The 71,728-nt window shown below is 38.6% G+C and overlaps 4 protein-coding genes and 1 long non-coding RNA gene across 12 annotated transcripts in view; 2 read left to right on the forward strand and 3 right to left on the reverse strand.

The window, feature by feature from the left end:
- The window catches only part of LOC137495852 (uncharacterized), a 5,239-nt gene extending 315 nt beyond the window's left edge, over positions 1–4,924 (reverse strand). Inside the window, exons 1-8 of one of the 2 annotated variants that reach the window (XR_011015840.2) lie at positions 2,098–4,924; positions 1,939–2,005; positions 1,809–1,862; positions 1,584–1,734; positions 1,031–1,088; positions 744–917; positions 290–367; positions 132–201 (exon numbers count right to left, since the gene is read on the reverse strand). This is a non-coding gene — a long non-coding RNA (uncharacterized lncRNA). Of the gene's footprint in view, positions 1–131; positions 202–289; positions 368–687; positions 918–1,030; positions 1,089–1,583; positions 1,735–1,808; positions 1,863–1,938; positions 2,006–2,097 lie in introns of those variants that run through there. The other variant, XR_012407787.1, reaches the window with a different exon arrangement.
- Positions 4,925–22,707: 17,783 nt separating this feature from the next.
- Positions 22,708–24,967, reverse strand: LOC108190384 (serine/threonine-protein kinase pim-3-like). Its single transcript, XM_073953888.1, has 9 exons — positions 24,930–24,967; positions 24,649–24,693; positions 24,348–24,518; positions 24,143–24,225; positions 23,978–24,028; positions 23,529–23,901; positions 23,224–23,403; positions 23,038–23,133; positions 22,708–22,942 (listed from the first exon to the last, which is right to left on the reverse strand). Exons 2-9 carry the CDS (start codon positions 24,674–24,676, stop codon positions 22,914–22,916), a joined length of 1,011 nt encoding a protein of 336 aa, XP_073809989.1. The 5' UTR covers positions 24,677–24,693; positions 24,930–24,967; the 3' UTR covers positions 22,708–22,913.
- A 951-nt stretch (positions 24,968–25,918) lies between these two features.
- On the forward strand, positions 25,919–37,033 carry LOC137495940 (serine/threonine-protein kinase pim-3-like). Its single transcript, XM_073953902.1, has 8 exons — positions 25,919–25,956; positions 26,217–26,261; positions 26,473–26,562; positions 26,685–26,767; positions 26,882–26,932; positions 27,009–27,381; positions 27,507–27,686; positions 34,656–37,033. The coding sequence occupies exons 2-8, from the start codon at positions 26,234–26,236 to the stop codon at positions 34,724–34,726; spliced, it is 876 nt and encodes a 291-aa protein (XP_073810003.1). The 5' UTR covers positions 25,919–25,956; positions 26,217–26,233; the 3' UTR covers positions 34,727–37,033.
- Positions 37,034–39,587: 2,554 nt separating this feature from the next.
- On the reverse strand, positions 39,588–51,590 carry LOC141386223 (serine/threonine-protein kinase pim-3-like). Of its 7 annotated transcripts, none has more exons than XR_012407779.1 (10): positions 51,282–51,590; positions 50,981–51,151; positions 50,776–50,858; positions 50,611–50,661; positions 50,162–50,534; positions 49,857–50,036; positions 44,844–45,019; positions 43,137–43,206; positions 42,899–42,956; positions 41,926–42,150 (listed from the first exon to the last, which is right to left on the reverse strand). XR_012407779.1 is itself a non-coding variant. In XM_073953889.1 (8 exons), the coding sequence occupies exons 1-8, from the start codon at positions 51,307–51,309 to the stop codon at positions 49,547–49,549; spliced, it is 1,011 nt and encodes a 336-aa protein (XP_073809990.1). In that variant the 5' UTR covers positions 51,310–51,590; the 3' UTR covers positions 49,225–49,546. The 7 variants fall into 7 exon arrangements, 2 of the variants coding, with proteins under 2 accessions (XP_073809991.1, XP_073809990.1); XR_012407776.1 differs by lacking the exons at positions 41,926–42,150; positions 43,137–43,206 and adding exons at positions 49,487–49,575; positions 49,671–49,766; XR_012407778.1 differs by having other exon boundaries at positions 39,601–42,956.
- A 958-nt stretch (positions 51,591–52,548) lies between these two features.
- On the forward strand, positions 52,549–54,833 carry LOC141386222 (serine/threonine-protein kinase pim-3-like). Its single transcript, XM_073953887.1, has 9 exons — positions 52,549–52,586; positions 52,840–52,884; positions 53,015–53,185; positions 53,308–53,390; positions 53,505–53,555; positions 53,632–54,004; positions 54,130–54,309; positions 54,400–54,495; positions 54,591–54,833. The coding sequence occupies exons 2-9, from the start codon at positions 52,857–52,859 to the stop codon at positions 54,617–54,619; spliced, it is 1,011 nt and encodes a 336-aa protein (XP_073809988.1). The 5' UTR covers positions 52,549–52,586; positions 52,840–52,856; the 3' UTR covers positions 54,620–54,833.
- Positions 54,834–71,728: the final 16,895 nt, after the last annotated feature.

The following is a 71,728-nucleotide window of genomic DNA, read 5'->3' on the forward strand; positions in this document are numbered from 1 at the left end:
GACATCTATCTAACTATTTACTGTATCTGAAGGAAATAACCGATCATCACTTAGTCTTTACAAATTAAAGTATATAATTTAAAAATGTTTTATTAAGTTAATTTGATTCAACTAAAAATGTAAGTCTGTACCTAATTTATTACGATGTACTTGTCAATACTGATGTGTGGTTCGCTGTTTCTCCACATGCTCCATGCCAACCTGTCAAAGAGAAAGATATCGGGTCTTTAATCGCAATACATTTCTTTGGAAACAAACTCCATTGTTTAGTCTGTTCAAGCAGTTCTACCTGCTTCCTGAGCTCCAGATTTTCAAGTATATCTCCACCGTTCTCCTTGTGAGTCTTCTACTTCTGCTCCACTCCAACCTACAAATGACAAAAGCTGCGTCCCAAATGGCACGCTATACACTATGAACTTATACACTATGTACTTATGCACTTACACACCCAACAGACACAATCGGTTATTTACTAACCGCAAATTTAGCTGTCGTGCATTGAGAAGTTTGCGTATTTAATAAACTACGGCAGTTTGCGTTCACTGAACAGTAAGAATGATTCATAAATCCATATGAAACAGTCCCTTAAAAGTCACGTGTTGCTTTCAGTTTCGGGCTTTGGCGCATTTTGCACTCACACTACAAGTGTACCGCGCCAAAGCCCAAGTGAACCGCACTCAGACCCACCTCTTCCAACCGGGCCAGGGCCGGCCAAGTGAACCGTGCTTGAGCCTGATACTTGCCATGAGTATAATCACTTTCACCATCAGGAAGCAGCATAATCACTCTTGTTGGAGAATTTTGCTTTCATAATCCAAAATAAAGTAATCAAACTTAAGCTCCTGATAGCTCCACTGATGCTCTTGTGAGTCTCCCTCTTCTGCCTGCTCTCTCTCCATTACCTGAAAAAGAAAAACCTGACAAAGACAAGGCCTAATTACTATCTACAACAACCAGCACTCCTTCATCTTGGAAGGACGTCCATCGATTCACACGTCCACCTAATTTAAAAAATAATTAAATTCCTGACCATCCAGTCGTTGCTGAGGTGTGTGATTCCTTCTTTTCTCCATGTGGTGCCATCTGATCTGTAAAATACAATAGAAAGATGTCAAGTCATTCATTAATCTAATACCATTCTTTGGAAGTTTTATCTACCATTGTCTCCAGTCTGGTTGTGTTCTAAAACTAACAAATAATATTTCACACCTATAAGTAAATACTCTACTAGATGACAATCTATAAACTTAGAAGAGATAAATGTGCTACAATAATTAGTAAAACTGTAAATAAAACAAATAACAATCAAAAGCTACAAATGTTGAACAGGCCGACAGTATAAATTACTAATAAATAATACAACAGCCAGACAATCTATCTGACAATAGACGTGCAGTAATATTCAATGTGTTAACGCTGACAGCATACAAATAAATTAGAACAGATCAATTTATCCGATCATATAACAAATAACAATCTGCAAATGTTAAGTTAGATAGCAAAATACAAATGAAGCATACAAACAAACAAAAATATTGTATCTATTTCTGTCTTTCTGAAGGAAATATCTGACAACCACTTACTGCCCCATTAAGACCAGGTTTTCCACTCACTGAAGCACCACAAGCACATCTCCTGTGAGTTCCAGTGTCTCTCCTAGTGAGGTGTCTCCTGGTTCCTTGTCTAGTCTTCATCCTGTTTGCTGTCTGTGGTATCCGTCTCCAGTCTCCAAGCCTGCATAATCAAATATCCAATTCAGGTTAATGGACTTATTATCTGCATCAATAAACTCACCTGCTTATACTCACCTGACGTCCTGTTATATTACTGAACTGAATGTCGTCCCTTCTGTGACACTTACTCTGTAAAAATGTAATTGTATAAGTTTAAAATGTTTTATAAAGTTCAGTTGACTCAACTTAAAGTTTAAGGCTGTACCTAATTTATTACGATGCACTTGTCATTACAGTGTGTTTCCCTGTTCCTTCACATGCTCCATGCCAACCTGTCAAAGAGAAAGATATCAGGTCTTTAACTAATTTTAATACATTTCTTTTGAAACTAACTCCATTGTTTAGTCTGTTCAAGCAGCACTACCTGCTTCATGAGCTCCAGGTCTTCAAGTATATCTCCACCGTTCTCCTTCTTCTGCTCCACTCCAATCTGCAAATAAACAAAGACAGCCCCAACAAAACCCCAACTGCTGTTCTCCAGCATTTTTTAGAGAAATCTCCACCGATGCTCTTGTGAGTCTCCCTCTTTTGCCTGCTCTCCAATACCTGAAAAAAGGAAAAACCTGACACAGACAAGGCCTAACCACCCATCTATACCAGTGGTTCTCAAAGTGTTGTACGCGGGTTTCCTTCTAGTGGTATGCAGAGAAATCACTGAATAATAATTAAAAATATATGAACGCCCTTTTACCCTTTGATGCAAACGATAACAGATGTGATCAGCATTGGCTGTTCCCTGTTCTGTACGATCACACTGTTATGATTAGTATGTTTAGTGCATCATGTCATCAGATGCTAAGAATCTAAAAAAAACTGTGGATGGCTTAAGCAGATACATGTCAGAGAGGTGCTTTTACAGACCAGTCCTGTTGGCATTTCAGTTACTGCAGTGCAAACTCAGGAGAATTATTGGTAAAATAATAGAGTGGAGGAACTATGACATCAATTTGTATGCAAAAACCCGGAAGCGAGTTAGCCTTTTAGCAGTTCCGGTTCCCTCGTCCCAAAGTCAATGGGTTTTTTCAATGGGGTACAGTAAAATCGCTTAAATAAGGTTCGTGGCCATCACAAACTCAAAATACTTTTACGTTTTGTTCTACGACATAAAACACATCAGTTACAGCACACTCTTGAATTTTTAAATCGGTTATGCTTCTTTAAAAAGACGGTTGCTATCAAGTTGCTAATTGGGACTACAGGCGGTGTCGGAGACATTATATGTCATCGAGTTGATCTGGTCTGGAGCGCAGCTCGCTCGTGATGGGCATTTGGATTTGTCTGTTATTTAGGTATTTTCATGAATAGTATTTTATAGTTTGTAGTATTATTCTAATTGGGAATTCAGATTGTGTGCAGATAATTCCTTCACTTGTAAAGGCTGTCGAGACAGATTAATTTGTTGATCATTTATTTTAATAAACAATATTATGAAGATATTGCTTACTAGTGTAGCCTGTCTCTTTCCTGCTCTCAGTAATGCAAATGTATCAATAAATGTGTAAAAATACATGCATGTTAACTGTCATTTTAATGTGATCAAGTGATTTTTCGTCAGGTTTTTCTTCTTCATCTGAACACATTTCACTCTGTCATAACAGCAATATTTACACTCCTCCATAAAATGTACAGCATGTGACTGTATGGGCTGCTTTTTAGTGCATTTCGTGACAAAAAAAGGAATATTGAATGTTGCTCTGTGTCCATGATGATGGAACTTGCAGGCATTTGATAGACTTGTTCCTCACGTCGCATTTCTGTCGTCTGTTAAGGTAAGCAGGCTGTGTGCACGCGAGCGATACACTTATTTAAATATGTCTTATGATAATACTATGTAGACAGATTTATGCAAACAGTTTTAAAACTTTTAGAACAACCGTAAAGCAACACAGATGTATTTCCCACTTAAAAACGATCCAAAAGGCTCATAGGTTTTTATTTGTTTATAATATATACCGTGGATTATAATATAATAAACAGAGAGATTAACTCTTTGTCATGGACATTATTTCTAAAAAATAAGCTTGAAAAGTTGCCTGTAGCAGGGTGGTGCTGACGTCACAGGCGAGCGCCCCGAGGGCAGTGTAGTCCATTTATAGCCTAATGTTAGCTTTTCAATTCTTGCGTTTGTATTTAAGATCCAAAAGTGCTCAAAGTTGTATTTTCGTGTGAGGATTATCCGGCTGGACAAAACATGTAAGTGTAATGAACAGTGTTTGAACACAGAGCTTTTTAAATCCCATAGAGATTTTCACGAGGGAACCAGTTTTATGCAAGCAGCCGATTAGCCTACAAAGTGACGTCATAGTTCCTCCACTCTATTATCACTAATGTTTTAACATGTGTTTGTAGTAAAAAAATGCATTTATGATTTATAGCCTAAAATCATTTGTTATGTAAATAGTCTAGCGGTGTGGCTTTCGATTTAGTTTGTTGCCTCAGATTTAAATTAATCTGGATGTGATTCAAATGGTGCAGGCCGCAGAACAGACTCAAGCTAATTTGCCATGTTTGAAGCTTGGAGAAACAGAAAAACTGAAAGTCTTTGTGTACACAGACGGAGCACCCGCGAACCTTACCCGAGTCGGCCTGAAAACGGTGGTCAATTGCACAGTTTACACAAACTCTATGGGCTCTATTTTGACGGTCCATGCGCAGAGCGCAAAACGCAGGGCGCAAACGCTTTCAGGGCAAATGCTTTCAATTCCGCTTTGCGCCGTGGCGCATGGTCTAAAAGGGTTGAGTTTATTTTCTTATTGAGTTATAGGTAAGTTTTGAGAATAAACCAATCAGAGTCTCATCTCCCATTCCCTTTAACAGCCAGCTGCGTCACGCCATAGACTCATTTGCTATTTACATGACGTAAAGTAAGTGTAAGTGGAAAAACTGAGCATTTCACAAGCAAACAGTTAACCGTTAACAGTTTTTTTAAACAGAAAACAGTTAAACAGAGCATCTACCGTGCAGAATGAGAGATAAATGATCTACTTTCACTTTCACTCTCGTGGATAGGGAAACCTTTTGGCACAGACATCAATTAGTCTATAAATAATTAATTTTGTTTGTTAAGCGCACATATTCGTTTCAAAACTATTTCTAAATTCAGTTCTAATTTCCAGCAAACGAATAAATGAACAATAATAACGAAGTGTGGTCAAAAACCTGAGTTATATCCTAATACACATGCTGTGCCCCATATGGTCTAAAACCTGCAGGTGGGCAAATCTAAGCTTGTTTTTAATAAAACAAATATAAATATGGAGATAATAAATAATACTGATAATAATAATATAACATTATACAAAAGCAAATTGTTATGAATGAACTGAAAAAGCCTCCCGAGATGAAGAAGACATAAAAGCAGTGGTTTTTCATACTTATTTAGGCTAGAAAATAATATGATTTGTAATATTTTAATCCTTTAAATTTATTTCCTATATCTATTGTTATTATATCCTATATATATCCTTAATATTAAAATTTTTTCATATGTAAAGATATTTGCATATTGCTCTACATCTTGTGTGTAGGCTATTAAGCAGTGTGTAAGCGAGGCGCAACTCTGCGCTGGAGTTTAGACCGGGTTTGTTTTGGTCTAATGAAAAATCTATTATAGTTTCTCAAAATAGCAACGTGCCAGCAGTGTGCCTCAAAACGCCTTCCTTTTTAGACCAGAACGCCTATGGGCGCACATATAAGCGCAGATGCATTTGCTATTTAAACAACGTGGTGCAAAACAGCAAAACAACACTTGAAACTAGAAAATAACATTTGCGCCGCGCCTTGTGCTGCATTGCGCTGGGTGTATGATAGGGCCCTATGTTTTACTAAAGATATGATCTCACTTCCATCAAATTATGGAAATGCTGCAAATCACGAATGAATTGGTCAAACAGTGTATTTATAATCACTAGGGATGCACTGATTCCAATACCAGTATCCGGGGCGACACTTAAAATACTCATACTCATATTGTACATGAAAGGCAGATACCACGCACAGATCCCACTCAACAGTAATTTACTACATGGATGTGATTTGTTATCCTACCTGACTTCAATGTCTTAATAATTAGCCTAATGTATTATATATTTATAGCTTAGTCCTTATAAACAATCCTTTTAAAAATACATTATTATTGAATCTATCGGCTACTGAAGAATAAACCGAACATGAAATATGATCCTTGCATAATGATCACAGCAAAACAAGCTAGCACTCATTTTAATATAAACTATAAATAAAAAAATGAAAGAAATTTTAAGTAATGGAACATTATGTAAAAAATCTAAAGACTACAGGGTAAATAAAAGCACCTCATCAGAGCTGAACATTACTGCGGTCACTGCGCCCGTCTCAGTTTACAGCTTCTGTAAAGATCAGACAGCCTATACAGATCACACAATCTCAATAAATACCATGTAAGTGTATAAATATTTTGATAAGTATTGTTAATAGAATATTTACAACGATATGATTTTGCGTGTGATTATATCGATACTTGCACTGAGCTCTCACGGGCACGCTCTCTCTCACCAGTGACAGTTGACATGCGCTGCATAAGGGCGCTATACACACCACGCAGCATACACTGGCAAGATGACAAGTGCTGAACTCCAAGGGACCAGTTTTACTTGTTGCCGATTTGTGTGTTATTCCTTTTTTTAAAAGGCCTTTTATTTTTAAAACCTCTCAAGTTAATAATGGCTATCGGGTCACATAATCTCCCTCAGAGATATTTGAGCTCAATAACGTGGTGCGCAGTATGACTATTGACCAACAACGCCCTGTAAGTGTAGGCCTACAGCTCTGGTGTGTTATGAATTGCATGTTTTAAATGACAGCGAGACATGCTACATATAGTTTTTCATGTAAAATATACATTATAACCCAGTACACAGTAAAATAATATTTTTTGAATGGCTTGCCTATTGGCAGCGTATATAACCGTTAAGCTTAAATAGGCTAAACACATTTTAATTAATATTAAAAAACACTAATACAAACTAGCCACCCTTTGTATATTTTTTAGCAAACGAAAAATGCAATGAATTGTTTATTTTGGTTTTCTTTTTATCAAAATTAATATAATTATTAGGCTACACAATTTCTACATAACATTGGCTCTGATTGCGTTTTTACAGATATCCTACTGATAGACTTTTTGGGTCAAAGACATTTATGCCTGTTCATTTCAGTGCTGTATTTGACAGATTTCGCAAAGGCTTCAGCTATTCTACCTGTCAGCTGGTACCAGCCTCAGTTTTGCGACATGACTTGTGTGGTGTCTACGTATCAATGTCTGGATGACAGCGAGAGAGAGATGAGAACAGACCTCAGATTCGATGTGTGGCCGCACGTCACAGTTACTTTACTGCAATTTTTGAATATTGGCTCATCTAAATTAACTTTTCATTAGATTAAAGCTGAAATATTGCCAGAGAGACAAAGTTCCTTTTAGTTTTGGAAGAGGGCAGCTTCAGTGATAAAAAAAACCCGCACACACGCAGGATACACTCTATTCATTATTGATTTTTTTAACATTGAACGCATAATAATCAAATGCAAAAAAAAACAGCAGAAATTCAGAAAAAGGTTGCCGCGATGATTGCTTTGTTTGATCTGCAGTTGGCTTCAGTGTCAGTGGCGCGGCATTGCTAAATCACTCTTGTTTTAATAAAAAATGAGATTAATTATTATTAAACATTGTGAGATGATGGTCGCGTGATTTTTAAAATGAGAGTATGCTTTGAGTATTTATGGCTATTGATCTTATCTAGCCGTGACCCACCTATAGTTAAACTTAAAGTATAGCATCAAGTATAGACTACTTTATACCTGACCTGCGGATTAACGGCAGGACTCTCGAATATGAAAGAATCGCACATAACAGGATTTTATGCTTCCCGAATATGCAGTGTAAGAGAGTGACTCCATAAGGTAACGTACACTGCACACACTTTATGTAATGTGTGAAGTCGTGGAGGGATGTCAGCGCAAGGATAACTCATCATTTAAATGTCCACAGTTAATCTTTAATAGATAACGTCTGGATTTGCAGGTTTATCAACAATGTGTGTATATTTTTGGCTTGGAAAAGCCTTCTCTTAAAGATTTTTGTGGTTATCCTTGCAACAAGCAAAAACTAAATGAATAAATAAATAAATAAACTTCATCGAAACCAAATCTATGAAGTATTGGTATCAGTTCTCGGTATCGGCTAGAACATAAATTAAAATATATCGTTTTGTAAAAAAGTGGTATCGGTGCATCCCTAATAATCACTCAGTTTTCTAAAACACATACTGTAAATGACGCACTGTGAGCAGATCTAATCTCTAATTGAAAAACGTAATTGTGAATCATATATTTAAAATACAAGTTAATGTTTAGATTTCACGGGGGAGAAACCAGGAAATAGTCACAAATCAATCTCATACTTCCTAACCCTTCTGGCCGTGGATGACTGACCAGGTTCTGTAGCAGACACAGCAGATATTAGAGAGGAAACACTACGTTTCAGCTAAGTAATATTTTTACTTGAACTATTTTTAAGATATCAATGCCTGATTTGTAGTTAAACCCATGTAATCTGTGTGTGGATATATTTAATCTACATTGTTGGTGATAATGTTTTAGCTGTTTGCTGTGGGAGAACAGATTCATGGCCACATAACACTGGGTCAGTTGTAAGAATAAAAGCTAGTAACTTGCTCGTAACGTCGGTGTAATGTTTCCACCAACCTCAAGCAGATTCAAAAATGTCTTTATATGATTTAATTTCAGTATTCCTATAGCTCTTTAAAGAGAAAGTCAAAAGTAGTTTGAGCTCAGTGTTTGAACTCTGTGGGCTCATGAAGCCTGCAAACACAAATAGTGTTCAATTGTTGAATCTGATGCACATTTTATTCAGCTTTGAAACACAGAGACACAAATTATATTGAAAGCTCAATGCTGAATAAAAAGCTTTCAAATCCATTTTTTGGTCTAAATTCTTATTTTATAATGTTTCATCTCACCCCGGAGGAAATCATAATTTACATCTCACCACAGGGTGTGTTACAACTAACCCAAACTGTGGGCTGAATTGTAACATTTCACTCCTCCTGTTTGAAACTAAAAAGGGTTCACGATTTCTGTATGTGCTGAAAAATAACTTATATGCAATTTAATAGCAGACACTTGTAAAGTAAGATCTTAAAGATCTGTAGAGAAATATAATAGAAGCACAACTATCCCTGGTCTCCCCCATTCAAATATATCATATGTACATGCAATTTGGTTTGTATATGATATGAATATGATGACATAAATTTATGAGGCCCGAGCTACATTTCCAGGTTTTGATGAATATAGGCTCCTATATGCTAATACTTTACCTTTAAGTACAGCATTTATTTTATTTTTTTACTTTTTACGAATGGTAATGATTTTAATTAACTTAATTTAAACACATTTTATATAAGCATAGGTCGTACTTCGAGAGACAAATTCTTTCTAAAGTGAAAAAGTTTGAGAACCACTTATCAATACTTAACAACACCCCTTTCATCCTGGAAGGACTTCCATCGATGCAGCCGTCCATCTGTTTTTCCATTTCCAGTCGTTGCTGTGGTGTGTAATTTCCCTTTTTTTCTCCATGTGGTCCCTTCTGATCTGCAAAATACAATTAAAAAAAAAGATGTCAAGTCCTTAATTAAACTTAACACCATTCTTTGAAGGTTTCATCTACCATTGTCTCCAGTCTGATTCTGTTCTAACTAATATTTCGCAGCTATAAGTAAATCCTCTACTAGATGACAATCTATGAACTTATAATAAATAAATGTGTTACAATAATTAGTAAAGCTGTAAATAAAAGAATAACAACCAAAAGCTACAAATGTTAAACAGGCCGACGACATAAAGTACAAATAAATAAAACAGTAAATAAATACAGCAGTAATATGGAATATGTGTTAAAGCTGACAGCATACAAATACATTATAACAGATCAATTAATCTGATGATATAACAAATAACAATCTGCAAATGTTAAATAGAAATACAAATGAAGCATACAAACAAACAAAAATGTTTTATCTATCGGTTTACCAACTTGACAACATAACAAAAATCATTCTACGATAATGAATAAGCTGCTAAAGAAGACAACAGAATACACAAACGAGAAAAATATATATATTCAAATGCCTAAAATTGACAAGTCGCCAAAATAAGTTAAAAAGGCAATCTCACATTCCAACCAACATTCAGTACAATCCACAGTCTAACTAGACAGAGAAATAGTAAAATCTTTGTCCGTCACCAAAAGCACGTAGAAACAACACAAATATAACAACTTAAAATGATACTTTTAGAAAGATCTTTACATACCGCTAATGTCAGCGATGGTCAGACACTTAATGCAGCTCACACTAGTTTCTCAACGTCATCGACGGCTTTTCGAACACATTCTTTTTTAGAACGTCACTGATTATAGTAACCACAGCAACGCCACCGCGCCACCAAATGCAATTACCCTGATTAAACGTGCAGTGCATGATTTCCGTGAAGCACTGTAGAATATAATAATAATAATAATAATAATAATAATAATAATAATTCTGTTAGGATTTGGGTCCCTGTAACGCCATCTTTTAAGTATATAAGCAATGGCAATTTAATCATATCTTAATGTTAAAACGACTTCCATTATAAAATCAATATGTGGACCTTTTTGGATTCCTGGGAGCTAATTAAAAATGTAATCCAGGAAAGAATGAGAACCATTGTTGTTGTTTACGTCCCTCAATCGGTATCTAAGCTGTGTCTCTAATTTATATTTATTTATGTGTGTGTGTGTGTAAATACAGTTTAAGTCACCAGAGAACAATATAGTCACAACTTATAGACCATTTGTGTTGATATAACAGTAAATAAGCGTTTAACCTTTGAATAAATTGCAAACAGCATACATGTTCTACATTGCAAATAATCAAACAAAGGACACAATAAATAACAAAAAACATTTATTGATTAAACAAGTATTAAACAAATAATAATGAAATTGAATACATCTTGTACTGCTCAAGAATTAAAAATTTCAATAAAGCAATAACAATGAAGCTGCAGAATAATGACACATTATAAACAAATTTAAGTAAACAGGAAGATTTTTTAAAAATTCTGAAATTGCACATGCACAAAAGTTTCCAAATAGACTGTAAAAAAAAAGCTTAGAAACTGCACAAAATTAAAAAAAGGAAACAACTTAAAATACCCATGTAAAAATCTATGAAATTGCACAAGACATCTTAAAACAGCTATTTTTTTTATAGAAACCTGAACAGAAACCAGTTTAAGAAATAGCAAATATAGTATAATATATATATATATATATATATATATATATATATATATATATATATATATATATATATATATATATATATATATATATATATATATATATATATATATGTTTGTATATATAAAGAAATAGCATGAATATATATAGCTAATATATATGAATATAGCATGAATATACTTTCTCTATATATAGAGAGAAAGTGAAAGAAACAAATTGCCCAAGTATCAGGGAACATCTTAATACACTTAAAATGTTGTTATAAAATAAAATAATTTAAAAAAATAAAGTGATTTAGACATTTGACACATTAGCTGCTCTCTTTCCTTCCTTCCATCAACCCTATCAGGAGCAAGTTGTAGCCACCTTGTGATGTATTTCTCCACCTCTTCATCAGTGGCGCTATTGGTATGGACATTTGTCCTCACTGCATCTGTGATTAAAAATAAACAGATGATTTGTTGTGAACAAGTACAAATGTTAATCGAAAAAAAAAAAACAGATTCATGTTTGCTCTCACATAAGTACAACCTAAATGGGACTTAAAATCACATTATATAAAGATTCTTTGTTCCTCTGGTTAATGATTTAAATACACATTCTGCATAAAAGGTATTTTGGCACAGATGAATAACAGCCTCTAAATGTATTGAAATGTATATTTAAAATCAACTTACTGACTACGACAGTCCTTTCCACACTGCTTCTTTAGTGGAAAACCTACCAATAAGTAAAATAAACTAACAAACAAAAAATAAATTAAAATAAAAAAAAAAAATCTATGAAATACAAAAGAGCTTGAACTTACCACTTTCTTCCTTTGTTCGGGCTGCTCCTTTAGTTGATGTTCAAGCTTTTCTAAATCAAATAAATTGGACAAAGGAAGGTCAAATGTGCTTGCATCTGGAGTTTCATCCCGCTGCAGAGTACTGCTTTGTTTTTGCTGATTTTTGAGAATCAGGTCCAGTTGCTGCTTTATGACCTCTTGTGATTTTATAAGTTCAGTCAGTAATGCTAAAAAACACAAATAATGAATTAGTATAACATCTCATATATCTCAACAGTGGGATAGATACTGCTGTTGTTCTCTAGTTAATCTTTACTTTCTAGCTGCATTAAGCCTTTACAAATTTACTGATGTTTTGAATTCTTACAAAGACATGACGAGTTGCAATAAGTTCTGTCTTGATCTCCAACTGCACTGGAACAAGGACTGTAAATGTTCCTAGGGGTACTGGAACGTAAAGTAACTGTGCATCTTGATGGTGTTCTTAAGGATTCTGCCATAGTCATTGGTGGTGATGGTACTTGCGGTGCTGCATCAATTTCTGAAAGATCCTCCATTCTGCCTTTCTTTTCCAGTCTCTTTTTTCCAAATAAATTTTCATCATCACAGTCACTATAGTTGTATCTGTTATGTCCCCTGATCAGATACATTTACAACACACAACATTTTAGTACAGTGCCAAGTTTTTACGCAGCGGATGCCCTTCCAGCCGCAACCCATCTCTGGGAAACATCCACACACACATTCACACACACACTCATACACTACGGACAATTTAGCCTACCCAATTCACCTGTACCTCATGTCTTTGGACTGTAGGGGAAACTGGAGCACCCGGAGGAAACCCACACAAAGGCAGGGAGAACATGCAAACTCCACACAGAAACCCCAACTGAGCCGAGGTTCGAACCAGCGACCTTCTTGCAGTGAGGCGACAGCACTACCTACTGCACCACTGCCTCGCCTGCCTAGCATGATGATTGGTCATTTTCTTAAAAAAATGTAAATACTTTTTTAGGATTTGCCATTTCCAGCAAAATGAAACAAGAAATTATTTGATGACACCTCAAACTTCAGATGCTCATCACATCTGCTGACCAATCAAATGCTCTTCTGGTATTTGATATGTCCCACCCCATTCAAGATGCTGAAATTGGTCATTGTCTTCCTGTTTCAGAATAAAACTGCACATTTTAAAGCATTGCACATTACCGACCCAGTGTTTAAAGTGATAGAACTGCTCAATATGAGTAATGCTGTATGTGATGCCTGATATTATAAATTCCCTTAATTGATCATCATTTATTGACGACTCATCAACCTTAATAACCATGAAATGTGTCTATTGCAGTGGCACACTGTCAGGAGGTGAGTACATTATCTGTAACGTTTTATTCTGGAAGTGAACTAATCATTTAAAGGGCACCTATTATTCACTTATTTTATTTTTGGTGTCCCCAGAATGTGTCTGTGAAATTTCAGCTTTAAATACTCTACATATCTTTATTTATATACATTGTTTTTGTTTTAAACTGTTGAAAATGTCAGTTGTTTTGTCAGATTAAAAAGTGTTGTTTCTGTGTATGTGCCTTAAATACAAATGAGTTGTCTCTCTGTGCCTCGTATTGGAAATAAAGTAGTGTTTGGACATGTCAACTACTGGTCCACAGTGACAGGCAATCACCCAGACACTGATGAAGCAGAGACCCAGTCTGAAATAACAATGTTACGGGACCTACAGTATTATGCCCCTTTTTACAAGATCTAAAATAAGTCTCCGATGACCCTGGGGTGTGTATGTGACGTTTCAGCTCAAAATACCATACAAAATTATTTTAGAACTCTTTGAAACTGCCCCTTAAAGGTCTCTATTTTATTAATCTAAGCATAAAGTCTAAAGTGCATGGAACAAAAGCATTAAGACCATGTCCGAATCCAATTTTGCTATTTTAAGGACAGGAAAATATGTTCTGTGCTCTGGCGCATGGTCTGACAGGGTTGTGCTTATTCTTTTCATGAGTTATGGGTGTGTTTTCAGCAAAATGTGCATTAAACCAATCAGAGTCTCATCTTTAACCGTATGTTCACACCGAAAGCGGCGACAGCGCCAAAGTAGCCGGAATTCATTCATTTTCAATGAAAGTCAGCAGTGAGGAGTAGTGCAGCGCGCCTTCACCGGTGTGGGCGTCGAAGAAAGTTGAAATCAAGTTAACTTTTTGGTAATGAGCTATGATGTGGTTCGGCAGCAAGCAATCAGAATGTAGAAGTCTGCCGCAAGAGAGCAGTCCAGAGAACACAGTCACAGTGAACTTTGGTTCTGACCACAGTTGTTTCCACGGGTTTGATTATTGCGGTCACTGGATTTCCAATTATTTGCAATGTTTTCTCACAGGAACATACATTAAAAAGTTACTGGTGAGTTACTCATGTGAATTAATGTTATATATATTTTTCCTTAAAAAAGCGGGAATCTCAGCACAAAACATTATTGCTGCTTCAGAATATTTCAGACATACGGACACATTAGATAATTAAGTGCAGCAAAGCCACACCACATGCAACTTGATCTTCCATTGTTAAATAAATTTGATAAAAAGTGTGCAACATTTTCACGCTTGAAAGCATGTTTTATGTGGGAATGTGACTGATATGCTGCAACGGCCCCTTTAAATACAAGATCAATGTAGCGAATTTTGACGCTCTTGCCGCCAAAGGTGAAGGCAGACAGCGTTGTCACCAGGGCACCCAAAGCGACCTTTGACGCTCTTGATGCTTTCGGTGTGAACGTGTAGTAAGAGTCAGCTGTGTTGCACCATGGCTCATTTTCTATATACATGGTGGACTTTGTAAGTGGAAAAACTAAACGCTTCACTAGTGAGAAAACAGTTAGACAAATCATCTGTTCGAGGATGAAGACTGAGCCTCCTCCAGTCGGCCTCTTTAATTTCTCTTTGCTTTACTTTTACTCTTTAACTATAGCTAACGCTCTGCACAGGACTTTAAACCAGCATTCATCTGGTCAATAGCGGGGCCTATTTCAGTTCCTCAAAATAGCAATGCGCCAACAATACGCCTTAACACACCACATTTTTAGACCAGAACACCCATGAGTCCACAAAGTGGCACAAATGGATTTGCTATTTAAACAACGTGGTGCAAAGCATGAAAATTACAGTTGTGCTGATCTGAAAATAGCAACTAATCACGCCATACACACCTTGCACCTTATTGCGGTGAGTGTGTGATAGGGCCCTTAGGCTTTGATCCTAATTGTGTCATTTTGGTGACTGTTGCTTTGAAGATAATGTGAAATTAAAATATTTTTTTACATGTCAGCGAGTGACAGAATTTGTCTTTAGAAGATATAAAACTGATATAAGCATCCAAAGCTTGCAGTTTCTCACTTTCGTCTAATTGGATCAATGATTTTTTCCCCATCACCTCATACTTCAGTTTCTCATCAAATCTTGATCATTCAAATGCTCTCTAGTATCTGACATAACCCGCCATTTTCAAGACGCTTCCCATTTGCTTTTCATTTGATGCGCTTGAGCTCAACCACCCTCACTGGCAGAGCTGTGATATGTGATATTGATATAAATACAATATTGGCTGATTGTTTTTTTTGTCTAATCTTTCCCACCCTCTCTCCATGTTTCAGTTGAGATTACGTCAAACATAGAATTAAAATGCTAAATTGAATCATCCAACTATGATGGAAAGACATTTACTGAAATAAATTCCAACATGCGCATCAAAGAAAGTCATGTGATTTTGTTTTAACAGATTATGAAATAACTAGGAGTGATGGTACAGCATTAGGCAAACAAGTGGACCGACCACAATGTAGAGCATCTGAAATGTTGTTTTGGTCATTCTAAAATCATTCAGCCAAAGTTCATCCTTAGACTGGTTCAGTATTATTATCTCCAGGCGCAAGTCATTTATTATATAAGAGAAAGGACCACAGTGTTTTCTCCTACCACAGCAAATTCCCTTTTTCTTTTTTATATTTGGTGCCGGTTTATCAGGAAGTGACCAGTTTTGTTCTCTTAGATGGAAACAGTGCTTTATTCATAAATGTCTTATGCAATATTCCAGTTTTGTGGATAAATCTCTTTGGATGGAAACACAGCTAATGATAACTAGGTGTAAGTCTTCTTGCCGAACACACACTTGTCATCGTGGCTTTAATGTCCTTAGGAGACATCCAAATTCCAACTGCGCCAAGTAAATTGAATAAATAAACTGACCCAAGTGTTTCTAATCCCGCTGAGAGTGGACTGATGGATGTTGAGACAATCCCTCAGATCCTGCTCTTTCTGACCAGCGACAGGTAAACCAGGAACAGGAACCATTGGTCAATCAGTGGAAGGCATTGGCTCTGGTGCGGAGCAGGAGTCTTCATGACAAAAATGATGATCATTACCTGGTAAAGTTAACAGACATTAACATCTCTGGTGTATTTTGTAAATAAAATATGACTTCAGATGAACAACAAATTCCACTGTATCTCACATTTCACAGTTTTATGGTCAAACCTTATTAATATCATTATAAACATTTCTCAAGTAACATCTAATCACAAATATAAAATATATCCCAAGTAAATAACTCAAAAATGAAATTACAAACATGTAAACACTTCAAGGAAATAAACTGTTGTTTTCCCCTTTAAAATACAAATATTACATTTCTTGTATAAAAATATGTATCAATAAACTGTGATCCTTTTTGTTGAAAATATAAAGTAGTGGTGAACAATATATTGTTTGAGCATCGATATCGCAATGTGCGTATTTGCAATAGTCACAATGCAGGATCAATTTTAATAGTGATTAAAAGATAAAGATATTATCAAAATTTGACATTATTTATCCAATGATCACCATGTTATTTTACATTTGATTGTTTTGTTTCTGTACTTAAATACTGTTCCACTCCCCAGAAAAGCATAAAGCACTGTTTATTTATTTATTATTGCTTGTAATTTGTTATAATTTATGCAGATGAACTGCATAGAAAAAGTCTTGTTCATCCAAGTCGATTTAAATTAATTAAAGCTTTCCAAATATAGCTATTCAAATCATCTGGTGAAATTATATTCCAATCGCAATGTATATCGCAGCAATACAAAAAAATTAATGCAATGTCAGATTTTTCCAATATCGAGCAGCCCAAATATAAAGCAATTGACAACACTGCCAGAGAGTCTTTCTCAGCCTTACGCATGCTAGACGTGAGCTAACTACACCTACATTTCGAAATATAAACATAATAGAAAACTCTTTTTCAGTACACATTTGATTCCACGGTAATGATATATACATCATACCATCCAGCCCCACTGCATTTATTTATTGCCATATTTATAGCAGAAATAATACCTGGTCATTTATGTCACGGAAACACATATGTATATTTATTATCAGTGTGTTACTGAAATGCAACATGATTATTTATTAACTGTACTCTGTTAGCCCTTACTGTAGTTTATTATAAAGCAGATGTTTGTAAACATGCTTTGTAACCCTTGTCATGAACTGATCAAAGTAACAAATTGTAAACATTTGGAGTAAGATATTGTAACTGAATGTTTAGTGTTTACTTTAGAATGGTTTTCTATGGGAAAGTGCTAAGCATGTAGTTTAGCATCTTGTGCTTGTATTCTAGCAACACTTATTTGCTGTATAAAGCATGTATTATATCAATAAATAATTTGATCTGTGTTTCCATTTCTCTTAAAGAATCATACTGATAGTGAGTGAGTCTCTGTTAATTTTAAAGTCCCCGTTAACTTATGACAAAATTAACCGTATGATTTTGTTAGCTCACATTGCTAGTGTTGTGGTGAACTATTTATCTGTGCATGTCATTAAAAAACAAAACTTGTTTGCCCTTAAAATCTTAATTGAAATACAAAAATGCACTTCCTGTTTGTTTTTCTGTTAAATTGTCAGATTACGTATATCTTAGGAATTGGGGATGACTAACATATTTAACCACGCTGCTCCAACTGTCAGTTTTGACACTAAGCAGAAATGGTGAGCAGGATGTGTCTGTTAGGTTGTAATATCTTTGGCCAAACACTTTTCCCAATCTTACTAAATGAAATGCCTACTTTACTACATCCAATCAGCTCGCAGTACAAAAAACAAGCCACACCCACTGTTGTGTCATTTAATATTAGGCTCGCTTGAGGTGCGCCTCGCCTTGACTGCATTGTAAACGAGAGCAGGCGTGTGCAGTAAGAGGAGGGCTCAAAAATTACATCAGAAGTCGGACACCTGCTGAATCTCGCTGTTTAGCCACCTGGAAACGTCACCAGTGGCGGAGATCTCGTTCGCGTTTTTTTATCGCAGACGAATGACCTCATGAAAAAATACTATGGTGATTTATAGTAAATATTATTGCATTTTGAACATGCTTTTTCAGTATTGGGTTGTGTTTATAGTTGTTGTGATACCAGAGCAACTATACAATTTAAATAGGCTATTTTATAACATGGTTCAAAAGCACTACAGTATACATTACTATAGTATTTTTAATATGGGAGTGGATGCAATAGAAATATCACAGTTTTTACAAAAAAAATGGTTCAGAATTACAGAAGATGAACAGCTCATTAACTAAAAGGGTGTATTTAAAATGTAATTCTGTATATTCAACAAACGTTAAAAGAATAACAAAATAAACAGCTTATACAGCAAGAAAACGTTCAAGAAACCTAATTTGACTACATTATAAATGAAGTAGCCATAGATGCTTTTGAGTGACGGGTCATGACAAATGTTTGTTTGACAAATAAATTCTTAGGGGGTTAATTACATTGACATGCTTATTAGGTTTATATAAACTGATATTACTCCAGCCAGACTAAAATAAACAGCCCAAGACTTTCTCCAGAATAAAATCTATTAGATTGTAGGAAAAACTGTGAAAATATTCTTGGTCTATTAAACATTACTTTTGACTTCACATACACACACACACACATATATACATATATACATACATATGTGTGTGTGTCTTGTTTACTACACCTTTTTCACTTCTCATATGAAACCACACAAAGATGAGGCATAATGACAAAACAGTCTGATTACCTTTGTATGTCTGAATATGTGTATATATTGGATTGACTTTCATTGAATAACGCTGCATAAAAATTACTATACAAAATTCACACAAACATACAAAAAGTGAAAATGACAACAAACAGGACTTAAAACTGAGAGAGAAATAAAATACAGCACACACACATCCTAATGATGTATTAGCTACATTTAGTTATATTGGATAGGTCACGTTATGTTTTACAAAGATGTGTTTTGTTTTTGTTTGCGTGTAAATCTAAATAAATAACCATATTTAATGCTCTTTATGACTTTTTTTTTAATTATCAACGAAAATACAAAAAAAGGTATTAAACAAATCCAGGTATAAACCTTAGTAAAACAAGATAATAAAGTGTAATGTGTCAGTCTTATCCAATCAGCATTAAGCTGTGTCGTCAGCCAGTCGTTTCCCATCATGCTTTTGGTAACGCAGTCTTTTGAGAGCAACTGCGGCCGACTGCTCTATCCGAGGTACCCGCCTCGCGATCGCGAGAGTTTTTTGGCGCACGTCAGCGTGACATCAGAGCGAGGCGAAGGCAAGGCGGACAAATTTCTAACCGGCATGCATCTTGCGGTGATCACCGGTGATCCATTCTGCGCAGATTTTGGCCAAGTCAAACGAGCCTATTCAGTTTCTCTAGGAACTGTGTCACAATACAAAAAAAAGTCGCAACTTCAAGTTCATGCAAACTTTAAACATTTTGTTAACTGGAGAAGAAAAAAGTTTAAGATTTATATTTTATTGAAAAGAGTAAAGACTCTTTTTTTGGGGTTATTGGGTATAAAATCAATTTTATTGTTCATTTTTTTTGAAAAGGACAGAATTCTTGTACAGAATATAAACAACCATTTTTAATTATGACAAACATTTAGATTACTCTTGGTTTGTTTTAATAATTTATATTATATATTTGTTTCATTGCATAGTCTCATTTTAAAAACACATACTAGTTTGCACTCTGAGCTGGTGTGTGTGCAGGTGTGTGTGTGTGTGTGTGTGTGTCTTCAGCTCGTACAGCTTTACACAGAGCCTTACAGATGCAGCAGAGGAAGCTCAGGATCAGGATCTGTTCTCCTCAGTTCCTCTGCCCCTCCTGCTCTCCTTCTACAAATCATTGACAGCGTTTATCTACACTGAACCTGACAATGCAACCCAAGCCATGACTGCTGGATTCAGATAAGTGTAATGTCACTGGCCACCTGTGCAGTGCAACCAGGGATGGCTCTCAAGGTCATCTAAACTGGGCCGATCAGCCGGTGCTGCACTGAGACACCAGCGAATCAGCTGACAGCACTCTGTTACACACAACACCGTCTTCAGAAACACACAACAACACACTTCTGCTCGCTCGCCAGGCTATCTCTGAATGTGTCTGAATCTCTTACCTGTTGACAAGCTCCTAGGAAAGGTCAGTCTGCTCTACACACATACGGACAATTTAGCTTACCCAATTCACCTATAGCACACGTCCTTGGACTTGTGGGGGAAACCGGAGCACCTGGAGGAAGCTAACGTGAATGAGGGGAGAACATGCAAACTCCACACAGAAATGCCAACTGGCCCAGCCGGGACTCGATCCAGCGACCTTCTTACTGTGAGGCGACAATGCTAACCACTGAGTCACTGTGTTGCCCCAGCGTGTATATCAATTAAGAAAGATGTATACAAGCATTTAAATATCTACTGACTAATTTAACTTTTCTCTTTCGTCAGATGGGTTCAGGTAGTGCCTCTGTCCTGCTGCGCTTCAGGAGAATTCAGCATTACAAGCAAAATGACCACCTTGTGTCATATAACATATATTGACCAATCAGTGCGGTTGTCAAGGCAGAATCTCAAGCACAACCAATCATTTTAAATGACATGGTGAATCATTTAAAGAAATTTAAATGTTAAGTTCAGAGAACTTACAATATGAATTAAATGTTTGTTGCTGCCTAATGAGTAAGTTAAACACACCTTTGATGCCAAAACTTGGTATTTTTATTAATGAAAAGTTATATTATCCGCTTAGGGCCCCAAGAAAGTCTGGAGGCCCACAATAAATACTAATAATGTAATTTCCTGTCATATTTTGAAGGATAAGGCTTTAACAAATACATTTTACCTTAAATAGCATGTGTGCAATTGTGTCCCCCCACCCCCAATCATGGATCAGTCCAGCAGTCAAATCAGATGAAGATTTAGTTTCAGAAAACAAATAGTTTGTTCATTAATTTTAGTTGTGAACTCATTTTAAGCAAACAAATGTTTTAAAATGTAGAGATTGTGTTAAGATAAAAATATAGAAAGCAAGACAGAGTGCTATAAGATAAAGACAGCTAAATAAATAAGCAAATATGAAAAGTGCTTATTACTGTAAGACTTCCGGGTCTCATGACTCGAATTGCTTAGGGCCCCCAAATCACCTAATCCAGCCCTGCTCATAACAAACAATCATCATGATCACGGTACAAAGTGTAGAGTAAACAATGTTATTAACACTATGAGCTGTATTTGTTAAAATAAATGTTAAATTATTGTGTGTTTCATTAGACAAACTGTTGAGATGATGAAAACACGCAGTCTTATACGTTTTAGTTAAATTGTGATTCTCTGTGCTGAACATTGCCCCCTTGTGTTGTCTATGATCACTTACTGAGGAGAGACGTGACCCTGCACCACAAAAGCACTTTTTTACTTCTTTTGGTTTGAGCACATGCTTTTTAAAATGATTGAGTTGTTGAAACTTTGACCTACACATGAAAAAAACATATTGTTTAAATAAAGTTATTTTTTAAATTATAATTGTATTCTAACCTGAAACTGAAGATCGTCCTAAAAAGAGATTTATTGCGCTATATTGGGATAATTTGTAATTTGATGTGCACAAAAGAAGAAAAACACAGTAGTGTTTACTTTAAATTCTCGTAAGAAGTTTAGTATTTGTATTTTTTCTAACTTGGAATTGAAGATTAAATCAAAAAACTATTCAGCACTCTTCAATGTTGAAATTTTGTAGTTCAATGTCCACAAAAACACAATATTGTTCATTTCAAATTCTCATAGAAACTTTTCTTTTTTACTTAAATTAAAGATCACTCAAAATAAAAAAAACATTTGTTAAATATCAGCATGCGTGTATGGACATTTACTGAGTTTATTATCGACAGATCTGTGTTTAAGTAAAACAATTCGGCTAGTTTAGATTTTTATGTTTTAAATTCAGACATCAAATATTGCAAATAAAGTTTTGGTCTAGTTAGTTCAGCACACTACAGACAGCATGATCATATCTGACTGAACAGAGTCTCCTAATTCCTCCAGTGTCTGTGTTCATTCATTCATTTTCCTTCAGCTTAGTCCCTTTATTCATCAGGGGTCGCCACAGGGGAATGAATCGCCAAAATATCCAGCATATGTTTTACACAGCAGATGCCCATCCAGCTGCAACCCAGTACTGAGAAACATCCACACACTCTCACATGCACAAACACACTGGCCAATTTAGTTTATTCAATTCACATAAACCACATGTCATTGGACTGTGGGGGAAACCCATGCCAACACATGGAGAACATTCAAACTCCACACAGAAATGTCAACTGGCCCTGCTGGTACTCGAACCAGCGACCTTCTTGCTGTGAAGTTACAGTGCTAACCACTGAGTCACTGTGCTGCCCTTGGTTTGAACATTTACATTTTAGTGAAACTAGTAAAGACAAAAAAAAACTGCTGTAATTGCGTATAAAATAACTTTATTGTTTAGGATTTATTTAACACCTTCCCCTGTTTTCCTCTAAGTGGTCTAGAAACTGTACATTTGTCAACTGTAGACTAGCTTGTGTGTGTGTGTGTGTGTGTGTGTGTGTGTGTCTTCAGCTCGTACAGCTTCACACAGAGCCTCACAGATGCAGCAGAGGAAGCTCAGGATCAGGATCTGTTCTCCTCAGTTCCTCTGCCCCTCCTGCTCTCCTTCTACAAATCATTGACAGCGTTTATCTACACTGAACCTGACAATGCAACCCAAGCCATGACTGCTGGATTCAGATAAGTGTAATGTCACTGGCCACCTGTGCAGTGCAACCAGGGATGGCTCTCAATGTCAGCTAAACTGGGTCGATCAGCCGGTGCTGCACTGAGACACCAGCGAATCAGCTGACGGCACTCTGTTACACACAACACCGTCTTCAGAAACACACAACAACACACTTCTGCTCGCTCACTAGGCTATCTCTGAATGTGTCTGAATCTCTTACCTGTTGACAAGCTCCTAGGGAAGGTCAGTCTGCTTCTGGACGTGACCCTCTGTGCGCCTCTGAATGGGAAACGGTCACACAGGATGTTGTAGAGCGTCACTCCTACTGACCAGACTGTAGCTGGAGTCGCATGGTAGCGATGTCTACGAAACCACTCAGGAGGAGCGTATGCAGGAGTGCCTGAGAGACATAAGAAGACCACAAACATCTGCTCAACATTCTCCAGTACAGACAAATTCCCTTTAGTGGATCAGCAGAAGTTCACAAACATCAACAGAACGTTTCCTTCTGTAACTCAAACTCACCTGCAAAGTATTTGTAGGCCGAGCGCTTCAGCACATCTCCACAGCCGAAGTCCAGCAGCTTGATGTCCTGGGACTCTGTGGAGATCAGGAGGTTTTCTGGTTTGACGTCCCGGTGCAGGACGCCACGGCTCTCGCAGTGTTTAAGGGCCGCAATCAGCTGCACCAGCACTTTCTTTGCAAGACGCTCATCCAGACAGCCGTTCTCCTCACAGAAGCTCTGGAGATCTTGGCAAGGATCCGGTCGCTCCAGGATCAGGATGTAGCGCCTGGGATGGTCAAACCAGTCCAGCAGCTGCAGGACACTGGGGCAGGCAGGAGCTGACGTGACACGGGTCATCAATGCCACCTCCAGCAGCAGCCGACCCTGACCATCCTGCAGGACAAACCCTCCATTATATCCAGAACTCAATCAAACACAGCAAACACAACAGATTCACATCAAAACACACAACTTTCAGTCGCTCTGGGGTCCGGTCCTTCGACACGTACTTGATGGCCACCTGCAGACAGGAAAAGCAGAGTAAATCACACCTGCCTGATTGTGACACATGACATTTACTGACAGCAACATTTCTAAAGCATGTCTGAACAAAGGAGGGAAGAAAATCTCTTACTGGCAGTCCATCAGACCTGCGCATCCCAGCAAACACAGAGCCGAATCCACCTCGTCCCAGCAACGGGCCCTTCAGGTACAAGTCTGCAACACAGAAGAGCACAAGAAATGAAGAAAAGAGAGAAAGAGAAAACATGCTGCGGTCTCTTCAATGACAAATCATTTCCTAACTGAGCCATAAGATCTAGAAGATGAGCTGTGCTGACCTCTGCGAGAGCGTTTGGCTGGTCTGCTGGACGAGGTGGACAGTGTTTGCTGGCTGCTGCTCTGCCTTTTCCTCTTGCTGTTCCTCTGGTCTGTGGATGCAGAATCAGCCAAATGTGAAGGCAGAGGAGCCAAAAAACCAGGAAGCTCAGTGGTGCAGTCCCGTGTATCTTCTGAATATCAAAACATTTTTAATGAATCTTTTTTGTTAACTTCTGTAATCCTTTTCATATTAGTCAAACATCATACAGCATCATACAGTGATATACAATGACAAACAAATGAAAGATTAAAAACACTCACCTCCTCTTTCTTCACCCATGTGGGACATGGACAATCTCCTCCAACCTGCAATAAAACAGACAAATACAGACAAATATAAAAAAATAAATGTAAAACAAAGTAAAGAAAAAGAAGAAGAAGAAGAAGAAGAAGAAGAAGAAGAAGAAGAAGAAGGAATGAAAAAAAGAGCAACAAAAATGTGTTTAAAAAAATATTCAGAAAAATAACTAAAATAAAGATGATTAGAGAATTTGTGCTCTTTAAAATAAGTCTTTTTCTCTCAGAAATCTCAGGAATCGCACAGAAATGCTCTGCAAAGTCGCCTCGTCTCTCAACCAACAGATTGCGATGGGTTTGATTGTTTTTATATGCGGTCAGAAATCATACAATAACACGCGTTGCTATAGCAACTAATAATGGCGTGACCTTGCGTGCCTGAGATATTTTTTTATTTTCATGAATACAATTCATGCAGTTATTCGATTTCCTAAATCTTAATTATTAATAATAATTAATTAAAAGCTCTTGTTATAAAAATAAATAACTATCATTGTAATAGGCCTATCAGCTTTGAGTAAAACTTGATAGCGTCACCACCGACATTAGCAGCAGAGAAATCTTTAACGAAAATCACACAGAAATTCAAGAATAAAGTTTTTAATAAACATTACCAAACAAACGAGCTCTTCTATAAATGTAACTTACTATAATGAAGAAGTGGACAAAGATGAAATTGTTCTCCATTCGGGAGATCTACAGGAATCATAAACTGTTTTCAGAAAAGATATTGTATTATTTTCTGAGGAACACATTTCTAGGAGTTTATTTACGCTAAATTTCATGCTATTGCCGAATCACGCTGAAGCAGGGCATTAAGAAAGGTCATGTGACTGACGTCCCTGACGTCACTCCTTGCGTAGTAAATGTATGGCCAACGCACAATTTAGGTATATTAATGAATTTTATTTTTAAATAAAATAAATTGTATAATAAACAACAATAATATTAAATTAAATAAGGCTTTTAGTATTTCATTTCATTTAATTTCGATAGCTTAATCAGTGTATGGTGATGACGCAGTATTGATGAAAGCTGATTGGCCAATTGAAAATTACCCCGGAAATTAAATTTTTTTACATTTTTAATTTAATAACAAGAGCTTTTAATTAGAACTAATCGGATTTATACCCCTTTTTGGCTATTTGTATTTTACAATTTTAGTTGCTATAGCAACGCGAGTTATGGTATGAATTCTGACTGCATATAAAAACAATCAAACCCATCGCAATCTGTTGGTTGAGAGACGAGGCGACTTTGCAGAGCATTTCTGTGCGATTCCTGAGATTTCTGAAGCTGTTGGAGGATTTCTGAGAGAAGAAGACTTATTTTAAAGAGCACAATTTCTCTAATCATCTTTTTTTCGTTATTTTTCTGATTATTTTTTTAATACAATTTTGTTGCTGTTTTTTCATTCCTTCGTCTTCTTCTTCTTCTTCTTCTTCTTCTTCTTCTTCTTCTCCTTCTTGTTCTTCTTTACTTTGTTTTACATTTATTTTCATATTTGTCTGTTTTTGTCTGTTTTATTGCAGGTTGGAGGAGATTGTCCATGTCCCACATGGGTGAAGAAAGAGGAGGTGAGTGTTTTTAATCTTTCATTTGTTTGTCATTGTATATCACTGTATGATGCTGTATGATGTTTGACTAATATGAAAAGGATTACAGAAGTTAACAAAAAAGATTCATTAAAAATGTTTTGATATACAGAAGATACACGGGACTGCACCACTGAGCTTCCTGGTTTTTTGGCTCCTCTGCCTTCACATTTGGCTAATTCTGCATCCACAGACCAGAGGAACAGCAAGAGGAAAAGGCAGAGCAGCAGCCAGCAAACACTGTCCACCTCGTCCAGCAGACCAGCCAAACGCTCTCGCAGAGGTCAGCACAGCTCATCTTTTAGATCTTATGGCTCAGTTAGGAAATGATTTGTCATTGAAGAGACCGCAGCATGTTTTCTCTTTCTCTCTTTTCTTCATTTCTTGTGCTCTTCTGTGTTGCAGACTTGTACCTGAAGGGCCCGTTGCTGGGACGAGGTGGATTCGGCTCTGTGTTTGCTGGGATGCGCAGGTCTGATGGACTGCCAGTAAGAGATTTTCTTCCCTCCTTTGTTCAGACATGCTTTAGAAATGTTGCTGTCAGTAAATGTCATGTGTCACAATCAGGCAGGTGTGATTTACTCTGCTTTTCCTGTCTGCAGGTGGCCATCAAGTACGTGTCGAAGGACCGGACCCCCGAGCGACTGAAAGTTGTATGTTTTGATGTGAATCTGTTGTGTTTGCTGTGTTTGATTCAGTTCTGGATATAATGGAGGGTTTGTCCTGCAGGATGGTCAGGGTCGGCTGCCGCTGGAGGTGGCATTGATGACCCGTGTCACGTCAGCTCCTGCCTGCCCCAGTGTCCTGCAGCTGCTGGACTGGTTTGACCGTCCCAGACGCTACATCCTGATCCTGGAGCGACCGGATCCTTGCCAAGATCTCCAGAGCTTCTGTGAGGAGAACGGCTGTCTGGATGAGCGTCTGGCCAAGAAAGTGCTGGTGCAGCTGATCGAGGCCCTAAAACACTGCGAGAGCCGCGGCGTCCTGCACCGGGACGTCAAACCAGAAAACCTGCTGATCTCCACAGAGTCCCAGGACATCAAGCTGCTGGACTTCGGCTGTGGAGATCTGCTGAAGCGATCGGCCTACAAATACTTTGCAGGTGAGTTTGAGTTACAGAAGGAAACGTTCTGTTGATGTTTGTGAACTTCTGCTGATCCACTAAAGGGAATTTGTCTGTACTGGAGCATGTTGAGCAGATGTTTGTGGTCTTCTTATGTCTCTCAGGCACTCCTGCATACGCTCCTCCTGAGTGGTTTCGTAGACATCGCTACCATGCGACTCCAGCTACAGTCTGGTCAGTAGGAGTGACGCTCTACAACATCCTGTGTGACCGTTTCCCATTCAGAGGCGCACAGAGGGTCACGTCCAGAAGCAGACTGACCTTCCCTAGGAGCTTGTCAACAGGTAAGAGATTCAGACACATTCAGAGATAGCCTGGCGAGCGAGCAGAAGTGTGTTGTTGTGTGTTTCTGAAGACGGTGTTGTGTGTAACAGAGTGCCGTCAGCTGATTCGCTGGTGTCTCAGTGCAGCACCGGCTGATCGACCCAGTTTAGCTGACATTGAGAGCCATCCCTGGTTGCACTGCACAGGTGGCCAGTGACATTACACTTATCTGAATCCAGCAGTCATGGCTTGGGTTGCATTGTCAGGTTCAGTGTAGATAAACGCTGTCAATGATTTGTAGAAGGAGAGCAGGAGGGGCAGAGGAACTGAGGAGAACAGATCCTGATCCTGAGCTTCCTCTGCTGCATCTGTGAGGCTCTGTGTGAAGCTGTACGAGCTGAAGACACACACACACACACACACACACACACACACACACACACACACACACACACACACACACACACACAAGCTAGTCTACAGTAGACAAATGTACAGTTTCTAGACCACTTAGAGAAAAACGGGGACAGATGTTAAATAAATCATAAACAATAAAGTTATTTTATACGCAATTACAGCAGTTTTTTTTGTCTTTACTGGTTTCACTAAAATGTAAATGTTCAAACCAAGGGCAGCACAGTGATTCAGTGGTTAGCACTGTAACCTCACAGCAAGAAGGTTGCTGGTTCGAGTACCAGCAGGGCCAGTTGGCATTTCTGTGTGGAGTTTGAAAGTTCTCCATGTGTTGGCATGGGTTTCCCCCACAGTTCAATGACATGTGGTTTATGTGAATTGAATAAACTAAATTGGCTATAGTGTGTTTGTGCATGTGAGAGTGTGTGGATGTTTCTCAGTACTGGGTTGAAGCTGGATGGGCATCTGCTGTGTAAAACATATGCTGGATATTTTGGCGGTTCATTCCCCTGTGGCGACCCCTGATGAATAAAGGGACTAAGCTGAAGGAAAATGAATGAATAAACACAGACACTGGAGGAATTAGGAGACTCTGTTCAGTCAGATATGATCATGCTGTCTGTAGTGTGCTGAACTAACTAGACCAAAACTTTATTTGCAATATTTGATGTCTGAATTTAAAACATAAAAATCTAAACTAGCTGAATTGTTTTACTTAAACACAGATCTGTCGATAATAAACTCAGTAAATGTCCGTACACGCATGCTGATATTTAACAAATGTTTTTTTTATTTTGAGTGATCTTCAATTTTAGGTAAAAAAGAAAAGTTTCTATGAGAATTTGAAATGAACAATATTGTGTTTTTGTGGACATTGAACTACAAAATTTCAACATTGAAGAGTGCTGAATAGTTTTTTGATATAATCTTCAATTCAAAGTTAGAAAAAATACAAATACTAAACTTCTTACGAGAATTTAAAGTAAACACTACTGTGTTTTTCTTCTTTTGTGCACATCAAATTGCAAATTATCCCAATATAGCGCAATAAATCTCTTTTTAGGACGATCTTCAGTTTCAGGTTAGAATACAATTATAATTTTGAAAATCATTTAAAATGTACATTTTGTTTTTTCATGTGTAGGTCAAAGTTTCAACAGCTCAATCATTTTAAAAAGCATGTGCTCAAACTAAAAGAAGTAAAAAAGTGCTTTTGTGGTGCAGGGTCACGTCTCTCCTCAGTAAGTGATCATAGACAACACAGGGGGGCAATGTTCAGCACAGAGAATCACAATTTAACTAAAACGTATAAGACTGCGTGTTTTTCATCATCTCAACAGTTTGTCTAATGAAACACACAATAATTTAACATTTATTTTAACAAATACAGCTCATAGTGTTAATAACATTGTTTACGCTTCACTTTGTACCGTGATCATGATGATTGTTTGTTATGAGCAGGGCTGGATTTGGTGATTTTGGGGCCCTAAGCAATTCGAGTCATGAGACCCGGAAGTCCTTCAGTAATAAGCACTTTTCATATTTGCTTATTTATTTAGCTGTCTTTATCTTATATCACTCTGTCTTCCTTTCTTTATTTTTATCTGAACACAATCTCTACATTTTTAAAAGATTTGTTTGCTTAAAATGAGTTCACAACTAAAAATAATGAAGAAACTATTTGTTTTCTAAAACTAAATTTTCATCTGATTTGATTGCTGGACTGATCCATGATTGGGGGTGGGGGGACACAATTGCACACATGTACTGATTAAAGTAAATTTGTATTTGTTAGAGCCTTATCCTACAAAATACGACAGGAAACAAGATTATATATAATTTATAGAAACTGTTATTAGTATTTATTGTTGGCCTCCAGACTTCTCTGGGGCCCTAACTTCAGCTGCTTACTTCGCCTATTGGTTTAATCCACTTTAAACCCTGCTGTTGTCATTACTAAAGATATTAAGTCAATATAACTTGATATTAATAAAAATACCAAGTTTTGGCATCAAATGTGTGTTTAACTTACTCATTAGGCAGCAAAAAACTTTAATTCATATTGTAAGTTCTCTGAACTTAACATTTTAATTTCTTTAAATGATTCACCATGTCTCTGTTTAAAATGATTGGTAGTGCTTGAGATTCTGCCTTGACAACCGCGCTGATTGGTCAATATATGTTATTTGACTCAAGGTGGTCATTTTGCTTGTGATGCTGAATTCTCCTGAAGCGCAGCAGGACAGAGGCACTACCTGAACCCATCTGACGAAAGAGAAAAGTTAAATTAGTTAGTAGATATTTAAATGCTGATATACATTTTTCTTAATTGATATACACGCTGGGGCAACACAGTGACTCCGTGGTTAGCATTGTCGACTCACAGTAAAAGGTCACTGGTTCGATTCACGGCTGGGCCAGTTAGCCCTTGTATTTTAAGTTATCTGTGCTTAAAAATTTAATTTAATGAAGAGACCACATTTGGTCAACTCAATTAATTGAATTGTAGAGTTGTAGATTTGAGTATTCTCAACTTATTAGTGTTTACAGTGTGAGTCAAAGAGTCATTCTGTGATGCTGCAGTGATGCTGAGTAAATAAGAGATCAGCTAAATCATCTAATAAGTAAAAATACAATTCCATACATATTCAAGTATAAATCACTGGCGCAGAAAACAAACAAAACCTACGTGAGACCAAGAGACTTTATTAAAAGAAAAATCATGAAATTAAGTCATACAATGCGTCATTCAGCAGCAATCATAACTTAAAGATTGTAGTCAGTTCTTGTTTTCTTAGACCTAAAATAAATGATTATCTTTGCAAAATGCATGATCTATTTTGTATATGGTGACATAACCTGTTATATGATGTTATACTGGATAAAGACTGCCAAGGGTGTTAAGACATTCAGAATAACACTATTTCAGACTCAGAATCTGGACATGATTATACAATTATAAGTCACTGGAGCAAAATTAACTGTCTTTAGAAATAGAAATGACAGAAGCAAATAAAGATTAAACAATCAGGCCCTTCTGAAGGCTGAAATAAATCATTAAACACTGACTATCATCTGGTTTGTAATCAATAACTATTTTCAGACCAAAGAATATCATGCGCTGAATGAAACAAACTGTGTTACAAAGAATAAATTAAGAATAAATGTCACCTTCAAATGTAAAACATCATTTTGTTTCCTATAAAAAGCGATTAGTTACTTTAATGAAGGGATCAAAACCGCTGCCTTAAAAGTGACCAATTGACTTCCCTTAAAAATATGAGGACCTATTAAGTTGACTTAACTTACCTATTTATAGTCAACTAATTGCTTTTTACAGCGTAATTAAAATGAGATTTCATTTTCTCAAAATCACAACATTCATGACTGCCCGTTTCGCCACTTACAAATTTAAAATGAAACATATTTTCATACAATTTATTGCTCACATTACATGTATGATAACTTAAATACATTTGAATATACTGTATAACATGAATAAAACAATTAGTTTGAAATAAATAAGAGTAATAACCGCTAGACATTCAGCATGCTAAGTTTCTGTGCTATAACTCTAAACTAGATTTAATTAAGAATTATTCTTTCCTGCAACTGCATTTTCAAAAAAAATAAAAATGTTATCCTGGCAATACTGACCACCACCAAATTCAACCACACTGCTAAGAAAAAAAAAACTGCTGCTGCCCCTACTGCTGTCACCGACTCGGTCCCAGTCATTCCCCTCGCTGGCCAGCAGAGGCCGCCATCTCCGTACTTCTAAGCATTACATCATCCACTTAAACTGATCTAGCACACCTGAACTGAATCTAGCTAACGACCCACGTACCCTTTATAAGCCAGCTCCAAACGCTCAGTCCATCCGAAGTCTTGTTTAGCCCCGGCCAACATTTCTGAGCAGTATTCCTGCGTGTTTCCTTGTGTATTACTCCAGCTAGTGGTGGGCAAAGCGAGGCTTCGTGAAACACTGAAACTATCGAAGCAAATGTGTCGAAGCTTCGAAACGTTTCGAAACACCACTCTACGGTGACACCTAGTGGTCATTTTATTTGTATTTCACTGAAACAGCTTCAGCAAAGAACAGTTGAGCAAATTGATGTATCAAACCTCACTTTGTAGCCTCGAATCATCAGATGGTTTAGTCGAGCGGTTAGAGTACGTGACTACCATGCGGGAAAAATGGGTTCGAAATCAGACTATCACTAGTGTGTTGAATTGCTTTAATACCAGTTGGTAATGCTTTGTTATTGTATCGTTTTGTTTTAACATTGCTCTGACATACGAATAAACATTTGTAAATAAATTTGTATTTTGTTCATATAACAGGGTTGTTACTAGATCAGATACAGTTGTGGCCAGAAGTTAACAATAATTATTTATATTATTAATTAAATTTCCTATTGTATTTTATTAACGTCTATCCAAAACCTAAACCCATCACAGTACTGTAAAAATATGAATTATTGTTTTACAGTGTTACAAAAATGATGCTAAATTGATGGTGTATCCGCAGCTGTATCCTATCTAGGCTACACCATAAAACAGTAACATGATTAAAATTCATAAAATCATGATTTTGGAGTATTTGTAATAGTCGAGATTCGAACCCAAAATAAATTCGAATAACAATTCCAAAGTGCACACGAACGGTCCACTAAACCATACAAGTCGAAAACTGACCAAAGATAATGCCAGTGAAATGCAGATTCTCCGGGTCTTGAAACGCCTCTGAAATGATCGACGCTTTGACGCTTTTGTCACGTGACCAAGTGTTTCGAAACACTTTAGTCACGTGACCTGGGTGTTTCGGATCATGCTTCGGTACAGTGTTTCGAAACACTTGCGCTTCGGGATCTCGACACTGTGTCGAAACATCAGTTTCACGTCAGCCATCCCTAACTCCAGCCTGTTCTTGACTCTGCTTCGCCTTCTGCCTGCCCACGACCCACGCATTATTATACGGACTCTGATACTCGCCGCCTGCCCACGAACCACGCCTGTTATACGGACTCTGATACTCGCTGCCTGCCCACGACCCAAGCCTGATTCATGGACTCTGATGCTTGCAGCCAGCCCTTGATCTATGCCTGGTAACACTCTCTGTGTCTACTCACTGCCAGTCTTTATTCATCATAGACTGTTATTGTTGTGTGTTTGCACGTTAGTGCATATTGTGTGTGTGAATAAGAGCGGGACTAATAAATACTGCATAATGGATCCCTCCGTGTCAGTCTCCTCGTTACAACTGCTATGTTAACTACTAACACTACTACTACTACTACTAATAATAATTTTCCTAAATAAAAATCAGTATAGAATTATTTTTGAAGACAAGATAGAAACATTGGTTTAGTGAGGATCATTAAAAAGTGAGCTTTAGCTTTAAAAATAAATCTGTAATAATAAAAGATTGTTGTAATTTTACTTTATTTATTCATCAATTAAATTCAGCCTTGGTATCTATAACACTTTTCTTTAAACTTTTGCATTCCTTTACATTTGATTACAGTATTTTTTAAAATAAATATATTAAGTACATTTAATTCAGAACTTACACACATCTGTGTTTAGCATTTATTCTGTTACTTGCTTTGAATCTCATCTGGCATTTATAAGATACTGTGCCAGGCTGATGTTGGCAGGTGTTCCAGTAATGGTGATCTGGCGGTCTGATGACCCCTCCATGGCATTAGCAATTTTGATCTGAGCCCCAGACATCTGACGGATTTCATTAATTTTGGTGCCCTGACGTCCAATTATACAGCCTATTAGCTGAAAATATAAAGTAGACAGATTAAAATGAGTTCAAGGCCTGTTCTTTACATTCTTCTTTGATTAGGGGTATAACGATACATCATAATGTGAAACTGTGAAATATAAATGTGCTGATGTGCATCGCTTGTGTAAACGATAGGACTTGCAATACTGAACTTGTTTTTTTTGCAGTACTCGACTTATTGTATAAGGTATATTTCACCCAAAAAGGTCAATTCTGTTTTCCTGTATTACGCTGATAATGCTGTTTCATGGCCGTGAAATCACACGTTTGTTTACCACAGAGATATTACAGATGATACATTTGTAAATAATGTTCACTTTGTTGCACAGAGAGAGATTCCTTTGCTTCATAAGACCTCAGTGCATCGTCAGGACTTGAGTGTATCGTTACACCCCTATCTATGATACAGTTTCCCCAAAAACTGCCTCTCAAAGTTCATGAGTACTGGCCTGTGAACTGGCATCCACACCTATTAACAGAACAAATGCAGGAGAACTGAGAAATACAGAGAACATTGAACACAACATTAAGCTTGGTTAAACTGTGCAACTGTCCAAATCTGTTATAAAACACTAATAAATCTAATGGAGAATTTCCTGATTTACAGTAAAATACTGTTCATTTTTACAAAGCGACTGACATTCCAGGAGTTTCTAATGGCACTTCACATTTAACTTTTTATTCACTTTTATTTACTGATTGTTCTTAATTGTTCTTATTATAAACAGGTTCATGTTAAATTCTGTTATTAATTTTAGGTTTTTGTTGCATGTCTCAGGGATGTCATTGGCAAGCACCAAGGAATGTCATGCAGCTCACACTCCCAGGAAAGTGCCAACTTCACCCTAAAGTACTCCAGCTGACATGGGGGTGTTTTGGAGAAACTCAGGTTTACCTGTTTGCTTTAGCCAAGACCGGCCACTGCTCCGCTCAGCACAGATGCACTGGCTCACTGCTGGATTCGGACATGTGTATCAGGCAAGTTTGCGTTTCCCTAGTGAGTCTTCTTGTACAGACCCTGGGCAAGGTCAGGGAGGACGAGGAGCAGATCTTGCTGGTTGCACCACACTGGCCCACCCAGACCCGGTTTCCAGAACTCACACTCCTCGGGACAGACCCTCCCTGACAGATTCTCCTGAGAAAGGACCTTCTTTCTCAAGGAGGTTTTCTATCTGGCACTTACGTCCAGATCAGAATAAGGAGAAGGTAGTTGGAATTTTTATAGATTTAAAGAAGGCATTTGATACAATAAATGATAATATATTGGTAAACAAATGATAAAGGTTTGGTATTAGAGAAGTAGCCTTGGACTGAATAAGCAGTTATTTAAAAAATAGGCAACAGTTTATAATTTACATGAATGATCTGTGTAAGATATCAGAGTTGTTTAAGTTTATGTTATTTGCAGATGATAAAAGTATCTTTTGTTCTGGGGATAATTTACTAAAACTTATGGAGTTGATTAAAACATAAATTAATTAATTAAAATTATGGTTTGACGTAAACAAATTGTCATTAAATATAAGTAAAACAAAGGTTATGTTATTTGGAAATGCAAACAGCTGAAGAGTGAAAAGTAGCCTACACACAGATTTGCAAACCCCACCTAAAGTTACAACGTAATGGCGCCGATGACAGCGATCATGACATGTGGTGAATGTTGATCCGTGTTTTCGGAGAAGGTGCCTGAAGCTCGATGCGTTGCATTCACTGCGTGTTCAGCGCAAATGTCCGCTAAATGTGAAATCTAACACTGTACACATCATCGACAAAGAAGCTCGCCTTTGCTAAGTTTAAACTGAATCTGCGGCTCATAACAAAGAGCAGTATTGTGCCGGTGATCATCACGAGAATCCTGCTCTGCCTGCTTATAAATTGGTGCGCTGACTCGCCTGCTTTCCACAAACAGAAGAAAGAAAATCAGCTCATAACAAGACTGAGCATTTAAAATGACACAAACCCAGATCAAAACCTTTAAAGAGTGATAGAAGTGAGACTTTTATTAATTTCTATTGTCCATTGTTTCTTGAGTTACTAACTAAAAACAGTTTTGCAGCTTTCAGCCTTGAATTAAATGTTTTATTATAATCTTTTGTTTGTTTTGTAGCAGAAATATTATTTATTAGATAAAAACAATAGTGCAAAATAAATATTTCTTACTGCAATTCTTCATTTTAGTTTGATGCAAACCATGAATTTATTTATAAACTTACATTCAAGCACATTCAGGGCAGCACGATCATGAGAGATGTAATTCATTGTTAGTATTATTGTCATCATTAATATTTAATAATGATTAGACATACATGTTGGAATTATTGCACACAAATATAAATAAGTCATCTCAGCATTATTAGATAGTTGTTTCTGGTTTTTGTTAGTCCTAATTGATGTTGTTCAAATACAATCAATCCCTTAAAATACAAAAAAGTCATTAGACTGATGGAAAATGTGGGCTATTTGGAGCATACAAATCCTTTATTTTTTAAATGAAAGATACTCAAGTTCAATGATTTGGTTCAATTTAAAACAGCACAATTTATGTTTAAAGCTAGGAATGAATTACTTATAAAATACATGCAAAAGTTATTTGAAGAAAGACAAGAGGGATATAATCTGAGAGAAGAACTAAGGTTTAGGAGGTTGAAAACAAGGACAACTTTAACAAGTTTGTGTATGTCTGTCTGTGATGTGAAATTATGGAACAGTCTAGATCAGACTCCCAAACAATGTCAGGATAATAATCAATTGAAAAAGTTGTATAAATGTATATTATTAAAGGAATATAATGATGAAGGTGATTGAAAAAGGATAAAATGAGAAAGGTATGATGAAGTTTTAATTAATGGCTATTTGCAGTGAATTTTTTACTTTGGGTCTGTTACAAAATGTAAAGGTACAAATGGAATCAAACATATAATTTGTCAAAGATGCCAAAAGGATAAAATATATTTTATGAAAAAGAAGAGATCAGTAAAAGAAGAAATCAGTTTAAGTAATAGACGAATGATGTGTGTGGTAATGAAGTGGGAAAATAATAAGCTTGTGCTTCATCCCACTCCATTTTTGACCATGTTGAAATGTATTTTTTGTTAATGATGTTTTATGTATGATATTTCTGTTTGAAAATAAATAAATCAAATCAAATCTCTGAAACCTTCATGTGTGATCTATAGACATGACATAGAAACCTTAAGTGACCTGCCAGCATCGGTAGCTCACCTCTTATGACCTTTTGGGATCACTCTGTGGTCCTCTGCGCACTGCAAAGAGAGCCACTTGATTCAGTATCTTTAAGTTTTCTTTTCTTGAAGACAGCTCTGCTGATCACACTGGCTTCTATTAACAGAGTCCGGGACCTGGAGGCATTTTCTGTCAGCAAATCATGCTTGGAATTTGGGCCAGCTAACTCTCACATTGTCCTGAGACTCTGGCCTGGCTATGTGCCCAAGGTTCCTACCACTCCAGATCAGATAGTGAGACTTTAAGCATTGACCCTGGAGGAGGCTTACTTAACCCCTCCATTGCTGTGATCAGGTTGCACACTGGGTGTTTACGTGGCCCAAACAGAGCATTCTCTAGTCTGTTTTTTTTTTTCTTCTTTTTGTTTTATTTTGCTTTGTGTCTGTTTTGGCAGTCGGCAGAAGGAAAGTGCCATATCAAGCAGAGGCTGGCACACTGGGTTGTGGATGCCATCACCCTTGTGTATCATACCCAAATCAAGGTGTGTCCTCAGGGATAAGTGCACACTCAGCTAGAAGTCCCGCATCCTCCTGGGCATGAGCAGCAGAGCCTCTCTAACAGACAACTGTAGAGCTGCGGCTGGGCAACACTTAAAACATTTGTGAGATTCTACTATCTCTGAGTACACTACTATCTCTGGGGTATTGTGTGTAGAATTTAGAGGTAATAAATGAATTTGACTAATTTTGAATTAAGGTTGTAACATAAAAATGTGGTTAAAGTGAAGCGCTATGAAAACTTTCCAGATGCTCTGACTGTACTGATACTTTACATTTGTCCATGACAGGGTTGACACAATGTGAGGTTTGTTTACTGTTTTTCTACTTGCAGATTATTTGTAAAAAGTGCAGGAGCTTGACCAACATTCATTTCTTACAGTCTAAGGTCTAATTAATACAACAACTGTGGTTAAATCAAAACTCTCAAACAATTTAGTTTTATCATTTTGATGTCTCGAAGGCACTTTATAGTGAGAATGACCCTCATACAATTATATATATCCGGGTGAGTAATATGTAAGGTGGAGTAAAATGTCATGTGTAGTTAAAGGTATGTAAGTGTATGTATTTACCACCACCTACTGGAAGATTCAGATTCTTATTTTGAAGATTATTTTCATTTTAAAACATCTTTTTTTCATAAATGCAGTAAAGTACAATAAGCTGAATTGTTTTCACACATATACAATAAACTTGTCATCATTTACACATTTTGTGCCATTTAAATCAATTTCTTTCTATTGTAGATTATTTTGTGTGTTTACTTGCTTCTTTTCACATTTAACACAATGATGAATTGAACATTTTCGCTTTTTCGAGTCAATTTTATAACATTAAACATGGAATTTTCTCAATAATTTTCATTAATTTAATTCAGGATAACCAATAACTTTATAGTGGTCACTTCTTTTTATTTTTCCTCAGGATCGTAAGTTTTACATGTTTGATGAAATAATCCTTTCATTTCAATGTGTTTTAGTGAAAGTAGACTCGGCCATTTCAAGACACTGAAAACGTTTTTTTATTTTATTATTATTAAAATATTCTTTACATGAAGGTTATTAATAAATATTTGACCTATCAATATTTAATTCTTAATGTCTGCAAGACTTATTTCGTGTTACTCTATGTGTGAGTGTGTGTGTGTTATATTTATTCCAGAGAAGAGCTTACAGTAGCTTGGTCCATCTGTAACTCCGGTCATTTTAAAGTTTCTTCCAGTCATTCAGGCAACATCTTCTTTCTGGGCGTCAGGCCAATCTTCTGCTGTCCAGAATCAGGTGGTTTGTCTTGGTTGGGCATCTCAGCTGAGACCTCTCCACAATGGGTGACCCCACAGTAGCTGTGAAGTACCAGTGGCGTGAACCATTTGGGTGAACTCATTTTTTAAATGTGACCTTAAGATTTTTTTGAAGTTTTTTGTTTACAGTTTTCACTTTGATACTGACTGATCTAATGTTTATGCACAAATATATTAAAATAAAACATTCTGCAGAAAACATTCATTTAAGAGAGATCTTTGAGGAGTGTTTATGCATATATATGCTTCAGCGTGAGAAAAGCTAGTCTGCTTGCATGACCATTGCCAGGTCTGGGCTGTTTTATTATTAATGTAATATTAAATTAAATTGTTAATATTAGTTAATGTCCTGTGAGTTCACATGAATTAACAATGAAACTTTATTTACACTAACTGATGTTAACAAATAATAAATACTGTAATAAATGTATTAGATCTTACCAGGTTTGACTTTTTTTTACAGTGGAATACTGGCAACAGTGTTAGTCACTGTAACAGAGCAGTAGCGGAAACTGGAAACTGCTTACAGTTAATTACTGTACTGTAGTTCTGTACTCACAGCATAATCGCTACTGCACACACATTAATGGTAAATCATATATACAGTAGTTATTGTAGTTTAACTCAAATTAATCAGTTTTCTGAACTGTTATGAAAAATAAAAAAGCAAATCAATTCTTCAGACAAATGTATTGTATTGTTTTGGCAGCAAACAAACATACAACAGAAAATGTCTGACAAAATTAAACAAATCAGCAGGTATGAAGACATTTTCTATTTACAATGAAACAAAAAGGTTCAATAATGAACAACACATGCAGTGTATATACAGTAGGACTTGTGTGTTGAAGTAGGGAACTCCAGGAACTGAGTTTGACATCGATGGTTACAGTGTTGGGGGTAACGCATTACAAGTAACACAAGTTATGAAATAATATGACTTTTCCAAGTAACAAGTAACACATTAACAAATTCACAACCTGACAGTGGAGGTCTGTGTGTGGATGGCTGTACAGTATAGATCATCTGTTATGATTCCCTGTGAGGATTTCTGTGCACGTTATCTAACTGAGGAGATTAAAATTGAAGGATTTTAATGTGTATAAAATCTGCTTAGTTCCAGAAAGGCACATTACACTGTTTGCATCTGTACATTATGGCAAAACCAATAAAGATGAGTTGTCCAATTAATACATATACTTCAATGAAAGTCATGTAAGAAGTGTGAGGAGATGCTAACTAGCTAACAATGTAGCTTTCAAGTGCACAGTTCAGGATAACAACAATTGAATTTAACACACAGACTTTATTTTAGAAACCCTCAAAATATTTGAACACATTTACTCCTTTACACTCATTGTAGATTCTTATTTAGAGCTTAAAACACATCAGACTCTGCATCTGAACTGACAGACAGAGAATAGAGCACACTCAGAAGTAAACAAATCAAACACCTGTGGCTCTCTTAAAGGACAACACATTTGTGTTTAGAATAAGACGGACAGCCAGTGTATGTGTGTGTTAATGCCTAAACCATTGTTTTCTGTCTTAAAATAAATGCAACTCTCTATAAATAGCCACATAAAGCATCAGAGTAGATGAACAGTAATTTACCATTTATTACCACAGTTCCTTCCTGTAATGGCTACATAAAGTAAATTACAGTCATTAGTTCTTTGCATGATCTAATTTCATTCAAATCCTGCTGGTTTTACAGTAAAATACTGTTTCCTTTCATTACAGCAGAACACTGGCTATTTTAGAGTTATTTACCGCATAATCTACATCAAGGGTTAACAGTGTACAATTTAAATAACTGCCACAGAGAAGACATCTAACAATCTATGCCCACCTCCACCCCCTTCCTTTTGGAAGAACATCTATTTTTCAATTCATCCATCCATTCAGGAAACACCTAACCTCTAGCCATCAGTGTCCAGTCATTGCTGAGGTGTGTGATTCCTATTTTACTCCACATGCTGCACTCCAGTCTGTAAAGACAAAGACACGACTAACAGAGCTCTACATGTTTTCTGAACTCACGAATGCACAAGATAATCTCCAGTGTTCTTCAGATAAATCTCCACTGATACTCTTGTGAGTTTCCTTCTTCTGCCTGTTGTGTGTCCATTACTTGAACACCTGCCAAAGACGAGACATCTAGCTAACTATCTAAGCCCACCACCACCCCCTTCCTCTTGGAAGGACATCTATTTTTTATTCATTTATCCACCTATCTATTCAATAAAATGACTAACCAGACCATCAGTTTCTAGTCATTGCTGAGGTGTGAGTCCCGTTTCTCCACATGCCCCAGTGTAATCTGACATACAAGACAAAAACAAGACTAACAAAACTCTACATGCTGCTGATCTCCAGCAATAAACAAAGTTTTCTCCAGTGCTTTTCAGACATATCTCCTCTGTTCCCTTGTGACTCTCTTCTTTCTGCTTCACTCCAGTCTGCAAAAGACTAAGACAGCACCAACAGAGCCCTAACTGATGGCTGAGCTCCTGCAATGCACATGCTGTTCTCCGGCAATTTAAAAAAAAATCTCCACTGATGCTCTTGTGAGTCTCTGTTTTCTCCCTGCTGTATGTCCATTACCTACAATAAATAACAGCCACAGAGAAGACATCTAGCTAACAATCCATGTCTACCACTACCCTCTTCTTCTTGGAAGGACATCCATGTCATGCACCTATCCACCTGTTTTTAAAGGATACTCCTGACCATCAGTGTCCAGTCATTGCTGAGGTGTGTGATTCCTATATTTCTTCACAAGCTGCACTCCAGACTGTAAAAGACAAAGACAGGACTAACAGAGCTCTACATGCTTGCTGAACTCCTGCAGTGCACTAAATGTTCTCCAGCGTTCCTTAGACAAATCTCCACTGATGCTCTTGTGAGTTTCCTTCTTCTGTCTGTTGTGTGTCCACTACCTGAAAAAGAAACGCCTGCCGCAGAGAATACATCTATCTATCTAAAGCTGAGCTTAGACTACAGAAGTTGTAATCCAATTTATTTTGACCTCCTGAGAATCGGAGATGAAATCTTGTCAAGGACTTTTATCGGTTCCAATTCTCAGTGCAGATTATCTGGTAATGTGAGCCGTTTAAAGATAGAATTTTGCACCTCGCCATCTTGAACACAAATCGCAGCCTCCCTGATCATAGCAGACATTATTGAAATCCAGAATTTCAAATCGGGCTGATCACAGCAGTTCAAACCTATTCAGTATTAACAAAGCCATGAGCTGGAGAGAATCATGTTGCTTTCAATAAATAAATAAATATATCTGTGGCGAGGGGGCGTGGCCGAGAGCCGTGGGAACGGGGTGAGGCCACCGCGTAAGTGGATACACCTGCGGTGCGCACCTGCCTCGGATCGGATCCCACGGAAGGAGCTCTGGACCATAAAAGGAGGACCGATGGCAGAGGAAGGCGAGAGAGGATCGGGCCCGGGCATATTGTTTTACTTTTGCTTTCAGTTTGACTGCAGTCTCAGTGAGGAGCTGCCGTCCGTTTGTTTTGGTTTAGATGGCAGTCTCCGTGAGGAGCTGCCGTCATTGTGATTAATAAATATTTTAAACCTGCGTCGGTTCTCCGCCTCCTTCTTCCCGGCAGCCAAAGGGCCGTAAACTTCATTACAATATCCTTTTTTTTGAATAAGCTTGAATTATCCTTTATTATTAGCCAGATTTAACGTTATTCTTATAGCGGTGTGCAGATATTGATGACACGTGTAGCCGGGCACTAGAACGTCAGTTATCTCCAAAACCCAAAATGATTCAACATATTACAGTTTTTCTCAGTGGCTTTGGTGCATTTCTAAAAAATTAGCCAAAGATTCTCCTCATGTGTTCACAGCAACCAGATTTCATTATCGGTTAGGTTTTTAAAACTCCTATAGTCTGAGCCCAGCTCAAGCCCACCACCACCCCCTTCCTCTTGAACATCTTTCGGTGATAGGTGATACCTGACCATCAGTTTCTCATCATTGCAGAGATGTGATTCCCTAAATTCTCTACTCCACTCTGTAAAAGACAAAGAAAACATCAACAGAGCTCTACCTGCTTGTTCAATACTATCTATTCGTCCGTCCATCCATCCTATCTAAAGAAAATACCCGACTATCACTCTGTGAAAATGTAAATATATAAATTAAAATGTTTGATGAAGCTAATTTGATTCAACTTAAAAATGTAAGGCTGTACCTAATTTATTACGATAGACTTGTGATTACTGAGGTGTGTTTCCCTGTTCTTCCACATGCTCCGTACAAATCTGCCAAAGAGAAAGATATCAGGTCTATAATTAATCTTACTACATTTCTTTGGAAACTAACTCCATTTTTCAGTCTGTTCAAGCAGTTCTACCTCTTTGCCGAGCTCCAGGTCTTCCAGTATATCTCCACTGTTCCCCTTGTGAGTCTCAGGGGTAAAGCTCTACTGGGCCATGAGCCCCCCTCAACCGCACCCCACCCAAAAAAACATTTATTTAACCATATATAAATAGCTATACTGAATATTTTACATAAAATTTTTAATTATATTATAAATAAAAGTATTATTATTATTATTTAATATTTGTATTATAATAATACTTTTTCCCTAAATAATTAACATAATCGAATCACTCTCATAATCTATCACTCAGTTGTGTCTTTACATTCAATTGATTTTAAATTTTCTTAAAAAACTTTTGCATGAATTTTAAATTATGAGAATTCTGAGAAACACAAAACAAAAATGTATAGAATTATCTGTTGTCTGAGACCTGACTCTGATGGCCGAGAAATAATGTTATTAAGTCTAACTTTCCTGACTCATTCATCATCTCTCCTTTGTGCTTCATACAAAAAAAGCCTCGTATAGTCAAAATATGATCATCCTCATATTACTTAAACAGTAGTTTTGCAGACTTGCAAAACTTACTGAGCGCAGACACCACTGCATTAAAGGCTGTTCTGCTGGTTTTATGAGTGGCATGTATTTTTTTCAGTGTGCATATTAAACAACCGGGATTCACAGCAGAAGTAGAAGCAGCGGTGTGTGAGGCACACAAGAATGGTTTTCTGCACACATGCGTCAGTTTGTTCTCAATTAAATTGTTGCTTTATTTACTGCATTGCCCCCTTTACTGGAGCACGTGTCTCCGTATATGGGGTCTAGCGACACCCCTGGCCAGTCTCCTTTTCTGTCTGTTGTGTGTTCATTAACTACAATTTAAATAGCTGCCACAAAGAAGACATCTTTCCAACTATCTATGCCCACCTCCACCCCCTTCCTCTTGGAAGGACATCTACTGTATTTACCATCTGACCAGCCATTCATTCATTAATCTATCATCCATCCATTAATCCAAAAAAAACTAACCAGGGGTGCGTTTCCCAAAACCATTGTTAGCCAACTAAGGTCATGCGCATCAAAGAAAGTCATGTAATTTTGTTTTAACAGATTATGTGAAAACTAGGAGTGATGGTACAGCATAAGGCAAACAAGTGGACCGACCACAATGTAGAGCATCTGACATGTTGTTTTGGTCATTCTAAAATCATTCAGCCAAAGTTCATCCTCAGACTGGTTCAGTATCATTATCTCCAGGCGCAAGTCATTTATTATATAAGAGAAAGGACCACAGTGTTTTCTCCTACCACAGCAAATTCCCTTTTTCTTTTTTATATTTGGTGCCGGTTTATCAAGAAGTGACCAGTTTTGTTCTCTTAGATGGAAACAGTGCTTTATTCATAAATGTCTTATGCAATATTCCAGTTTTGTGGATAAATCTCTTTGGATGGAAACACAGCTAATGATAACTAGGTGTAAGTCTTCTTGCCACACACACTTGTCATCGTGGCTTAAATGTCCTTAGGAGACATTGAAATTCCAACTGCGTCAAGTAAATTAAATAAATAAACTGACCCAAGTGTTTCTAATCCCGCTGAGAGTGGACTGATGGATGTAAGGACAATCCCTCTGATCCTGCTCTTTCTGACCAGCGACAGGTAAACCAGGAACAGGAACCATTGGTCAATCAGTGGAAGGCATTGGCTCTGGTGCGGAGCAGGAGTCTTCATGACAAAAATGATGATCATTACCTGGTAAAGTTAACAGACATTAACATCTCTGGTGTATTTTGTAAATAAAACATGACTTCAGATGAACAACAAATTCCACTGTATCTCACATTTCACAGTTTTATGAACAAACCTTAATTATATTATTATAAACACTTCTCAAGTAACATCTAATCACAAATATAAAATATACCCCAAGTAAATAACTCAAAAATGAAATTATAAACATGTAAACACTTTAAGGAAATAAACAGTTTTTTCCCCCTTTAAAATACAAATATTACATTTCTTGTATAAAAATTTGTATAAATAAAACTTTGTGATCCTTTTTGTTGAAAATATAAAGTAGTGGTGAACAATATATTGTTTGAGCATCGATATCGCAATGTGCGTATTTGCAATAGTCACAATGCAGGATTAATTTTAATAGTGATTAAAAGATAAAGATATTATTAAATTTGACATTATTTATCCAATGATGACCATGTTATTTTACATTTGATTGTTTCGTTTCTGTACTTGAATACTGTTCCACTCCCCAGAAAAGCATAAAGCACTGTTTATTTATTTATTATTGCTTGTAATTTGTTATAATTTATGCAGATGAACTGCATAGAAAAAATCTTGATCATCCAAGTCGAGCTAAATTAATAAAATCTTTCCAAATATAGCTATTCAAATCATCTGGTGAAATTATATTCCTATCGCAATGTATATTAGAGCAAAACTAAAAAATTGCATTGTCAGATTTTTCCAATATCGAGCAGCTCTAATGTAAAGCAATTGGCAACACTGCCAGAGAGTCTTTCTCAGCCTCACGCATGCTAGACGTGAGCTAACTACACCTACATTGAGGTATAAACAGAATAGAAAACTCTTTTTCAGTACACGATAATGATATATACATCATACCATCCAGCCCTACTGCATTTATTTATTGCCATATTTAGTAGAAAAATCTTATTATTAAACTTTTAACAGAGCAACTTAAACATATACAAGAACAAGGTACATAAAAAAGAAAACAAATACAAGGTGAAATAATATTAATTAAAAAGAAAAAGGTAAAAGGTACGAAAAATAAATAAATAAAAATAAAAAAATAAAATAAAATAAAATAAATAAATAAAAATTTGGGGTGGGGGGGGGGTGGGGGGGGAGAGCTTACATTTCAGTATTTGGGTTAAATCTGTTCTCAAAATATGACAGGAAGGGTCTCCAAACTTTGAAGAATCTATTATTTGAGTCCTGGGTGCTATATTTGAGTTTTTCAAGCTTTAGATACGTCATGACATTTTCTACCCATTTAGTATGTGTTGGTGGTTTAGTTGACTTCCACTGCAAAAGAATAAGTCCAGCAAAGTAGAGAACGCTAGTGCATTTAATTGACCTGCTGGTAGTGTAAGATTTTCAGGTGTCGCACCAAATATTGCCATTACTGGATCTGGTAGTATCTCCTTTTCACATATATAAGAAAAAGGCTCGAACACCGCAGTCCAAAATGGTCTTAGGGATGGACATAACCCCTCCAGTCCAGAACATATGACCTAAGGTGGCCTCGTCTCTGTGGCACCTAGAGCATGTTGGGTCAATTTCTGGAAATATTCTGGACAATTTGCTTTTAGAAAAGTGCAGCCTATAAATTATCTTAAATTGTAATAAACCGTGTTTGACACAAATAGATGTTGAGTGAATCTGCTTAATTGTTAATTGCTAGACTGACTCTGGAACTATATTTCCTAAGTCATCTTCCCACTGTTTCTTTAGAAAATCTAGAGATGGTGCAGCTGCTCTTTGAATCAGACTGTATACTTTTGATATCAGACCACCCTCAGATGCATTTAGATCAAAGATCTCCTCAATCCAGCTACTTATGGGAGGAGCTGAAAGTGTATTAAAATACCTTTTTACTAGACTTCTTACCTGTAGATATCTGAAGAAATGTGATTTAGGAATATCCAATTCTTTAGTCAATGTTTAAATGACATAAAATGACTTCCTTGAAAGAAGTCCCTTGCATATCTGAGTCCCTTTCTAAACCAGATCTGAAAAGCATGATCAATTAAGGATGGTGGAAATAATGCATTGGAAGTAATGGGTAATAAAGAAAGCGCTTGCTTTTGCTTAAAATGCGTCCTAAACTGAGCCCATATCTTTAATAAACCATTGACTATAGGATTGTTTGGCAGATATTTTCTATTAAGTGGTAGTGGGGCACAAAGCATTGAAAACAGAGAAACTGTCCCACAGGATGCCTGCTCCATCTCTACCCACTCAGGTTCATTCTCCTGATTTTGACATGATCTGTCAGATAAACAATTTTTTCAATGTTACATGACCAATAGTAATACATAAAGTTGGGCAACGCCAGTCCCCCAACTTCTTTCTGCCTTTCTAAAAATGCTTTCCTAATTCGTGGAATGCTTTTATTCCATATAAAAGAAGACACCTGTTTATCCAGCTCCTTAAAGAAGGATTTAGGAATGAATACTGGGACATTTGAAACAAAAACAAGAACCTTGGCAAAGTAGACATCTTAACCGCATTAATTCTGCCTGCAAGAGAGATAGGCAATAAAGACCATCGGTTTAAATCTTGTTTCGTTTTTTCCATCACTGCATCAAAATTACATCTAAATAGCTGTTTGTATGTACTGGTCACAGAAATTCCCAGGTACTTAAAAGATATATTACTAATTTTAAATGAAAATTTACTGAGGTCTGACTGTTTTGCTATCTTATTAATTGGAAAAATATACTTTTACTGAAATTAATTTCTTATCCTGAAACTGCCCCAAAGCTATTTATAAGATCTATTGTTTTGGGTATGGAACTATCAGGATTGGATATGTATATAATGAGATCATCTGCGTACAGTGAAACCTTGTGAGTCTTCCCACTCCTATTAATGCCTAGCAAGTCTGACTCTTTCCTTAAAGCTATAGCTAGTGGCTCTATTGCTATATTAAATAGGAGGGGAGAAAGGGGACAGCCCTGTCTGGTGCCTCTATATAAAGGAAAAAAGTTTGATATTACCTTGTTAGTTCTTATACAAGCAGTTGGATGCGAATTTAGTATACTAATCCAAGTGCAAAAACCAGGACCAAAGCCAAAATTTTTCAGAGCTGTGAATAGATATTCATACTCAATACGGTCAAAGGCTTTATGAGCATCTAATGACAATAGCACCTCTGGCAAATGTGAACTTTGTGAGTAAAGTATATTAAATAGTCTCCGTAAGTTGCTTGAAAGCTGCCGCCCTGCTATGAATCCTGTTTGATCTTGATGAATAAGTGTTTGTATGACTGGATTAAGCCTTGCTGCCAAAATCTTTGCTAATATCTTGTAATCATTCGAAAGTAAACTTATAGGTCGATATGAGTCACACTTCAAGGGATCCTTACCTTTTTTGTGTATAACAGTGATAATAGCTTGTGACATAGTTGGTGGTAAAGATTTCTGCTCAGTTATTTCTATAAACACCTTTTTGAATATTGGGGATAATTTGTGTGAAAATGTTTTATAAAATTCAATTATAAATCCATCAGGGCCAGGTGCCTTTCCGCTTTTTATTTGTTTGATAGCTTGTTCAATTTCTTTTATAGATATGGGTAGTTCAAGATTATCCTTGTCTTGATCACTGATATTGGGCATTTCTATTGTATCAAAAAAATGGGATATATTCGCTTTATTATTTGTCTCAGATGTATATAACTTTTCATAGAATTTTTTAAACTGCTTGTTAATGTCCAACTGACCTGTTATTGCCATATTTATTGCAGAAATAATTCTTATAATCCTTACCCTTATAATCTTAATTGAAATACAAAAATGCACTTCCTGTTTGTTTTTCTGTTAAATTGCCAGATTACGTATATCTTAGGAATTGGGCATGACTAACATATTTAACCACGCTGCTCCAACTGTCAGTTTTGACACTAAGCAGAAATGGTGAGCAGGAGGTGTCTGTTAGGTTGTAATAACTTTGCCCAAACACTTTTCCCAATCTTTCTGAATGAAATGCCTACTTTACTACATCCAATCAGCTTGCAGTACAAAAAACAAGCCACGCCCACTGTTGTGTCATTAAACATTCAGTTTCTCTAGGAACTGTGTCACAATATAAAAAAAAAAAGTCGCAACTTCCGGTTCATGCAGACTTTAAACATTTTGTTTACTGGAGGTGAAAAAAGTTCAAGATTTACATTTTGGTTGAAAACAGTAAAGACTCAGTTCTTGGTTATTGGGTATAAAATCAATTTTATTGTTAATTTTCTTTGAAAAGGACAGAATTCTTGGACAGAGTATAAACAACCATTTTTAATTATGAAAAACATTTAAATTACTCTAGGCTTGTTTTACTAATTTATATTATATATTTGTTTCATTGCATAGTCTCATTTTAAAAACACATTATACCAGTTTGCACTCCGAGCTGGTGTGTGTGCAGGTGTGTGTGTGTGTGTGTGTGTGTGTCTTCAGCTCGTACAGCTTCACACAGAGGCTCACAGATGCAGCAGAGGAAGCTCAGGATCAGGATCTGTTCTCCTCAGTTCCTCTGCCCCTCCTGCTCTCCTTCTACAAATCATTGACAGCGTTTATCTACACTGAACCTGACAATGCAACCCAAGCCATGACTGCTGGATTTAGATAAGTGTAATGTCACTGGCCACCTGTGCAGTGCAACCAGGGATGGCTCTCAAGATCAGCTAAACTGGGTCGATCAGCCGGTGCTGCACTGAGACACCAGCGAATCAGCTGACGGCACTCTGTTACACACAACACCGTCTTCAGAACCACACAACAACACACTTCTGCTCGCTCACCAGGCTATCTCTGAATGTGTCTGAATCTCTTACCTGTTGACAAGCTCCTAGGGAAGGTCAGTCTGCTTCTGGACGTGACCCTCTGTGCGCCTCTGAATGGGAAACGGTCACACAGGATGTTGTAGAGCGTCACTCCTACTGACCAGACTGTAGCTGGAGTCGCATGGTAGCGATGTCTACGAAACCACTCAGGAGGAGCGTATGCAGGAGTGCCTGAGAGACATAAGAAGACCACAAACATCTGCTCAACATGCTCCAGTACAGACAAATTCCCTTTAGTGGATCAGCAGAAGTTCACAAACATCAACAGAACGTTTCCTTCTGTAACTTAAACTCACCTGCAAAGTATTTGTAGGCCGATCGCTTCAGCAGATCTCCACAGCCGAAGTCCAGCAGCTTGATGTCCTGGGACTCTGTGGAGATCAGCAGGTTTTCTGGTTTGACGTCCCGGTGCAGGACGCCGCGGCTCTCGCAGTGTTTTAGGGCCGCGATCAGCTGCACCAGCACTTTCTTGGCCAGACGCTCATCCAGACAGCCGTTCTCCTCACAGAAGCTCTGGAGATCTTGGCAAGGATCCGGTCGCTCCAGGATCAGGATGTAGCGTCTGGGACGGTCAAACCAGTCCAGCAGCTGCAGGACACTGGGGCAGGCAGGAGCTGACGTGACACGGGTCATCAATGCCACCTCCAGCGGCAGCCGACCCTGACCATCCTGCAGGACAAACCCTCCATTATATCCAGAACTCAATCAAACACAGCAAACACAACAGATTCACATCAAAACATACAACTTTCAGTCGCTCGGGGGTCCGGTCCTTCGACACGTACTTGATGGCCACCTGCAGACAGGAAAAGCAGAGTAAATCACACCTGCCTGATTGTGACACATGACATTTACTGACAGCAACATTTCTAAAGCATGTCTGAACAAAGGAGGGAAGAAAATCTCTTACTGGCAGTCCATCAGACCTGCGCATCCCAGCAAACACAGAGCCGAATCCACCTCGTCCCAGCAACGGGCCCTTCTGGTACAAGTCTGCAACACAGAAAAGCACAAGAAATGAAGAAAAGAGAGAAAGAGAAAACATGCTGCGGTCTCATCAATGACAAATCATTTCCAAACTGAGCCATAAGATCTAGAAGATGAGCTGTGCTGACCTCTGCGAGAGCGTTTGGCTGGTCTGCTGGACGAGGTGGACAGTGTTTGCTGGCTGCTGCTCTGCCTTTTCCTCTTGCTGTTCCTCTGGTCTGTGGATGCAGAATCAGCCAAATGTGAAGGCAGAGGAGCCAAAAAACCTGGAAGCTCAGTGGTGCCGTCCCGTGTATCTTCTGTATATCAAAAAATTTTTGATGAATCTTTTTTGTTAACTTCTGTAATCCTTTTCATATTAGTCAAACATCAGACAACATCATACAGTGATATACAATGACAAACAAAAGAAAGATTAAAAACTCTCACCTCCTCTTTCTTCACCCATGTGGGACATGGACAATCTCCTCCAACCTGCAATAAAACAGACAAATACAGACAAATATGAAAATAAATGTAAAACAAAGTAAAGAAAAAAAGAAGAAAAAAAACGAAATGAAAAAAGAGCAACAAAGTTGTGTTTAAAAAAATAATCAGAAAAATAACTAAAATAAAGATGATTAGAGAAATTGTGCTCTTTAAACTAAGTCTTTTTCTCTCAGAAATCCTCCAACAGCTTCAGAAATCTCAGGATTCGCACAGAAATGCTCTGCAAAGTCGCCTCGTCTCTCAACCAACAGATTGCGATGGGTTTGATTGTTTTTATATGCAGTCAGAATTCATATCATAACACGCGTTGCTATAGCAACTAACATTGTAAAATACAAATAGCCAAAAAGGAGTATAAATCCGATTAGTTCTAATTAAAAGCTCTTGTTATTAAATTAAAAATGTTTAAAAATTTAATTTCCGGGGTAATTTTCAATAGGCCAATCAGCTTTTATCAACACTGCGTCATCAAAATACACTGATTGAGCTATCGAAATGAAATGAAATGAAATACTAAAAGCCTTATTTAATTTAATATTATTGTTGTTTATTATACAATTTATTTTATTTAAAAATATAAATCATTAATATACCTAAATTGTGTGCGTTCGCCATTCATTTATTACGCAAGGAGTGACGTCAGGGACGTCAGTCACATGACCTTTCGTAATGCCCTGCTTCAGCGTGATTCGGCAATAATATGAAATTTAGCGTAAATAAACTCCTAGAAATGTGTTCCTCAGAAAATAATACATTAATTTTTCTGAAAACAGTCTATGATTCCTCTAGCTCTCCCGAATGGAGAACAATTTCATTGTCCACTTCTTCATTATAGTAAGTTACATTTATAGAAGAGCTCGTTTGTTTAGTACTGTTTATTAAAATCTTTATTCTTGAATTTCTGTGTGATTTTCGTTAAATGTAAAGGTTTCTCTTCTGCTAATGTCGGTGGTGACGCAATCAAGTTTTACGGAAAGCTGATTGGCCTATTAAAATGATAGTTATTTAATTTTATAACAAGAGCTTTTAATTAATTATTATTATTAATAATTAAGATTTAGAAAATCGAATAACTGCATGAATTGTATTCATGAAAATAAAAAAATATCTCAGGCACGCAAGGTCACGCCAATGTTAGTTGCTATAGCAACGCGTGTTATGGTATGATTTCGACCGCATATAAAAACAATCAAACCCATCGCAATCTGTTGGTTGAGAGACGAGGCGACTTTGCAGAGCATTTCTGTGCGATTCCTGAGATTTCTGAGAGAAAAAGACTTATTTTAAAGAGCACAATTTCTCTAATCATCTTTATTTTAGTTCTTTTTTTGATTATTTTTAAACACATTTTTGTTGCTCTTTTTTCATTTCTTCCTCTTCTTCTTCTTTTTCTTCTGCTTCTTCTTCTTCTTCCTCTTCTTCTTCTTCTTCTTCTTCTTCTTTACTTTGTTTTACATTTATTTTTTATATTTGTCTGTATTTGTCTGTTTTATTGCAGGTTGGAGGAGATTGTCCATGTCCCACATGGGTGAAGAAAGAGGAGGTGAGTGTTTTTAATCTTTCATTTGTTTGTCATTGTATATCACTGTATGATGCTGTATGGTATTTGACTAATATGAAAAGGATTACAGAAGTTAACAAAAAAGATTCATTAAAAATGTTTTGATGCACAGAAGATACACGGGACGGCACCACTGAGCTTCCAGGTTTTTTGGCTCCTCTGCCTTCACATTTGGCTGATTCTGCATCCACAGACCAGAGGATCAGCAAGAGGAAAAGGCAGAGCAGCAGCCAGCAAACACTGTCCACCTCGTCCAGCAGACCAGCCAAACGCTCTCGCAGAGGTCAGCACTGCTCATCTTCTAGATCTTATGGCTCAGTTAGGAAATGATTTGTCATTGAAGAGACCGCAGCATGTTTTCTCTTTCTCTCTTTTCTTCATTTCTTGTGCTCTTCTGTGTTGCAGACTTGTACCTGAAGGGCCCGTTGCTGGGACGAGGTGGATTCGGCTCTGTGTTTGCTGGGATGCGCAGGTCTGATGGACTGCCAGTAAGAGATTTTCTTCCCTCCTTTGTTCAGACATGCTTTAGAAATGTTGCTGTCAGTAAATGTCATGTGTCACAATCAGGCAGGTGTGATTTACTCTGCTTTTCCTGTCTGCAGGTGGCCATCAAGTACGTGTCGAAGGACCGGACCCCAGAGCGACTGAAAGTTGTATGTTTTGATGTGAATCTGTTGTGTTTGCTGTGTTTGATTGAGTTCTGGATATAATGGAGGGTTTGTCCTGCAGGATGGTCAGGGTCGGCTGCCGCTGGAGGTGGCATTGATGACCCGTGTCACGTCAGCTCCTGCCTGCCCCAGTGTCCTGCAGCTGCTGGACTGGTTTGACCGTCCCAGACGCTACATCCTGATCCTGGAGCGACCGGATCCTTGCCAAGATCTCCAGAGCTTCTGTGAGGAGAACGGCTGTCTGGATGAGCGTCTGGCCAAGAAAGTGCTGGTGCAGCTGATCGCGGCCCTAAAACACTGCGAGAGCCGCGGCGTCCTGCATCGGGACGTCAAACCAGAAAACCTGCTGATCTCCACAGAGTCCCAGGACATCAAGCTGCTGGACTTCGGCTGTGGAGATCTGCTGAAGCGCTCGGCCTACAAATACTTTGCAGGTGAGTTTAAGTTACAGAAGGAAACGTTCTGTTGATGTTTGTGAACTTCTGCTGATCCACTAAAGGGAATTTGTCTGTACTGGAGCATGTTGAGCAGATGTTTGTGGTCTTCTTATGTCTCTCAGGCACTCCTGCATACGCTCCTCCTGAGTGGTTTCGTAGACATCGCTACCATGCGACTCCAGCTACAGTCTGGTCAGTAGGAGTGACGCTCTACAACATCCTGTGTGACCGTTTCCCATTCAGAGGCGCACAGAGGGTCACGTCCAGAAGCAGACTGACCTTCCCTAGGAGCTTGTCAACAGGTAAGAGATTCAGACACATTCAGAGATAGCCTGGTGAGCGAGCAGAAGTGTGTTGTTGCGTGTTTCTGAAGACGGTGTTGTGTGTAACAGAGTGCCGTCAGCTGATTCGCTGGTGTCTCAGTGCAGCACCGGCTGATCGACCCAGTTTAGATGACATTGAGAGCCATCCCTGGTTGCACTGCACAGGTGGCCAGTGACATTACACTTATCTGAATCCAGCAGTCATGGCTTGGGTTGCATTGTCAGGTTCAGTGTAGATAAACGCTGTCAATGATTTGTAGAAGGAGAGCAGGAGGGGCAGAGGAACTGAGGAGAACAGATCCTGATCCTGAGCTTCCTCTGCTGCATCTGTGAGGCTCTGTGTGAAGCTGTACGAGCTGAAGACACACACACACACACAAACACACACACACACACACACACAAGCTAGTCTACAGTAGACAAATGTACAGTTTCTTGACCACTTAGAGAAAAACGGGGACAGATGTTAAATAAATCATGAACAATAAAGTTATTTTATACGCAATTACAGCAGTTTTTTTTTTCTTAACTGGTTTCACTAAAATGTAAATGTTCAAACCTAGGGCAGCACAGTGACTCAGTGGTTTGCACTGTAACCTCACAGCAAGGTTCACTGTGTAAAACATATGCTGGATATTTTGGCGGTTCATTCCCCTGTGGCGAACCCTGATGAATAAAGGGACTAAGCTGAAGGAAAATTGATGAATGAACACAGACACTGGAGGAATTAGGAGACTCTGTTCAGTCAGATATGATCATGCTGTCTGTAGTGTGCTGAACTAACTAGACCAAACCTTTATTTGCAATATTTGATTTCTGAATTTAAAACATAAAAATCTAAACTAGCCGAATTGTTTTACTTAAACACAGATCTGTCGATAATAAACTCAGTAAATGTCCGTACACGCATGCTGATATTTAACAAATGTTTTTTATTTTGAGTGATCTTCAATTTTAGGTAAAAAAGAAAAGTTTGTATGAGAATTTGAAATGAACAATATTGTGTTTTTGTGGACATGGAACTACAAAATTTCAACATTGAAGCGTGCTGAATAGTTTTTTGATATAGTCTTCTATTTCAAGCTGGAAAAAATACAAATACTAAACTTCTTACGAGAATTTAAAGTAAACACTACTGTGTTTTTCTTCTTTGTGCACATCAAATTGCAAATTATCCCAATATAGTGCAATAAATCTCTTTTTAGGACGATCTTCAGTTTCAGGTTAGAATACAATTATAATTTTGAAAATAATTTAAAATGTACATATTGTTTTTTTCATGTGTAGGTCAAAGTTTCAACAACTCAATCATTTTAAAAAGCATGTGCTCAAACTAAAAGAAGTAAAAAAGTGCTTTTGTGGTGCAGGGTCACGTCTCTCCTCAGTAAGTGATCATAGACAACACAAGGGGGCAATGTTCAGCACAGAGAATGACAATTTAACTAAAACGTATAAGACTGCGTGTTTTTCATCATCTCAACAGTTTGTCTAATGAAACACAGAATAATTTAACATTTATTTTAACAAATACAGCTCATAGTGTTAATAACATTGTTTACTCTACACTTTGTACCGTGATCATGATGATTGTTTGTTATGAGCAGGGCCGGATTCAGTGATTTTGGGGCCCTAAGCAATTCGAGTCATGAGACCCAGAAGTCCTACAGTAATAAGCACTTTTCATATTTGCTTATTTATTTAGCTGTCTTTATCTTATATCACTCTGTCTTGCTTTCTATATTTTTATCTGAACACAATCTCTACATTTTAAAAGATTTGTTTGCTTAAAATGAGTTCACAACTAAAAATAATGAACAAACTATTTGTTTTCTAAAACTAAATTTTCATCTGATTTGACTGCTGGACTGATCCATGATTGGGGGTGGGGGGACACAATTGCACACATGTACGGATTAAAGTAAATTTGTATTTGTTAGAGCCTTATCCTACAAAATACGACAGGAAATGAGATTATATATAATTTATAGAAACTGTTATTAGTATTTATTGTTGCCTCCAGACTTCCTTGGGGCCCTAAGCGACTGCTTAGTTAGCTTATTGATTTAATCCGCCCTGATTATGCACTGTAAACCCTGCTGTTGTCATTATTAAAGATATTAAGTTAATATAACTTGATATTATTTAAAATACCAAGTTTTGGCATCAAAGGTGTGTTTAACTTACTCATTAGGCAGCAACAAACTTTTAATTCATTAAGTTCTCTGAACTTAACATTTAAAATTCTTTAAATGATTCACCATGTCATTTAAAATGATTGGTTGTGCTTGAGATTCTGCCTTGACAACCGCACTGATTGGTCAATATATGTTATTTGACTCAACGTGGTCATTTTGCTTGTGATGTTGAATTCTCCTGAAGCGCAGCAGGATAGAGGCACTACCTGAACCCATCTGACGAAAAGAGAAAAGTTAAATTAGTCAGTAGATATTTAAATGCTGATATATTTTTTTCTTAATTGATATACACGCTGGGGCAACACAGTGACTTAGTGGTTAGCATTGTCGCCTCACAGTAAGAAGGTCGCTGGTTCGAGTCCTGGCTGGGCCAGTTGGCATTTCTGTGTGGAGTTTGCATGTTCTCCCCTTTTTCACGTTGGTTTCCTCCAGGTGCTCCAGTTTCCCCCACAAGTCCAAGGACATGCGCTATAGGTGAATTGGGTAAGCTAAATTGTCCGTATGTGTGTATGTCCTGGTCCTCCAGGTTGAGGGTTGATCGTTGGGCTAACAACCCACCTCGTAAACATATTCAAGTATAAATCACTGACACAGAAAACAAACAAAACCTACGTGAGACCAAGAGACTTTATTGAAAGAAAAATCATGAAATGAAGTCATACAATGCGTCATTCAGCAGCAATCATAACTTAAAGATTGTAGTCAGTTCTTGTTTTCTACGACCTTAAATAAATGATTATCTTTGCAAAACGCATGATCTATTTTGTATATGGTGACATAACCTGTTATATGATGTTATACTGGATAAAGACTGCCAAGGGTGTTAAGACATTCAGAATAACACTATTTTAGACTCAGAAGAATATAGACATGATTATACAATTATAAGTCACCGGAGCACAATTAACTGTCTTTAGAAATAGAAATGACAGAAGCAAATACATATTCATTTTTTACCTCCATAAGTATCCTTGCAATGATGTGAAAATGAGATCGCAATGAAAAATGAGATTTTATGTCATATTATTAATCACATAAAATCTTACAGCAGTCAACACTGAAATCCATACATAATACATTACGTTTGAATGAATCCCATTTCTGTGATATAAATAATAAACATTCTGAACAGAGAACTGTAACATTGAGCAAATACAGCAGAGATACAATAGAACTCACAATGTAGTCACTATCTATTAAAACCAAGTTTGGAAAAAAAAGAACTTGAGTATATTTATTATTATACAAATTTAACAGCAAATGACCTGTTAAAAAGTCACAACATTACATTCAAATCAGCTTCTGTTACTTGCTGCTTTACTTTAATCACTGTTGCGTTGCTCTAAAGGGTCAGTTCTTAAATGATTAAATTAATCTTTCTTAAGTATGTCTGGACGAATGTGACACCGTCACACTTTCAGATCCAAGTCACTGCAGCACATCACAGTAATAAACAAAGATGTAAACAAAGTACATTGCTTTATGAACTATTACAATTACTTGAAGCACAGTCAACATCAATTAAGTCGAGCCAAGTAAAAATGTCAAAGATTAAACAATCAGGCCCTTCTGAAGGCTGAAATAAATCATTAAACACTGACTATCATCTGGTTTGTAATCAATAACTATTTTCAGACCAAAGAATATCATGCGCTGAATGAAACAAACTGTGTTACAAAGAATAAATCAAGAATAAATGTCACCTCCTGGTAGGTGGAGATTTTAATTTTGTTTTAGACAATATACTAGAAAGATCTTCAACTACACCAGTGCCCCTTTCTAAAGCAGCTAAATCTACTACAACATTTATGAAAGATCTGAATTTAGTGGATGTATGGAGGAAAGAACACCCACAAGAAAGAGACTACTCTTTTTATTCGCATCCCCATAATACACACACTCGTATAGATTATTTCTTGTTGCCCTCTCAACTTCTATACAGAGTGCTAGATGTTGAATATCTCCCTCGATTACTGAGTGATCATTCTCCCCTTGTAATGTCACTGTCCATTCCAGAAAAAACAAAAGGAACTTACAGGTGGAGACTAAACCCTACTCTTTTTAAACAACCTGAATTTCATAAATTCATAAGGGAACAAATTGATATTTTTACTGCAACAAATAAACCCTCATGCTCCAATAGTTTTATATTATGGGACACTTTAAAAGCTTATCTTAGAGGTCAAATAGTTTCCTACATTAAGGGGCTGTTAAAAAACAAAAAATCCAAATTAAGTACTTTAGAAGTTGAAAAACTAGTACTTGAAAAATTGTACCACAAGTCGCAAACAAAGGATATTTATAAAGAATTACTATACAAAAAGATTGAATACAATAAATTGAACACCTACCAAGCAGAGAAAGCTATTATTTACTCTAATCAACGTTATTACGAACTCGGTGAGAAAGCTTAGAATGTCTTGGCCTGGCAATTAAAACGAGAGGAACAGAAACGAACAATAAATGTTATTAAAACTGGTAACAAGGAAACATGAAACCCGGTAGAAATTAATGATGTATTTAAGCAATATTACACAGAATTATATACCTCTCAATCATGTATAGATCAGTTACAAATGAAAGCTTTTCTCTCCTCAGTCCATTTACCATATCTCTCAGAGGAAGACAGATCTAGTCTGGATCAGCCTTTTTCTACTTCTGAACTGATTGAAGCTATTAATCTATTGTCTAATAATAAATCAAGAGGTGAAGATGGTTTTCCATTAGAATTCTATAAAGAGTTTAAAGATTTGCTTGTGCCATATTTAATGGAAGTTCTTAATCAGGCTAAGGTGGAAAAAAGTTTTCCAGACTCCTTTTCAAATGCTATAATTTCAGTAATACTCAAAAAAGACAAGGATCCAAATAACTGTGCCTCCTACAGACCAATCTCACTCCTCAATGTAGATTATAAAATAGTCACTAAAATGGTAGCTAAAAGATTAGAAACTCGACTTCCTCAATTGATTAATCCAGATCAAACTGGTTTTGTAGTTGGGAGATTAGGCGCAAATAATCTGAGGAGAGTTTTTAACATTATTCACACTGCTAAAGAAAAACATATACCAGGGATAGTCGCCTCTCTCGATGCCGAAAAGGCTTTTGAGTGGTCATACTTATTTGAAGTACTAAAAAAATTTGGATTTGGAACTGTATACATAGAGCTAATTCAATCACTTTATAAATCCCCAAAAGCTAAAATTATTACAAATGGTATTATTTCTTCTTCAATACCTTTGTATAGAGGATGTAGACAAGGTTGCCCCATCAGCCCAGCTCTCTTTGCCCTTGCGATCGAACCTCTAGCTGAGGCTATTAGATGTGTCCCCAACATAAAAGGCTTTAAAACTGGCCCTGAAATACAAAAAATATCTTTGTTCGCCGATGATATTCTTTTGTTTCTTACTGACCCTGTAGACTAATTTACAGAATGTATTACAGTCATATAGTACTTTTTCTGGATATAAAGTTAACATTGATAAAAGTGAAATTTTGCCATTATCAGGTTTTGATTATACTTCATTAAATACCTTTTCTTTTAAATGCTCACCTGCTGGCATTAAGTATTTGGGTATACATGTAGACGGCAACCTAAAAAATCTCTATAAATTTAATTTGGCTAATCTTTTAGAAAAAACTGGCAGAGACTTAACAAATTGGATGGATTTACCACTCACATTGTCTGGTAGAATTAATGCAGTTAAAATGAATGTTTTGCCCAGGTTCTTATATGTATTTCATTCTTCCAATATCAATACCTAAATCCTTTTTGACTTCTCATAATTCACTAGTGAGATCATTTATTTGCTATCGGAAAACCCCAAGGGTTGGTCTTGACAAACTGGCTTTAGACTACAGCAAAGGAGGACTTAGACTCCCCAATTTTAAGATGTATTATTGGGCAGCCCAATCCAGGTATCTGGCACAGATGTCCGCTGAAACCCCCTACCCGTCATGGCTTAATATGGAGACATTTGAGATGAAAGAGGACTGTCCCACTAATATACTATTAAGGGTCAAATTAAAAAAATATCCCAAGATACCCAATTTAACTGCTGTGGAGGAACTTGTTTTCTCTGATAAACCATTACATAAAACAATTTCTAGAATATATGATGCTTTGATGCTTAGACAACCTTTGACTGACCCAGATAAGTCTAAAACTAGATGGGAACAGGATTTGGGGATAACACTAGAAAATGACCTGTGGGGTCAGCTATGTAGAGATGGGGTAACCTCAACTTTGAATTCCAGATTTAGACTAATCCAGTTTAATTTCTTACACCAGCTTTATTATTCTCCATCCAGATAACACAAATTTAAAAACAGTATTTCTCCTCTCTGCTTCAGATGTGGTATAGAAGAAGCTACATTTTTGCATTCTACATGGCTGTGCCCTAAAGTGAAAGTATTGTGGGTACAAGTATGTAATATTATATCACAGATTCATGCAATTGATTTTCCATTGGATCCAGAGATAAGTTTATTGGGTAATTACACAAATTCTAACCTCCAGCATAATTATGCTATTAAACTTACCGAAATGTTGCTGACGATAGCTAAAAAATGCATTGCTTTAAAATAGAAAACAGACATTTATGTACCAACTGGACTGTGGATCTCAGAAGTTTGCAACTGTATACCATTGGAGAAGATCACATATTCTTTGAGAGGAAAGGATGAAGTATTTAAAAAGATTTGGAATCCATTTTTGAACTACATTAAAACAGTACCACTTGATTTGATTTGACAAAATGTTTTGTTTCTACTAGCTTATGCTGTATCTCCTCCCTTTTTATTGATTTATTCAATTTAATTTTACTCATTTATTTAATATACGGTGTATGCTTTAATTTAGTTTGTTTGCTGTTTTGTTTTGATGTTCTGTATTGTTAATTGTTGAAAAAGCGAAATAAAAATATATAATCGAAAAAAGAATAAATGTCACCTTCAAATGTAAAACATCATTTTGTTTCCTATAAAAAGCGATTAGTTACTTTAATGAAGAGATCAAAACCGCTGCCTTAAAAGTGACCAATTGACTTCCCTTAAAAATATGAGGACCTATTAAGTTGACTTAACTTACCTTTTTATAGTCAACTAATTGCTTTTTACAGCGTAATTAAAATGAGATTTTATTTTCTCAAAATCACAACATTTATGACTGCCCGTTTCGCCACTTACAAATTTAAAATGAAGCATATTTTCATACAATTTATTGCTCACATTACATGTATGATAACTTAAATACATTTGAATATACTGTATAATATGAATAAAACAATTAGTTTGAAATAAATAAGAGTAATAACCGCTAGACATTCAGCATGCTAAGTTTCTGTGCTATAATTCTAAACTAGATTTAATTAAGAATTATTCTTTCCTGCAACTGCATTTTCAAAAAAATAAAAATGTTATCTTGGCAATACTGACCACCACCAAATTCAACCACACTGCTAAGAAAAAAAAATAAAAACTGCTGCTGCCACTACTGCTATGCTAACTACTAACACTACTACTACTACTACTACAGATAATAATAATTTTCCTGAAAACAATCAGTATAGAATTAATTTTGAAGACAAGATAGAAACATTGGTTTAGTGAGGATCATTAAAAAGTGAGCTTTAGCTTTAAAAATAAATTAAATCTATAACAATTTTTTTGTTGTTGTCGTAATTTTACTTTATTTATTCATCAATTAAATTCAGCCTTGGTATCTATAACACTTTTATTTAAACTTTTGCATTCCTTTACGTTTGATTACAGTATTAAAAAAAAAAATATATATATATATATATATATATATATATATATATATATTAAATACATTTTATTCACATCTATGTTTAGCATTTATTCTGTTACTTGCTTTGAATCTCACCTGGCGTTTATAAGATACTGTGCCAGGCTGATGTTGGCAGGTGTTCCAGTAATGGTGATCTGGCGGTCTGATGACCCCTCCATGGCATTAGCAATTTTGATCTGAGCCCCAGACATCTGACGGATTTCATTAATTTTGGTGCCCTGACGTCCAATTATACAGCCTATTAGCTGAAAATATAAAGTAGACAGATTAAAATGAGTTCAAGGCCTGTTCTTTACATTCTTCTTTGATTAGGGGTATAACGATACATCATAATGTGAAACTGTGAAATATAAATGTGCTGATGTGCATCGCTTGTGTAAACGATAGGACTTGCAATACTGAACTTGTTTTTTTTTGCAGTACTCGACTTATTGTATAAGGTATATTTCACCCAAAAAGGTCAATTCTGTTTTCCTGTATTACGCTGATAATGCTGTTTCATGGCCGTGAAATCACATGTTTGTTTACCACAGAGATATTACAGATGATACATTTGTAAATAATGTTCACTTTGTTGCACAGAGAGAGATTCCTTTGCTTCATAAGACCTCAGTGCATCGTCAGGACTTGAGTGTATCGTTACACCCCTATCTATGATACAGTTTCCCCAAAAACTCTCTCTCAAAGTTCATGAGTACTGGCCTGTGAACTGGCATCCACACCTATTAACAGAACAAATGCAGGAGAACTGAGAAATACAGAGAACATTGAACACAACATTAAGCTTGGTTAAACTGTGCAACTGTCCAAATCTGTTATAAAACTCTAATTCACATTTAACTTTTTATTCACTTTTATTTACTGATTGTTCTTAATTGTTCTTATTATAAACAGGTTCATGTTAAATTCTGTTATTAATTTTAGGTTTTTGTTGCATGTCTCAGGGATGTCAGTGGCAAGCACCAAGGAATATCATGCAGCTCACACTCCTAGGAAAGTGCCAACTTCACCCTAAAGTACTCCAGCTGATATGGGGGTGTTTTGGAGAAACTCAGGTTTACCTGTTTGCTTCACCCAAGACCGGCCACTGCTCCGCTCAGCACAGATGCACTGGCTCACTGCTGGACGTGAGGGTTGACACAATTTGAGGTTTGTTTACTGTTTTTCTACTTGCAGATTATTTGTAAAAAGGGCAGGAGCTTGACCAACATTCATTTCTTACAGTCTAAGTTCTAATTAATACAACAACTGTGGTTAAATCAAAACTCTCAAACAATTTAGTTTTATCATTTTGATGTCTCGAAGGCACTTTATAGTGAGAATGACCCTTATACAATTATATATATCCGGGTGAGTAATATGTAAGGTGGAGTAAAATGTCATGTGTAGTTAAAGGTATGTAAGTGTGTGTATTTACCACCACCTACTGGAAGTTTTAGATTCTTATTTTGAAGATTATTATTTTCTTATTTTAAAACATCTTTTTTTCATAAATGCAGTAAAGTACAATAAGCTGAATTGTTTTCACACATATAAAATAAACTTGTCATCATTTACACATTTTGTGCCATTTAAATCAATTTCTTTCTATTGTAGATTATTTTGTGTGTTTACTTGCTGCTTTTCACATTTAACACAATGATGAATTGAAAATCTTTCACTTTTTCGAGTCAATTTTAAAACATTAAACATGGAATTTTCTCAATAATTTGCTTTAATTTAATTCAGGATAACCAATAACTTTATAGTGGTCACTTCTTTTTATTTTTCCTCAGGATCGTAAGTTTCACATGTTTGATGAAATAATCCTTTCATTTCAATGTGTTTTAGTGAAAGTACTCGGCCATTTCAAGACACTGAAAATGTTTTTTTATTTTATTATTATTAAAATATTCTTTAAATGAAGGTTATTAATAAATATTTGACTTATAAATATTTCATTCTTAATGTCTGCTAGATTTATTTCGTGTTATTCTATGTGTGTGTGTGTGTTATATTTATTCCAGAGAAGAGTTTACAGTAGCTTGGTCCATCTGTAACTCCGGTCATTTTGAAGTTTCTTCCAGTCATTCAGGCAACATCTTCTTTCTGGGCGTCAGGCCAATCTTCTGCTGTCCAGAATCAGGTGGTTTGTCTTGGTTGGGCATCTCAGCTGAGACCTCTCCACAATGGGTGACCCCACAGTAGCTGTGAAGTACCAGTGGCGTGAACCATTTGGGTGAACTCATTTTTTAAATGTGATCTTAAGATTTTTTTTGAAGTTTTTTGTTTACAGTTTTGACTTTGATATTGACTGATCTAATGTTTATGCACAAATATATTAAAATAAAGCATTCATTTATTCAAATATTCATTTAAAAAAAGAGATCTTTGAGGAGTGTGTTTATGCATATATTTGCTTCAGTGTGAGAAAAGCTAGTCTGCTTGCATGACCATTGCCAGGTCTGGGCTGTTTTATTATTAATGTAATATTAAATTAAATTGTTAATATTAGTTAATGTCCTGTGAGTTCACATGAATTAACAATAAAACTTTATTTACACTAACTGATGTTAACAAATAATAAATACTGTAATAAATGTATTAGATCTTACCAGGTTTGACTTTTTTTTTACAGTAGAATACTGGCAACAGTGTTAGTCAGTGTAACAGAGCAGTAGCGGAAACTAACTGGAAACTGCTTACAGTTAATTACTGTACTGTAGTTCTGTACTCACAGCATAATCGCTACTGCACACACATTAATGGTATATCATATATACAGTAGTTCCCCTTCGGTTGGGGAACTTCAGTGCCATGAATGGGAGGATTCGGATCAGAAGCCGCTTATCTGGAGAGTATTGAACGGGCCAATGAATGAAATTAATTGGCAGCGTAAGCTTGCGCAGGTGTGCGACATCTGCAATCATCTCAGCATATAAGCACACCTGAAGCCAGCAGACGCCATCCTTTTCGCTTCAGATCCTTTCTGAGTGAGTCGATGAGGGTTCCTCTTGCTGATCAGCACTTCAGAGCGAACGAGTGTGTCTCCCGGTCCAGAGTGGGTCTTCGCGGTGGCAGACGGTCGAGCTGGGTTACTCCCTTGCCTGCGGTTCTTTGGGTCCGGTCCTCCAGAGCGGTGCGTATAGTTGCAACTTTCCTAAAAGAGCAACACAGTCGTGCAGCACGTCCTTTTCAGGATGGCGCTCCGACTGTGCGTTTCTGGATGCGGGGGTTTCCTGTCTCCGGATGATGGACACGATCACTGCATTGCATGTTTGGGGGTCCAGCATGTTAATGCGGTGCTCGCGGGCGGTTCATGTCGTCATTGCGATGCCATGACCGTTGCACAGCTAAGATCGCGGCTAACTTTCGCAAGAGAGCGAGCCACCCCAGTTGCCTCCTGTTCTAAAAAAGCAGCGGGCGCTCGGGCAGATCTGAGGGTTTCAGCGGGAGCTAATCCGCCGCCCACGGGCTCGCGGACCTCTCGCTCCTCACGGCGCTCCATCCAAGCTTCGGGTGGTGAGAGTGATCCGTCTAACCAGATGGTAGCTCTCACACTCGCTGACACCGGAGATCAGATGTCCTCCGCGGCATCGGAGGGTGGGCTTTCACTGTCCGACGAAGATCCGGACCCGCTCGCCCCCTCCGGGCAGGTGAGCGCTGTCAAATCGGATCCTGAAGCGGACATGTTAGCCGTGCTTTCCCGGGCTGCTTCGGCCGTGGGGTTGGAGATGGTTTATCCCCCAGCTCCGCGGCCGGACCGACTAGATGGGTGCTACGTAGAGGACCAGAAGGCGAAGCCTTCGAAGCCTCTCGTCCCCTTCTTCCCGGAAGTGCACAGTAGGCTCACGCAGTCCTGGAGGGCACCTTTCTCTGCCCGTGCTGCGAGTGCCTCCGCCCTCACCGCCCTTGACGGCGGAGCTGCCAGGGGGTATGAGGCGATCCCGTCAGTGGAGCGCGCTATCGCGGTCAATCTTTGTCCGCGCGGCGCCTCTACGTGGCGGGGTTTGCCCCGCCTCCCGTCCAAAGCCTGTAGGTTGTCTGCCTCCCTCGGAGCCAGAGCTTATAAGGCTGCGGGCCAGGCTGCTTCTGCTTTGCACGCGATGGCCACCTACCAGCGCTACCAAGCGCAGGCGCTGGCCGAGCTGCACGAGGGCGGGTCCAACCCAAGCTTATTACATGAGCTGCGCACCGCGACCGACTATGCTCTTCGGACTACTAAGTCCGCCGCGTGTGCGCTGGGGAGGACGATGTCCACACTTGTGGTTCAGGAACGCCACCTCTGGCTAAACCTGGCCGATATGCGCGACGTTGACAAAGTTCGCTTTCTTGACTCGCCCATATCCCAGGCTGGCCTGTTCGGCGACACCGTCGGTGAATTCACCCAGGAATTCAAGGCGGTGAAAGAGCAGTCGGATGCGATGGGCAATGTCATCTATCGGCGTGGCCGTAAGCCCGCTCCGCCCGCCGAGCCATCCACCTCCGCTGTTCCTCGCCGAGGGCGCCCGCCAACGAGTGCTGCCCCGCCCCCGCCTGCGCCTCCGGCCAAGCGGGCGCGGCGTTCACCTCGAAAGCAGGCAGCCCCTCCTGCCCAGGGCGCCGTTAAGTCCGGTAAACGGACCGCGAAGCGTCCCTGAGACAGGCCATCCGGAGAAGAGGAAACTTGCTCTTTCCCCGCTGGAGGGCGGGGCCCCGATAACAACGGTACTTTTCAGTGCCACCAAAACATCAGTAAAAGAGCACTTTTTCCCTTCCCCGGATGTGACTGCACGAGTTCTGCCAGTCCGGGACGCGCTGCCTTCCGGCTCGCAGACTCTACGTGCTTCGCCAGTGGCTCACGAGCGCTGGGGGGACGGTCTCCCTTCCCTCAGCCCTCCAGCCCCCTCTCCGGAGTCAGGGTGCGGAGCCAGAGCGAATCGCTCTCCTCCAGCTTTTCCGCGGGACCCTCGTGCTTCCCGGATCAGCACACCCACTCCGCGCTGCCCCACCGCTGGTACGTCAGCGATTGTAGCGATGACTCCATTAGCGAGGGCTCTGCCTGCCTGGTTAGCGCGGGCCAGCCCCTCGCGGTGGCTCATACGCACAATCAGACTCGGTTACGCGATTCAGTTCGCGAAACGGCCCCCCAAGTTTACGGGCGTGTATTTCTCCAGGGTCAACCCCCTGTCCGCCCCTGTCTTGCGAGAGGAGATTGCTGCCCTCCTGGCGAAGGGTGCAATCGAGCCGGTTCCTCCAGCCGAGATGGAGAGTGGGTTTTACAGCCCATACTTCATCGTACCCAAAAAGAGCGGTGGGTCACGGCCAATCCTAGATCTGCGCGTTTTGAACCGCTGTCTGCACAAGCTGCCGTTCAGAATGCTCACGCAGAGGCGCATTCTCCAATGCGTTCGTCCTCGGGATTGGTTTGCAGCCATAGACCTGAAGGACGCGTATTTCCATGTCTCCATTCTTCCACGCCACCGCCAATTTCTGCGGTTTGCGTTCGAGGGTCGAGCGTGGCAGTACAAGGTCCTCCCCTTCGGGCTCTCTCTGTCTCCGCGGGTCTTCACCAAACTCGCGGAGGGTGCCCTAGCGCCCCTTCGGCTCGCGGGCATTCGCATACTCAATTATCTCGACGACTGGCTGATTTTAGCCCACTCGCGGGAGCAATTGATTATGCACAGGGACGAGGTGCTTCGGCATCTCCGCCTACTGGGGCTTCAGGTCAACCGAGAAAAGAGCAAACTCGCCCCCGTGCAGAGGATTTCTTTTCTCGGGATGGAGCTGGACTCGATCACCATGGTAGCGCACCTCTCCGAGGAACGCGCTCGCCTGTTGCTGAACTGTCTGAGGGAGCTCGACAGCAAACTAGTGGTCCCACTGAAGTTCTTTCAGAGGCTCCTGGGGCATATGGCATCCGCAGCCGCCGTCACGCCGCTCGGGTTGCTCCATATGAGACCACTTCAGCACTGGCTTCACGATCGGGTCCCCAGACGCGCATGGCACGCGGGCACACACCGGGTCTCGGTTACTGCGCTGTGTCGCCGCGCCCTCAGCCCTTGGAACGTCCCCTCGTTCCTACAGGCCGGTGTGCCTCTAGGACAGGCGTCCAGCCATGTTGTTGTTTCAACAGACGCTTCCAACACGGGTTGGGGGGCCGTGTGTCGCGGGCATGCGGCTGCGGGCCTCTGGAAGGGTGCCCAGCTGCATTGGCACATCAATCGCCTAGAGCTGTTGGCAGTGTTCCTCGCTCTCCACCGCTTTTTACCGGTGCTGGAGCGGCAACACGTGCTGGTCAGGACGGACAGTACGGCGGCGGCGGCGTATATCAACCGCATGGGGGGTATGCGCTCTCGCCGCATGTCTCAGCTCGCCCGCCGTCTGCTCCTCTGGAGTCACCCGCGGCTGAAATCGCTGCGCGCCATTCACATCCCAGGCACGCTCAATCGTGCAGCCGATGTGCTCTCACGACAGCTGTTACGCCCTGGAGAATGGAGACTCCACCCCGAGTCTGTTCAGCTGATATGGGCGCGATTCGGGGAGGCCCAGATCGATCTGTTTGCTTCCCCCGAGAACGCTCACTGCCAGTTGTTTTTTTCCCTGACCGAGGGCTCTCTCGGCACGGATGCACTGGCCCACAGCTGGCCTCGGGGCATGCGCAAGTATGCGTTTCCCCCAGTGAGCCTGCTCGCGCAGTTTCTGTGCAAGGTCAGGGAGGACGAGGAACAGGTTCTGCTAGTTGCGCCCCTTTGGCCCAACCGGACCTGGATATCAGAGCTCTCACTCCTCGCGACGGCCCTCCCCTGGCGGATCCCTTTGAGAGAGGACCTACTCTCTCAGGGACAGGGCACCATCTGGCACCCTCGCCCCGATCTTTGGAACCTCCACGTGTGGTCCCTAGACGCGAGGAAGACTTAGGTAACCTACCGACTGCGGTGGTTAATACCATCACTCAGGCTAGAGCCCCCTCCACGAGGCGCGCCTACGCCCTGAAGTGGAGTCTATTCACTGAATGGTGCGTCTCTCGCAGAGAAGACCCCCGAAATTGCCAGATTAGTGTTGTGCTCTCTTTCCTTCAAGAGAAGTTGGACAGCAGGCTGTCGCCCTCCACTCTCAAGGTTTACGTGGCCGCCATCTCCGCTTATCATAGCGCGGTAGCTGGCGGCACCGTGGGAAAGCATAACCTGGTCATCCAGTTCCTTAGGGGTGCTAGGCGAATTAATCCATCTCGCCCCCCTCTCATGCCCTCTTGGGATCTCGCCCTCGTTCTCACGAGTCTGCGATCCGATCCCTTTGAGCCACTCGAATCAGTATCTCTAAGATTTCTGTCCCTGAAGACAGCTCTGCTGGTTGCGTTGGCCTCCATCAAGAGGGTCGGGGACCTGGAGGCATTTTCGGTCAGTGACTCGTGCCTGGAATTCGGGCCGGATTACTCTCACGTTATCCTGAGACCCCGCCCCGGTTATGTGCCCAAGGTTCCTACCACCCCCTTTAGAGATCAGGTAGTGAACCTGCAAGCGCTGCCCCCGGAGGAGGCAGACCCAGCCCTTTCTTTACTTTGTCCAGTTCGCGCTCTGCGCATTTATGTGGACCGTACTCAGAATTTTAGATCATCTGAGCAGCTCTTTGTCTGTTATGGCGGTCGGCAGCAGGGAAGTGCCGTATCGAAACAAAGATTATCCCACTGGATTGTGGATGCCATTTCACTCGCTTATTCGAGTCGAGGTCAGCCGTGTCCCCCGGGAGTACGTGCACACTCCACTCGGAGCGTTGCATCCTCTTGGGCGCATGCACGCGGCGCCTCTCTAACAGACATCTGTAGAGCTGCGGGCTGGGCGACACCCAACACATTTGCAAGGTTTTACAATCTGCGAGTGGAGCCGGTTTCCTCAAGGGTATTAGGTAACCCTTTGGTGATTGAGGAGACAACTCGGTAGGGTGTTGAAACACGCTTGCTGCGCCATTCTCCCTAACACGGAGGTACGTGCGCCTTTTTTATCTGTCAGTAAAGTTCCCCGTCAGGTGAGCCCTGCAGATTCCTCCGTGGCCCCCAGCACTGACTCAGCGGAGGAGTCACTTGCTGGCCCACTACGTTGTAGGTCTGCCCGCTGGTCAGCCCGCGTTTTGGGTATAGGTGCCTGCTATGCGTGATCCCCACTAGGCGATCCCATATGCTTATTCCGCCACGGTTAAGTCCCCCCCTGGGCGGACCCGTGTCTTCCCTCTCCGCTAACCACTCTTTGCTATGCGTACTCCCCCTTTTTAGGGCTAGTCCATAGGTAAATTCTGCCATCTATCCCCCCCTTGGGTAACGGATGGCCTCCGCAGCGTCCTCCCTATCGGGATTGCACGCTTCCCAACGTACTGTCGTATTTCCTAGAATTATCTAGATGCTCACGACTTCCCAAAAAATATATCTAAATCCGTAAAACTTCTGTTGAAGTAGGATAAATTAGGGCCAGGGACACGTTGGAGGACCGCGCCCCCCATGATGTGGGTGCGTCACGCTTGCTTGACTATCTCCTCATCGGGGGTGTTGGTAAGGTGCAGTCATTATGGCGCTTTCCATATTCTCCCATTCATGGCACTGAAGTTCCCCAACCGAAGGGGAACGTTCGAGGTTACAGAAGTAACCCTTCGTTCCCCGAGGAGGGGAACGGAAGTGCCATATTCCGTCGCCATAATGACTGTCCCTTAGCTGTTTGAAAGTCTCTTCAGCTTAAAAGGATGGCGTCTGCTGGCTTCAGGTGTGCTTATATGCTGAGATGATTGCAGATGTCGCACACCTGCGCAAGCTTACGCTGCCAATTAATTTCATTCATTGGCCCGTTCAATACTCTCCAGATAAGCGGCTTCTGATCCGAATCCTCCCATTCATGGCACTTCCGTTCCCCTCCTCGGGGAACGAAGGGTTACTTCTGTAACCTCGAACGTTATTGTAGTTTAACTCAAATTAATCAGTTTTCTGAACTGTTATGAAAAATAAAAAGCAAATCAATTCTTCAGACAAATGTATTTTATTGTTTTGGCAGCAAACAAATATACAGCAGAAAATGTCTGACAAAATTAAACAAATCAGCAGGTATGAAGACATTTTCTATTCACAATGAAACAAAAAGGTTCAATAGAGAACAACACATGCAGTGTATATACAGTAGGACTTGTGTGTTGAAGTAGGGGGGGAACTCCAGGAACTGAGTTTGACATCGATGGTTACAGTGTTGGGGGTAACGCATTACAAGTAACACAAGTTATGAAATAATATGACTTTTCTAAGTAACAAGTAACACATTACTTTAACAAATTAAGGAGTATTTGAGTTACTTCTTAGTTTAATTAATTCTCTTTTAAAACATTTATTGTTGAATTAAAAAATAAATAAATAAATAATAGTAATATTAATAATAGTTTTCTCCCAGCAGAAACATTATAA

The sequence above is a fragment of the Danio rerio genome, chromosome 6, assembly GCF_049306965.1.
Source record: "Danio rerio strain Tuebingen ecotype United States chromosome 6, GRCz12tu, whole genome shotgun sequence".
NCBI classification, from domain to species: domain Eukaryota; kingdom Metazoa; phylum Chordata; class Actinopteri; order Cypriniformes; family Danionidae; genus Danio; species Danio rerio.

Excerpts from the sequence above, each read along its gene's own strand:
- LOC108190384 (XM_073953888.1), bottom strand. The coding sequence starts at position 24,676 with ATGTCCCACATGGGTGAAGAAAGAGGAG. Across the intron at positions 24,226-24,347 it reads AGCCAAACGCTCTCGCAGAG|ACTTGTACCTGAAGGGCCCG; the intron begins GTCAGCACAGCT and ends TCTGTGTTGCAG. Across the intron at positions 24,029-24,142 it reads GCAGGTCTGATGGACTGCCA|GTGGCCATCAAGTACGTGTC; the intron begins GTAAGAGATTTT and ends TCCTGTCTGCAG.
- LOC137495940 (XM_073953902.1), top strand. The coding sequence starts at position 26,234 with ATGTCCCACATGGGTGAAGAAAGAGGAG. Across the intron at positions 26,563-26,684 it reads AGCCAAACGCTCTCGCAGAG|ACTTGTACCTGAAGGGCCCG; the intron begins GTCAGCACAGCT and ends TCTGTGTTGCAG. Across the intron at positions 26,933-27,008 it reads CCCCCGAGCGACTGAAAGTT|GATGGTCAGGGTCGGCTGCC; the intron begins GTATGTTTTGAT and ends TTTGTCCTGCAG.
- LOC141386223 (XM_073953889.1), bottom strand. The coding sequence starts at position 51,309 with ATGTCCCACATGGGTGAAGAAAGAGGAG. Across the intron at positions 50,535-50,610 it reads CCCCCGAGCGACTGAAAGTT|GATGGTCAGGGTCGGCTGCC; the intron begins GTATGTTTTGAT and ends TTTGTCCTGCAG. Across the intron at positions 50,037-50,161 it reads GGCCTACAAATACTTTGCAG|GCACTCCTGCATACGCTCCT; the intron begins GTGAGTTTAAGT and ends TATGTCTCTCAG.
- LOC141386222 (XM_073953887.1), top strand. The coding sequence starts at position 52,857 with ATGTCCCACATGGGTGAAGAAAGAGGAG. Across the intron at positions 53,391-53,504 it reads GCAGGTCTGATGGACTGCCA|GTGGCCATCAAGTACGTGTC; the intron begins GTAAGAGATTTT and ends TCCTGTCTGCAG. Across the intron at positions 54,005-54,129 it reads GGCCTACAAATACTTTGCAG|GCACTCCTGCATACGCTCCT; the intron begins GTGAGTTTAAGT and ends TATGTCTCTCAG.